This window comes from Rhododendron vialii, chromosome 10a (assembly GCF_030253575.1).
Source record: "Rhododendron vialii isolate Sample 1 chromosome 10a, ASM3025357v1".
NCBI lineage: Eukaryota > Viridiplantae > Streptophyta > Magnoliopsida > Ericales > Ericaceae > Rhododendron > Rhododendron vialii.
The window spans coordinates 8,720,412-8,773,818 of NC_080566.1; the positions used below are offsets into that span (position 1 = coordinate 8,720,412).

The window sequence follows — 53,407 nt, forward strand, 5'->3', positions numbered from 1 at the left end:
ACTTCACCTTGATACCTTCTTTCGAAACCCATACTCGTACCGGTAAGGGAGCTGTTACTCGCAGTTATGTATATTATTGTCATCTTGTGGGACAGGGGATGAGCGGCATTTCCGCAAAGCGATGCCAAGAGGCTGATTGGGTCGTTCATTTGGGCACAGATGGTTCAAATTGAATCTGAGCGTATACAAATTTAAGCCGTCGATTGTTTGACAAAGAGCCGAGCTGTTGATTGTCGAGATGAACAGCCAGATCGGCCGCTTTGCACCCGCTTTACAGGGGGTGCTTGGCAGTACAAAACTCTCAATCGCATAGTGACCGTGAATTCCACACAGGAGTATATATATGTAATAATAAGATAGGAATGTTGTGGTTAATTATGCGGTATGTTAGTTATGCATTGATAGAATGAAAAATTCTACTAACACAATAATATGTGCAACAATTTACACAATATGCTAATGTAACATTGCATGATTAGCAATTGGATCAATAAGGACAATTTTGCAATCACTGATCATGTAGTGTCACATTCACATGTTGTATAAATTGTTGGACACATTGTTGTGTTTGTAAACTTGATCCTCCCATTTGTCATGTAATGAAGCATATACATGTTATTCTCTATGTAATGATTCAGTAAAGCATCTATATGTTATTCTAGTAGACATACTACCACTATGTTGTTGACCACGTCATATGGTATCCGAAATGTGATCACCAGAGTATTGTTGATGTAGCTAAGAGAAAAGAGGTCAAGAGTTCAACTCTTCTTTCAAGTTGTTAATCTAATTATTGTAATAAAATTGCCTTGTTTTACCCAAAAAAAAGTAAGATTGACTTTTGCCAGTAAAAAAAAGTATTGTTAATTTGGCTGATAAAGAAAAGGTATTGTTGATGTAAGATTCACAAAATCCGTGAACGGAAGATTATGTGCTTGTATGTACAAATATGAGCGTAACCTTTTCAATAATTGGAGAATGATCAGAGGTGTGGCAAAGCGAAATTGATCGGTGATGGTTGATCGAAGTTCTAAGAGCATCTCTAGTGGTGTGTGTTAAAATGTTTGCTATAAAACAAAAAGTGTACAAAAGTGTGGGAATTGTGTGTTGCCATAGTTCCCAAACCAGGTAGGATATGCTTGGAATTTTTAAAGAAGAGATTTGATGAAATATCAAAAATACACACTTTCGGGATAAGTTTAGAATTCTTCGAAAGATTTGATGGAAACCATTCCTACGGAGATCAAATTAATCACACATAGAAAAACACAAGATAGGAACGCATATGGCCCAAAAGAAAAGCCCTTTGATATTTTATTCAGTTATTCTCATCCATCATCTAAATCAAAAGTCATATTGGGTGGGTTTGGCCTAACTTTAATATGGTATTTTTTAAAATAATTTTTTCTTAAACTAATTTTTGATAAATTTGCATCAAATTTATTTAGCTCATTTGTTCACTTCGATTTTTGTCAAATTTGCATCAAATTTTTGTAAGTGAATGATGTTTATAGTAAAAAAAATAAAATGATGTTTCATCATTCGATACAAATAACAAAAATGGGCCTTCTACTAGGCGTTGGAGAGCATGTGATCATATTCATTTATCAAGTAATTTTCATCTTTTAGTTTTTTCGTGAGATCAAGAATGTTTGGGTCAATTTATGCAAACTTAACCATATCTCATTTTTCAGTCCGATCAAATGCATGTTATTCACGCACGGATTAAGAATTTTATTGTGTGGCTTTACAAGTCATTGCTATTGTCGGCATCCTATATTCCTACGTCTTCCCCGCATGCCGCTGTCACTGCTTCGGATACCAAACGTGTCACCCTCTTTCCTGAACTGAGGCCCCAGGCGCCCCGTTCCGCAACGCAACACTAAATAAAAACTTATTTTTTAAAAAAGCAATTTCAAACTCAAAAATGATAAGTTTATTAAAATCTAAAAATATACTCCGTACAATATAGATCTTGTTTGAAAGATCTTAGTAAGATCTTTAATACGGTGCCAAAAAAATTAAAAAATTATTTTTCATTTGCATTATTTTTTAATTTGAAAATATAAAATAAGTACTTATTTTTTAAGAAGGTGTTCTGGAATGGAGTCTACACGAGATATTTCTAAGTGCAGGGAGGGTATTACGTGACTGTGTCGTTGCCAAGCAGCACATTCGGGCTGTTCAAAATTGTTTTGGCCGGTTTAAATTGAAACACTCTCTCTTCACCCGATCACTTTTTTTCACTCTCCTACTTCTCTCTCCAAATCCAAACTGTTAAAATCGAAATTGGCGGCTGGAATGCACTGCTAGAACCGTGCCGTGCCCGTTCTCTCTCTCTCTCTCTCCCCCCGCATCTTCCCAATTTTAGTTCTTACGCGAACAAGGAGGAGATTGGGTTTAGGGTTATCGTCAATTTCCCAGTGCCGACCCGAGTAAGTGTTAGTATTTCTTTCCGTCTCCAATGCAATCCATGCTGGCTTTTCTTGGTTTAAGAATTTTCACACCAACTCAGGTGTATGGGTAGGGGCTTTGTTTAGCCGTGACAAAAACTAATCAAGCTCTGCATAAAATAAACCAACTTTTTTTAAGGGTGGGGACGACTGACGTAGCAACTCCTCTTGGGCATGACCATAGGGGCTCTTTACTTGCCAGTGGAATGTCCGGTTTGAGCCATAGCTATTGTGCGGGACAGATCGTCACCACGACACCACCTAGGTACAAGATAGCTTAGACTCCACCCCTCATCGGTGAGACTCGCCAAGTCTCCGCTAGCGGATGTGGTGAGCTGAGCCATCCAGGCTACCACCTTCGGTGGTAATATAGACAAACTTATTTTGGTTGAAAATTTATTGGGCCTAGATTATTTTGTTTTGTGGAGCTATATTATCTACTTATTCACCAATTTATGTGAATTTTTATTTACTTTGGCTACCTATTAATAATTTAGTGCCGACAATATTAATGAAATATAAATTTGTATGTGGAAAAATACAAAATTTGAATGCATTTTTTAAGGCCTGGGGTTTGCTTGAACCCTCTTAATATACAGTGTAGCCGCTCATGTCTCTGGGTTAGCTTACAAACACCTCGACTAATCCTAAGGTACCAATTCCACAGTCCATTAGCGGGGCTCAATTAAAGACGGAATAAAGCCCTTATGTGCGTCCCCAAAGGAGTTGATAGCCCTTATATATCCTGTAGCACAAGCCAATTCTTGTGTCTGTTTTTGGGTTGTTGAATTAGGAAAATATTTGGAAAAAGATAATTTATCATATGAACGTTGTTTTTTTTTTCATATGAACGTTGTAAAATATTATAGTAATAGAATTATAAAAGCTTTATCAGTTTTCATACTTGTTACGTATCTATTTTGAAGGAAGTTTTTGGCCAACATAATTAGGAACTTATGATATTTACAGTTTTCTTGAAATAAAAAGTTCACCTATATTTTTTTTAAACAGTAAACAAGGTTCTTAATATTGTACCGGCTAAAGCACCGGTTTTCCTATGGTACGGTACATACGGGTACCGGTGAGATACCTGGTACTGTTTCAGATTTATTGCTATTAGTGTTATTTTCCCACATCAAAGAAGTTAGTACAACATATACATTAATTACAATGAAAAATAAATATAAAAATAGTTCGGTACTAATAAACAAACAAATTGGGATGGAGGGAGTCTGCATTTGCAGAAGAGTGATGGAGTTTGGTTCGCAAGGCATTTGATGTTAGTCTAAACTGTATTGTTGTCACACTGTGGAAAACTTTGTAGGCATTGTTCACATGATAAGTTATCTTTTTCCATTAAACTTTGATGGCTTTTGGTAGTTAGAACTTGGAAAAATGTATCTCATTAGACGAAATCAATATAAATGGTGTGCAGTTCTCGGGATTTTCTTGTGTGCAGTTTTTAGGCTCTTCAATGTTAGTAAACACTGATTTTTTATAGATTTTAAGACAGACACAGGGAACTTGCTGGTTGTTGCGTTATATTTAGCACACATGAGGAAATATGCCCTTCCTGCGTGGCTTATACTTCAATGGACTTTTCAGATGGAAAATAAGAGAAGTGCTCAACAAACATTAGAATAAGTACAGGTTGTGGTGTATTTTTGTATGGCTTAAGTTGTAGACTGTATTGGGTGAGAATAGCTTCTTTTTTTTTGGGGGGGGGGGGCTTTCTTATTCGACCGGGTGGCAGTGATGGTTGTGGGTAGATTCCAACATTTATCGTGGGCTGATGCTTTGATCTGTACAACTCAAAAGAGGCAGAGGATTTCTAAATCCTGCTTTAAGTGAAGCAGAGTTGAATTCAAGTCCGACAGTTCTGACTTCTGGCTTGTGTAGTAGTTGTTGTCACTTGTCACACTTGATTCCATTTTATACTCAAAAACTCCCTTCTACGATGGAACAAAACACCAAACCTGTTTTCCTTTGATACCTTGACCCCCATCAGAGACTCCATAGCCCAAACCTCTTGCCACAGTGAATTCCTTACCAAGTGTTCTCACCCACTTTGGCATAACTAAGAATTCTTCATTTCTTTACCCTTAAAAAAGAATGAAGATGCCAACCCAACCAAAGCCAGCCACCAAGGCATGAATCCACATCATTACCAGCTAGCACTCCAGGTGCTCAACCAGTTGCAAAAGGAAGGTCTTATTGAGCCTACTACTTCTTAGTGGGCTTGTGAAGCATTTTATGTTAACAAGTGAGCAGAGCAGGTTCGAGGCAAATTACGATTGGTCATCAATTACCAGTCTCTCAATCATTTCCTTATGGACCGTCTTCCGGGAGCTGCTAGGGCCAGAATGACACGAGCGACCACTTTTACATTTATATTTTCATCTAGAAAATCTTCAAGCTGGCTGGCAATATGCAGCTGGAGCTGGTATTCTCCTTTTGCTGTGTGCATTCCGAGGAAATATCTCTCTGGTTCTCCAATTCTTATTTTCTTTTCTGAGAGCATAATTCCATGTTCTTGCACCAGAGAGCAATCCAGTCCTTTTAGTTGTCACTTCTCACCCTTGATTCCATTTTATGCTCAATCCAGTCTTTTTCCCCTCCCAACAGTAGAGAACATTGATCCTCTTCTTGTTTCTAGCATACATGTTTAATCGCCCTCTATTTACTCATGAAACACTTTCTGTATTCAAATAATCTTTCATGTTTTATGATTGATCCATCCCTTTGTTTATGTGATGTTTTTTTCCTGATAAGTAATTAATTTATTGAAAAGCATCAAGGGGATGCCATACATGTATGGAAAAAAAATGAAGAACCAAAAGGCCAAAAAGCCGGCACCACCAAAGGGGCCCCAAAAAAACCTATACATCGTTCTAAATGCCCAAAATATCTAACATGTCATGCAATTGATCAAGGGTTGGTTTGCGCTCCCTCAAGTCCCAACTAAACAAACGAGAAAGAAAAAGACTCTTAATATGTAGCAACATCTTCTATTCCCATTCGAATATCTACGATTCCTCTCTTTCCAAATGAGCCACATCAAGCACAGCGGAATCAACCTCCAAAGCTTTCATCTTCTTCTATTCACTGTAGTTCCATTCCATTGTTGAATAAGCTCCACCACCATCGCCGGGAAAATTCATGATATACCCCACCACACAAGAATAGCAACCCAAAGAGCCTAGGTGATCAAACAAAGTATAAATAAATGTGCCCAAAGAGCCTTGGCGATCGGACAACGAATAAATAAATGTGCCACTATTTTGCCATCTTTCAAGCACATGCAACACCTGATTCAATATTACCTAATTACCATCCTATGCCGTATAAGATTATCTACCGTGAGAATCTTATCTTTAGCCACACACCAGATGAAGAAAGACACCTTTGTTGGAGCACAAGTGCCCCGAATAGCTCCCCAGGTGAAGGAAGTATTTGGTTGTCCAACCATAATTTGGTAAAAAAATATCTCTCGAAAATATCTCTTTGTTTATGTTATGTTGACTCAGCTCTTTTGCTACAATAGTGGAATATCTTTTTACATGATTCTATAAATAAAACTTGCTACTTACTAGTATTGTTTTTCCTAGAGGAAACCAATGGGAAGGTTTTATTTTGTCCTTACCGTGCAAAACATTTAATATAAAACTTGCTACTTACTAGTATTGTTTTTCCTAGAGGAAACCAAATGGGAAGGTTTTATTTTGTCCTTACCATGCAAAACATTTAATAATATACTCGTTTTGAGATGTGAAAAAGGTTTGGCAGATGTGCGTCATTTTTTTGTGAATTGCATGTGCTAGGCACAGATTTGCATTCTTATTAGTTTCCCTCTGTGTGCTTGAATGGTGTATATTGGACATTTGAATGTAATAGTCCCGCTGAACCTTGAAGAGGTTAGACCAATTATACGATCATCCGATTTTATAATAGCAATGATTGCATTTGACATGCAACTTTCGTGAATAGTGTTTTCTTTTCCTTATGACGATTCTTTTCATTTTGTTGGTTCCCTGACCACATATTTGTTTGACCTATCAGCTATCTAGGAAGAATCAAACTAGAGGTTTGATATGTCTGCACTCTGTGGTCTTTGTGCAAAGTATTCAAACATCTAGTCTCGATTGATAGAATTCAAGAACATAGAGAGCGTGTTTTCTGGCTGTGTTTTATTCTTATTAGGATACTGTACTGCAGAAGACATTCGTGGTTGTCCTGGTTGAACTACACATTTTCAAGAATCTGAAATGATGGTCTCTAGAATGTTAATGTCTTTATTGTTGTTTAAGTTGTTATGAGGGTTCACTTTCCTTTCTTCTTCTTGTTCTTAATCTATACAGAGAGCCTGAGAAAGTAAGCATCAATTACCAAAAGCCCTTGAGCTTAATGGGATCGATATGTGTGTTTTCTTCCATTCTTTTTTTCATCTCTGTTGTTCTGTGTGGTGGATATGTTTAATATTGATTGCGTAAACAGCTGATTGCATCTGACTTGTATTATGCTTCCTTATTTACTGACGGTCAGTTAAGAATGCACTGAAGATTGGATGCCACTTTTCTTAATGCTCAAAAATAAATCGAGACTATGGACAAATAGTCAGTTTTTTCAAAAAGGTAAAGTATCATCTTGATGTCCCTCAGAAATCCCATCATACACTGGGACAGTGTGAACGTATGACAGAAGGATATCTGACGTAATTCATTTGTAGAGGGCCCCATGTTCAGGGCATGTATAGCTGGTTTGCAATTGTGAGACTTTGGTCTGTTAGTTATGTAGTTGCATGTAAAACTCTAGTAGTTTCAATTCATGTTGTTTCTACTTCTTTTAATTTCAATTCTATGGTTTCTATACTTCATTTGCTACTCCTTGTTTGCATCACCTGTTCATTAAGTTTCACTTAGTCAACCAGACACCAATTTTTCTTTTCGTTGTTCTACAAGTAAACGTATAAAATGGTATTTGTCGCTTGGTGATGATCTTCTTAAATCCAAGCCTGCTGACTACTCTTTTTTCTTTCTTTCTTCATGTGTATGTCTTTGCGGTTTTTATTTTTTTTTTGGGTGGGTTGGGGGGGGGGGGGGGGGGGGGGGGGGGGGGCGGGGGGTGTTGGGGGGGGGGGTTTGTGGATGGGTGTGGTGATTTAGCCAAGTTGAAGTATGGGGATATCTATTATTAAGGTATGTTGGTACTGGAATACTGATGACTACTCCCCCTTTCCCATGATGTTTTTTTTTTCCTGCTTTCAATGTGGGGTATATTTGAAGGAAAATCTAAAACTTTACATCCCTTTTACTGATGCTATTAATCATTAAGATGGGGGAATAAAGGGTCATATTTGGAAACCAGTGTCTTTAGATTCGCATTTGAATGAATCGATTACATGTTGTCTTACAAAGTTGCGATTTCCAAGAATGGATGGAGAGAGTAACAAGTTGAAGGTGCCAAAAGAATTCATGCTCTTGTTGGTTTCACAATTTGCCTTTTGATATCGCTCTAATGCTTGTCGTGGTTTCCTAATTATCTACTTCCGACAGGAAAAGATGATGGAACTTGGGTCACATACTGTAAGGTCTCATGGAGTCACAGTGGCTTGGACACACATGTATGACTGGCTTATACTGATGCTCCTTGTGGCAATATATGTCATTCTGAATCGTATTGATCCATTTCATCGCTTTGTTGGGAAAGATATGATGGATGATCTCAAGTATCCCTTAAAAGATAACACTGTTCCTTCATGGAGTATTCCTGTGAGAAATTTATCCACCATTGATTTGTAAATAACATTGTAATGTATAGAGCATTGACTTGTTTTCTTTTTCTTGTTTGGCTAGATTTATGCAATTCTGTTGCCTATAGTAATCTTTCTCTTCTTTTATTTTCGGAGGAGGGATGTTTATGATCTTCATCATGCAATACTAGGTGACAAAATTTTCATTTCCATCAATCTTCTTCTTTTTCGCTCTAGAAAACTTCGGTAAGTACACTGTAATAAAAAACCGTCTTTTCATTTTGCCAGGCCTTCTATACTCTGTTTTCATAACAGCGGTAATCACCAGTGCCGTGAAGGATGCAGTGGGTCGGCCTAGACCACACTTTTTTTGGGGTTGTTTTCCTGATGGAAAGGAAGTATGCTCCTTTGGATCTCTACTTCTTTTACGTTTTGTACTATATGTCTCTATTGTCCGTTTCTTATACCTTTTTCCCATCTGACCCTATGGACATGGTACATCACACTTGATTTTCTTTTAGGTTTATGATCAATGGGGAGATGTCATATGTCATGGAGAGAAAAATGTCATAAAGGAAGGATATAAAAGTTTCCCAAGCGGGCACACTTCAGGTAAGAAGCTTCTAATACTATCTTCATATATCTAGTGCTATCACTGGTAGAGAGCAAAGAACAGAAACATGGGAAAATTTGAAATACTTTTTCCCTTGTATCATTAGTGTAATTTGGAATGAGGGAGGGATGGGGTTGAGGGGTAGGATCGTAGGAATGGGGTAGGGGGTTGTATGAACATATAGAGATATACTTCTCTCTATAGCTAGGTACTTTTACAATATCATACCCAGCCCTCTGAGTCAAATTTCTAGTGTGATGAAAGTTCATCCATTAAGTCTTAGAACCTATATAAATATGGACATGTTTGTATATCTGTAACATCCCATCCCACGTCAGAAGTCTACATGGATAATCTTGGGTATATAACAAACCGTGTGGGCTACTACTAGTACCTTAGGCTTAAGCATATTGGGCCATGTGGTGTGGCTTGTGGATCAAAATCAAAGAACTGGGCTAGTGGTCTGCGTGGGGCATTACAGGTGGTATCTGAGCACATCCCTGGTCTACATGGCGGGGGCCACCTTTAGGATTTGGTACGAGCCTGATGATGCGTTGTGCAAAGCTAAGTGCCACACCATCGCCACCAGGGGAAGGTTGCTGGGCCGATGCAATGAGGAGGTTGCATCATAGGGTGGGGAGATTATGAAGTCCCACATCCCACATCGGGAAAATTTGAAAGGATTAAATGGTATATAAGGATTCGCGAGCAGCTACTGGATAACCTGAGGTTAACCTTTTGAGCTTTTGAGCCACGTGTTAGGCTGAGGGTTAGCACGTCAGCTGGCGCTGGTCGTTATAGGTGGTATCAGAGCAATCAGCGTAAACGACCATGTGGGCCCTGGACTTTGGACTTGGCTTGGTTGGGTTTGGTTTGGTGATTTTAGTGCGCGAGGCTTTAAAGGTGGGAGATTATAACACCGCATCCCATATCTGAAGTCTGCATGGATACTTTTGTGGTTGCTGATATGTCTGATAGACAATTTCATCTCACTTCGCCACAACAAGGTTCATGCACACAATTTTCATCTTTTGAGGATTCATTATCTGTTCGGTCATGGCTAATGCAAGTGAAGATGCTAGTGAGGTGGGTGTTGGGTGGGCGTAGAGGGTAGTGAGAAAGTCATTGAAGTTGTTGAGGAAGAAGAGTCGAACCCATTTGAAAAGAAGGCAAGAAAGCGCACATCAACAGTTTGGAAGGATTTTGAAGATGTAACTCTTACAAATGGTTGCAAGAAGTCTCAATGTAAATTCTGCAAACAAAAATTTGTCATTTAAGCATTTGGGTCGACTACTTAGCTTCTTAGAAATATAGACAAGTGTGTCCAACGTCAACTTAAATTTGGAGTAGAAGAGAAAAGTCAAAAGACTCTTATCATTTGAGGCAGGTGGATCGGAGAGTGGGAACCTTATGACCTTTACGTATGACCATGCAAAAGTAAGAAAAGCTGCAAATGATACTTTACCATGAGTATCTGTTTATGCATATGGAACATGTTTTGTTTAACAAGTTCATGAAGACGGCCACTTGTCATTGCAAAAATAAGTCGTGCCAATGCAAAAAAATGACTGTATGTTGACTTACCAAGCATAAAAGAAAAAGTTGAAGACATCGTTGAAGCATGTTGGTAGACTTAGCATCACCACAAACTTGTGGAAGCCACCCAGGCAAAGGGTCCAATATATGGTCGTGAATTGTCAGTCACTATGTTGATGAAGCTTGGAAGTTACGAAAGCATGTCCCCAGTTTTTGCAATGTGCCCCCTCCACATACCAGGGTATTTATTTCTGATGCTCTTCATAAGTGTTTAGTTGGCTACTATCACGGTGGATAATGCTATATATATAATGATGTTGCTTTGAGAAACTTTAAATCGACCTTTAAGTTGTTAAAGAAGAAGTTATCTTTTGATGGTAAACTTTTTCATGTGCGGTGTGTGCACACATACTTAATCTGATGGTGCAAGATGGGCTTGGTGAAATTAAAGAGATCACTGATTGTATTGGGGATGATGTGAGCTGTGAAGTATTTAGTAAATTCTAAAGCACGCCTAATTCAATTTAGTGATATTGCTAAGTTGAAATTGCTTTCGGAAAATATTTTGAAGTACAAAAAAAAAAATGAAATTGCCTTCAGAAAAATTAATCTTGGATAGTCCTACACGATGGAATTCAACTTATTTGATGTTGTTTGTGTGCCTAGCTCTGAATAGTGGGAGTGGGAGAAAGCTGATAAAGTTTGTCAATTTTTGGCAATTTTCAATGATGTGACAAATATTTACGAGCCAAGTCGGGGTGTACGCATCATTACAATAACTATTTGTGAAAAATTTTTAAATTCAAAATCGATTTGCATTGAATTGGTTAATGAAAGACGTGCGTGGGCACAAATCTCATTTTTTATACCGACAGTGGTTTACTAACTTCAACAGCATTGGGATCCTCAATTCAAATCAAATAAGCCTCGAATGGATGTCCACCGCCGCTGAGGAGATTGTACAGAACCTCTTGGAAATGAACAAGGGCATTCCCTATATCGCTTGAACAACTCTTCAACACTAAGTATCCTAGCAGTTTCCATATTCCTCAAGTATTGAAGGCGGCTGAGGAGAAACTCAACTCTGCTGGCATCGAGTCGTCCGTCTAGACAGAGCGCTGAGGCAAAAGCTAGTTTCGTACGCAAATGGTCTATCACCCGCATGTAGTAACCTCGGTCCCTGTCTGCTTGCTGGCGCTCGCTAGTCAGGAGAGACTCCATGTGATGAATTTGCGACTCATAAGCTTCTCTAGCGCCCCTTAGAGTCTCATCCTTGCTCCATAAAACACCCTGCTCTTGTATAGCCCCATGGAGTTGGCACACCATTAATCTCGAAGCCACTCTCAAAGTTACCAGGTCTTCATGGAAATGGATCAGTTCCTGTGTTAGAACATCTCGCTCAGAGGTAATTTGAGATGAGGAATCCTCCAAATTGGCCACGGTGGAAGAAGAGCTTGCCGAATTCCTCACTTTATTCAAAGCAGCCCGAAGTGAGTCAATTCTTTCCTCATAATTCAGAATCCTGCCCTCATACTCAGCAAATTGGCGCTCCGCATCCTCCAAGTTAACGCTGGCCATATCTCGCTCAAGTTTCATGGTAGCAAGAGCTTGTTGAGCCTCATCCCGTGCCTGAACGGCGTCATTCCTCTCTTGGTTTAGTCGTGAGTTGACAGCTTTGACACTCCAAAGACAAATGTCTGTAGGTAGATGCTAGAGATTCAACATGGTGGGCATACTCGTCTACGTTCATCGGACCAACCCATCATGGTGGGCATACTCGTCTACGTTCATCGGACCAACCCATCGAGTACGGGGAATCTCAATTTTCCCCTCTGCTGCAATTGTCTCCTTAGTCCACGATAGGTAACGCGAAGTCAAGCATGGTTCACTACGCATGCGGTCCAGACGGAAGTGATACATGTTATACCAATGTGTGAGGGCCTCACCCACTTCAGATGGAATATAGTTAGATGAGAATTCAAAACGATATTTTTCACTATCCTTGCGGGACTGGATAAGCATGATGTCTTGATCAACGGCCGGCAAAGTAAGGCACGATATATAAAAGCCCGATTAGTGTAAGGGAAGATAAGTCTTCACCTCGTAAGGACACTGGGAACTCAGCTGCTGAAAAGGCTCCAAACACCTAAATCACGGTGTCCGGAGTTACATTTGCCAGTTTCTCCATCTAGCACTTCTCACCATGAGGAAGCGAATCCACTTGCCAATGGCTTTAAAGTAGTTGGTTGAGGCGATGATCTCGAAACCAATTGAGGTGGGCCGAGCGACTGCGAAAAACAAGGGCCACCAGCCAAGCAAAAAGGAGTTCACCCCTGCTAAGAACATTGTGGCATCATCTACATCGCAGAGCCGTTATACTGCGGTACGTCTCGGCCAGGATTGCTGGAATAATGGTATGATGTCTCCGTACGACCTCTACATAGAAAGCAACTCACATGTCCAACAAACCATTGTACCGTGGGAAGAATAAACTCGCAATCAACACAAAAGCAAAGGCTTTGATGCGCCATCGGGATACCATTTTATCGTCCGCGTAACATGTTTATTGGGAGGTGTATAGGATTGTATAATCTGCGAGACCCAAATAAGCTCAAGAGAAAGTCCACTTGAACAAAGTAACCCACAGAAGGAATGAAAATGCGGCATGAATATGGATAGCCTAGCTATTTTGCGTGTCACATTTTCACGAATAGTTATCGTAGTTCCCATTCGAGGCTTATTTACATTGAATTGAGGATATCCCGATGCTGTTGACGTTAGTAAACCGAGGTCGGTATAAAAAATGAGATTTGTGCCAACGCACGTATTTCATTAACCAATTCAATGCAAATCGGTTTTGAATTTCAATCTTTTCACAAATAGTTATCGTAATGATATTTACACCTTGACTCGGCTTGTATATATTTGTCACATCATTGAAAAATGCCAAAAATTGACAAACATTATCAGCCTTCTCCCATTCTTTAGAGCTAGGCACATATACAAAACCCACATCCCTTTTCAATGTACCTAGGGAAAACATCTTTGAACTCCAAGGTCGCAGACAACATCATATAAGTTGAATTCCATCTTGTAGAACAATCTAAGATTAATTTTTTCTAAGGCAATTTCAACTGCTTAGCAATGTCACTAAACTGAATTAGGCGTGCTTCAGAATTTACTAAATACTTCACACCAACCTGAACACAATCAATGATCTCTTTAATTTCACCAAGCCTATCTTGCACCATCGGATTAAGTATGTGTGCACGACACCACACATGAAAAAGTTTACAATCAAAAGGTAACTTCTTCTTTAACAACTTAAAGGTCGATTTCAAGATTCTCAAAGCAACATCATTATATATAGCATTATCCCCCGTGATAGTAGCCAGCTAAACACTTATGAAGAGCATCAGAATAAATACCCCGGTATGTGGAGGTGGCACATTGCAAAAGTTGAGCACACGCTTTTGTAACTTCCAAGCTTCATCAACATAGTGACTGATCAGTCACGACCATATATTGGACCCTTTGCCTTGGCGTCTTCCACAAGTCTGATGTCACGATCATATATTGGACCCTTTGCCTTGGCGTCTTCCACAAGTCTGATGTGATGCTAAGTCTGCCAACATGCTTCAACGATGTCTTCAACTTTTTCTTTTGTGCTTGGTAAGTCATCATACAGTCATTTTTTATGGTGACACGACTTATCTTTTGCCAATGACGAGTTGTTGTCTTCATGAACTTGTTAAACAAAATATGCTCCATATGAATAAACAAATATTCATTGTAAAGTATCATTTGTGAAGCAGCTTTTCTTACTTTTGCATGGTCATACGTGAAGGTCATAAGGTTCCCACTCTCCAATCCACCGGCCTCAAATGATAGAGTCTTTTGCCTTTTCTTTTCTACTCCAAGCTTAAGTCGACGTTGCACACATTTGTCTATATGTCTAAGAAGCTGAGTAGTCGACTCTTCTTCCTCGACAACTTCAATGACTTTCTCACTGCACTCTATGCCCACCCCAACACCCACCCTTACTAGCATATTCATTTGCATTTGCCATGATGGGACTAGTTGATGAATCCTCATCCTAAAATGATGAAAATTGTGTGCATGAATCTTGTAGTGGTGAAGTGAGATGAAATTGTCTATCAAACATATCTACAACCGCAAAAGTATCCAAGAATTAATCGACTATATGCAATTAACAACTCTAAAGCAACATAGTTGAACTCTAAAAAAAAAGTTGTACGGGAGGAGTAGAGGAAATAACTAACCACACCAAAGTGGATTGAAGAGAGAAAATGATCTCCCAATCCCAATCCTCACCAAAACAGACCTGAGGTTAAACCATAAATTTAAGATCACGATAGAAAAGGTCGTCGTTCCTATTACAAGTCAGAGAGCAAACACTAAAGAACCGACAAGAAAAGTCCAGAAAAACCAACAATTAGGTTTGGATTACATATTGGAGACCATGCGTGTGGTCTCGATTTGGTGATAATCTATTTTGTACGCATTGATGTTATGTGTTGATTGTTTTATCAGAAATTGAACTGTCAGAATTCTGACCATCCAAACATTTCAGATCCTGTGAAATTATCGGCTTAAATCATAATTAAAACGAGAAACAAGATGGGATCACACCTGCTTGAACTGCACCGTGCACTCCAAACCATTGGGATGGCATGGATAATGTATTTATTCTCCTTGCTCAGTGAAAATGATTTTTGATCATCAGTGAAAATGACTAGATCGCCTCATATGGCTACTTGTAGGCTCTTTCAGACTCACACACACACACACACACACTGTACTGAGAAGAAAATAGGAAGGTGATTGGGTGTGTTCAAGAGAGGGTCAGAGGGGTAGATAGAGAAAGAGTGAGATATGTTACCAAAAGAAGAGGAAGATTAGATATTGAAGGAAGCCTGAGAGTGAGATCGGAGCCCGACAAGACAAATGACGAACGAGCCTGAGAGTGAGAGTGACGAACCATGTCGGAAGTGTATGAACGACGATAGGAGGTGGCCGGAGAGTGAGACCGGAGCTGGCTGCTTGGGGGTAGGTGACGACTTGAGAGTGAGGCGACGGCTTTGGGGTAGACTCGCCTCCCTATGTCTCTCTCTAGTTTATGACGGTGAAAACTGGAAACAAAACAACACATGTAACAGAATAGGGGAAACCCTAAAATATACTTTTACATACTTCGGCTTGCGAGCCAAGCCTTTGAGAGCTCGAGCTCGGCTCGTTTGTCAAAACATGCTCGAGCTCATTCATGAACACCTCGAGGCTCGGTTTGCTTACAGCCCTAGCAGCAATATGATTTTGTCTTGTCCTCCTTTTGATTTAGCTTTACGGCTGCATGCTCTTACCACCTAGACATATATTCTCCATGAGACATATTATCGGATTTAGTTGGGGGAAATGCAGAATATAGTTAAAAGTTTAAATCCTGATATGAAGCAAGTATAGCTCTCCCTCACCCTCCTCTATTTTCCTCTTTCTCCTGCTATTGTTGTTATGATTAGCCACTGTGGGTACATGGCAAGCACTATCAAAACACATGATGGAAATATCTAGTTTCTCTAGTTTAGGTGCTGGTTCCATGTGGGTGGTTTTGAAATTCCAGACTACATTCCTTCTCTTCTAGCGGTTGGGGCATAAGGGAACTCTTAACTTCCGCAGATCACCATTTTGATTTGCAGGGTCCTTTGCTGGTCTGGGATTTCTATCACTGTATATGTCTGGAAAGATAAAACCATTCGACCGGAGAGGCCATGTTGCTAAGCTGTGCGTTGTTTTTCTTCCTCTACTTATTGCATCTTTGGTTGGCATTTCTCGAGTTGATGATTACTGGCACCACTGGGAGGATGTGTTTGCTGGAGGTCTCTTAGGTTTGTTCCATCATTTATCTTTTATTTCTATTTCTATTCCCCATTGATATTTATGCATCCAGATGAAGCGTCGGAGCTCTAAACAATTGATTTCTGCAGGTCTCACTGTGGCCACTTTTTGTTATTTGCAATTTTTCCCACCTCCGTATCACGCTGAAGGTATACTGCTATTCTGCTTCATGTCCCATTTTTTCCTGTTCCCTTTTTTGAAGACGTAAATTCCACATATTCCTTTGGTGTTGTGAAAAGTAGATATTAGGGTGGTGTTCCCGGTACGTCATGTCGATGTGATTCTACGGTTAGAACGATCAAGTGGCCTTTTTATTTAACTTTCACTTCAGCTGATGGGAGGACACAAAATTAATCGATATAACCTTGTTTGATATAAGACTCTTATAGTGCAAATAAGCATTTTGAGAGAGGACTTTATGTGAAGGGCATCCTGAAAATGGCTCAAACACAGCCAATATTTTGCAATTTAAGGAGAAATCAATACTAGGCCTGTGGTTCTGGTATAAAATCAAGCATGCTTAATGACACTTCACCTTAGAAACTGGATTTGTTTACCCTAGTCAATATAGGGTGCTATATGTAGCATATTTGCCTCCAAAATAATTGTTGAGCTTCATTTTTCAAATACGCAATTCTTAATAGAGACTATTTGATGTGAATACATATTCAGTGTGGACTTGTGATTTCTGTTTCATGGACTACTTCCTCAAAAGTAGATTTCTGTTTTTGATTTTCCACGTGCATGTGGATTGTGTACATGTTAGCCACGATCCTTCTGAATGTCTGATAATTTATGTTTGTCCATCACCAATCGAACGGCTCATATTGCTTATTTTTCTTCCTTCTGTAGACTGGATTGTCAATGTAGTGGCTTTGGGGTTAGTTCTTTATGAGATTATCTCTAACTGTTTCTTATGTAACTGCCATGCGAAGTTCGCGTAACAAAAAGGAATCTCTATATTCTGGTTTGGACATGAGCTTACGTGCCCAACAATAAACTACTTCTTTTCAGGTGCTGTTTTGTAGTTTGAAAAATAGACCATGTCAGGCCCATGGCAGTTATCTGATGTGTAGGAACTCCACTTCCTCCTTGGTTTGATTTTAGCCAGCTAGTGGGGAGGCATTTTCGCAAACAATGGTTGGGATCCCTGGACTTTGAAATTCATTTACTGAAAGTTTTAAAACCAGCAAAATTGTGGACTTGAAACCAGATTTCATTCTTCCCAAATAGGCTCTAAATTATCTACGTGGATTCTGGACACATTCTGAACTATTTTTCTCAACTCAATGCCGGTTGTTTCAGCCAACCAATAATCTAGCATTCTTCCTTTGGTCATCGCAACCCAATGGCATTATATCTTTTAGTTTTTGGTTGAAATTGTCAATCACCTGGGTTTCTTCCCATGTTTTCCCAATAGGTTGGGGGCCTTATGCTTATTTTCGGGTGGTGGAGGAGTTACACGCATCTACACAAGCGGCCAATAATGTGAATACTCAGAATGGGCAGCCCAGAGAAGCTCATTTGGAAAGTCAACACCATGAAAGAAGCAGCAATGCATTCATTGGTATATCCATAGCTGGTGATACCAGTTCCACACTGGAAGATTTGGAATCTGGAAGGAGGTACATTTGACAATTCGATCTAGTTTTTTTATTTTAACCTTTATCGTTTTACTTCAGCTATGAATATATAAAGGTTAATATGTGCTTGTGTAAATTTAGGGGTAACGTGATAGGAGAGAAAACCCCGTTAGGGTTAATTTTCATTCAACGTAAAATATATATACAAGCTTTACAAAAATTGCACTATGGTCCTAGACACCAAACTAATTACATGATAAGACAAATAACTATACTAATTACAAATAAACCCATCATCTAACACTCTCCCTCAAGTTGGTGTGACCAACTTGAACACAATGGGATGAAAACTCTCGCTACCTAGCCCTTTTGTAAATATGTCAGCTAACTGATCTTCAGATCTCACAAACGGCATACATATCAAACCCTCATTCAACTTTTCCTTGATGAAGTGTCGGTCAATCTCTATATGCTTCGTTCTGTCATGTTGAACGAGATTATGAGCAATGTTAATGACAGCTTTATTATCGCAGTAGAGTTTCATAGGAACACTGTCAGCAAATCCCAAATCACGTAACATAGTTTGGAGCCACAAAAGCTCGCAAACACCATGAGCCATAGCTCTATATTCAGCTTCTGCGTTAGACCTGGCGACCACTGATTGCTTCTTACTTTGCCAGGTAATCAAATTTCCCCCAAGGGAAGTGCAATAGACAGAAGTAGAGCGTCTATCATCCACAGAACCAGCCCAATCAGCATCAGTGAATGCCTCCGATCACAAATGACCATGATTAGATAGCAGAATTCTTTTCCATAGAGCTGATTTCAGATACCTCGGAATAAGATAAACTGCATCTAGATGTGAAGTATGAGGATCATGCATAAACTGACTAACAACACCCACTGCATAAGTAGCATCTGGTTGAGTGTGGGCTAAGTAGATTAGTCAACCCACAAGTCGCTGATACCTCTCCTTATCAGTACGCTCCCCCACATCTCCACTAAGGTGATGATTCGTCTCAATAGGAGAATCTGCAGGTCTATAGCCCAATATACCTATTTCTTCCAAAAGATCAAGTATATACTTTCGTTTGGAAATAAAGATACCTCTATCAGACCTCGCTACTTCCATTCCAATGAAATATCTCAATGATCCCAAGTCTTTAATCTCAAACTCTTGAGCTAGACGAGACTTAAGGTTATGAATCTCACTCACATCATTGCCTGTCATTGTTATATCATCAACATAAACAATAAGGACAACAATCTTAACTTCTTTTGATGAACATCGTATGATCTGCATGGCTTTGCTTATAACCAAAACTCAACATAGCCTTGGAAAATATGTCAAATCAAGCTCTAGGTGACTGCTTCAGCCCATGAAGTGCCTTCTTCAATCTACACACCTTTCCCTCACTCGCAGGAGAAGAAAAACCTGGTGGTATATCCATATACACCTCCTCCTCTAAATCACCATGGAGGAATGCATTTTTCACATCAAACTGTTGAAAAGGCCAATTCAAGCTGGTAGCACATGAGAGGAGAGCTCGCACAGAGTTCATCTTCGCTACTGGAGCAAATGTCAATACCATAAGTTTGAGTAAAACCTCTGGCAACAAGTCTCGCCTTGTATCTCTCAACTGTACCGTCAACATTTTGTTTAATAGTGAACACCCACTTGCAGCCCATTGGCTTCTTCCCTCCTGGAAGTGATATTAGATCTCAGGTGCCATTCTTTTTCAAAGTTGTCATCTCTTCTACCATAACTCTTTTCCACTTAGTTATCGTGAATGCATCATGTGGAATAGATATAGAAGAAAGAGAAGAGACAAAGGCATGGTACGAAGGAGACAGACGGTCATAAGAAACAAACTGTGAGATGGGATGTTAAGTACAAGATCTAACATCTTTTCGAAGAGCAATAGGAAGATTGTCAGAATCAATAGGAGGAGGTTCAATAAGAGAAGAATCATTACCAGAAGAGTCAACTGAGGAGTCTGGAGCTGGAGTAGGTGATTGTGATTGCCAAGGTGGTAACGCACAGCAAGACTTTCCATTTTTCCGTCTAGCATACCTCTGTAAGTCAGCTCCCTGCAGTCGTGCAGGTAGTTGTTCCTCAATGTCACCACCAATATCATGTGTTTCCCTTTCGATAGATACTGGTTCCTCTCTAGTTTTTTCCTTCTCCCCCTCATTATGATCATAGAACAATTTCTCCCCCTCTCCATGATTATAAAAAGTAGACATCTATTCCTCTTGCTGATGCTTCCCCTGAAGAGATGGTTTGGAGGGAGAATAAAAAGCCTCTGTTTTCCAAAAAGTAACATCTATAGAGACAAATATCTTCCTAGATTAAGAATCATAACACTTATATCCTTTCTGGGTAGGAGAGTACCCAACGAAAACACACTTATGGGCTTTATGTCTCAGCTTGCCCCCAGAAGGTTTAGGGGCATGAACAAAACACATACTACCAAAAACCCAAGGTGGAAGAGTCGTAACTCGACAACTGCTCGGCAAGCACTTAATGGGTGTTTTTAAATTTGAGGACACTAGATGGCATACAGTTGATAAGATAAGTATTAGTTAAAATAGCTTCTCCCCATAAGTACTTGGGAATATTCATAGTGAACAAAAAGGGGTCGAGCTACTCAACAAAATGACGATTTTTGCGTTTAGCGACTCCATTTTGTTGTGGAGTGTTAACGCAAGTTGTCTGAAAAATAATATCATTGTCATCCAGATATGTTTGAAAAATCTTATCAATATACTCGGTCCCATTATCACTCCGAAGAATTTTAATATGTGTATCAAACTGAGTGCACAACATCTTATGAAAAGATTTGAAACAGGAAAATACTTCATTTTTTGACTTGTGTAAGTACACCCATGTGACACGAGAATAACAATCAATAAAAGTAACAAACCATCGATAACCCTTTAAAGAAGTAACAGGGGAAGGACTCCAAACATCAGAATGGATAACGATAAAAGGAGAATCACTTCGTTTATTAATAGGTGCATAAAAAGAGCGTTTATGTTTTCCAAACTCACAGACTTCACCAAAAAACTGATCCCTAGAACAATATTTAACTAAAGTAGAAAATAGTTTCTCTAATGTCCCAAAAGAGGGATGACCCAATCTACGGTGCTATCGATGTAACAAATAAAAAGTGGAACTCATATCTGCCTGTAGGGCTTGTCCACATGACAAAGATGGCTGAGATGGATGAGGTGTGAACTCCAGTTAATAGATACCACCATGAGCTTTACCATTGCCAATCACCTTCCCTGTTTTCAGTTCCTGAAAGACACAATGAGTAGGAAAAAATGTCACAGAACAGTTTGCAGAACGGGTAAAACTACTAACTGAAAGAAGGTTAGTGGCAAAGTTTGGAATATGGAGAACTGAAGAAAGAGAGAGAGGGGAAGAATAGCGAACAGAACCTTTCCCTGAAATAGCAAAAAAACCTATCTGCAATTCGAACCTTATCCTTGCCGGAACAAGTTGAGTAAGAATCAAATATAGAGGAACAACTTGTCATACGATCTGAAGTACCAGAATCGATAATCCAAGGAATATCAGAGGAGGCAGTAAACGCATTAGCTAGAATACCTGAATGAGCAAAATAGGATGCAGTAGGAGTTGCTGTGGAAGTAGGAGCTATAGTAGATGAAGATTCAGCCCGAGCTATAAGACGTCTAAGAGCTTGCATTTTCCCCTGAGAGAAACCCCCAACAGGATCAGAAGGTGACTAAACTCCTGTACAAAGCCCAGAATCAGATAAAGTGGTAAACTCTAAAACATGTGCCTAGGCCTGAGAACGCCCGGGACCACGACCTCAACCTCCACGTCCACTGCCTCACCCACGAGGACGACCATGTAACTTCCAACAGAAATTCTTGGTATGTCCGGTGTTGTTACAATAATCACATCGGAGTGACATATGGTCAATAGTCCCACTGCTAGTACCAGACTGTGACTTTCCACTGCCAGAACCAAACTGTCTCTGCGGAATAGCAACCAAGGCAGAACGATCAGAAGTAGGAGTATGCAACATAGCACCCCTCCTGCTGATCAATTGCAAAGGCTTCTCCCAAAGACGGAAACGGAACACGACCCAACACCTGCACCCTAATTAGGTCATATTCCACATCAAGACCAGCAAGAAAGTCATACACACGCTCTTTCTCTATTCTTTTTAACCAAGCAGTAGCATCAACTGAGCAGACTGCCTGAAACCCCCTGATAATAATCAAATTCCTGCCATGCCCCACTTAGGTAAGCAAAGTAAACATCAACAAACCGATTGTGTTGATTCAAAGTACGAAGTCTTTTCCTCAACTCAAAACACTGGGCACCATTACCCTGCTGAGTATAATTCTGTTTGACAATAGTCCAAATCTGATATGGAGTGTCAAGAAGCAAGAGAGGACGACGAATATTAGCCTTCATAGAATTAAACAACTAGGTTATGGCTAAAGATCGCTGAGACTTAAACTTCTTGAGTTCAGTAGCAATAGTAGGCTCAGTTCAGTAACAGGACCTTCAATGAACTCAGACATCCCTTTAGCTTCAATAGCTAAAGTAAAAGTACGAGACCAAAGTAAATAATTTGTGCCATCCAGTTTGATGGGACAAATATCCAGAGGACAGTTATCTAGAATTCCTACATGACTCAACTCATCCTTTGTACTAGCGGAAACCTTGTTTTTATCCTCTGACATCTTAACAGCAGAACAAAAACTCCAAATACACAATAATTGCAGCAAACAAGTGTAACCCCATTGAAACTAAACCTAAACCACAGATATGAGTGCCAAAGAACAAATTGGAGACTCTCACCACTGTGTTGACTGCCGAAATAGTGAGGAACAAGAAAGCCAAGCTCTGGACCAGGCTGAAATAAGAGAAACAAGCACTTGCGAGTGCTGAAATGGCTGAAACAAGCCCTAAAAAAGTATCGAAATGCCTGGAACAAGTTCAAATCTATGGGAGAGACAAGATCGTCTCTCTAAAGTCAAGAGAACTGTCGATTCGAGCTTGATCAGAGAAGGCCCAGTTGATTTCAAGTTCGAACAGAGGTCGCCGATGGCTGGTAACTGCAGGAAGGGTTCGCCGGAAGACTGGCGATCGGACCCAGTCAGTGGCGAGACCTGTCGGTGTTTCCGGTGACCAGAAAAAAAACCACAGCAGCAAAAGATGTGAAACCAGTAACTCCCGTCAGTGTTTAATCGATGTCTGAGCATAACGCTTTGATACCATGTTAAAGCATCCAACTCCAAACTAATTGGCAAAGAGTGGAGTGGCTGCCCAGGGTCATATACTAGTTTTGGAGGAGATAATTAACCGATGTGGGACAATTCCCAACACTCCCCCGCACGTGCCACCCCCGACTCGCACGTGGAGAGGTCAACAAAGGATTTGGAACATACGGATCACAACGAAACAAAGTGCAATTGTGGCACAAACAAAGCGGAAAAGCCTCCAAAAATCTAACTCTAATACCATGTAAATTTAGGGGTAATGTGATAGGAGAGAAAACCCTGTTAGGGTTAATTTTCATTCAATGTAAAATATATATACAAGTTTTACAACAATTGCACTACGGTCCTAGACACCAAACTAATTACATGATAAGACAAATAATTATTCTAATTACAAATAAACTCATCATCTAACAGCTTGGCTTATTCTACTGCCAAATTTTTCTCATTCTCACATAGCAGTTGTGTAGAGGATCGTGTCATCCATTTATGAGTAAATACATACCTGGGGAGTGGGGATGCATTTTTCCGTGGCGGTTTGCCATGCTTCTAAATTTTACTTGTTGAGGAAAGATAGGAATTGAACAGAAACATAATGGTGCACCTGTTTCTGACTTTTTTCTATATTGGTCATTGTTTCTTATTTAACCATTTTCCTAGTTCATTTTCTGGGAATGGCTTGAAATAAAAGCTGTATTATTCTCATATTAGGGCTTATTCTCCATTTAAGGTTTTAGAGAATCTAGCCCTGTGTTTGTTTAGTCATGAAGGGAAAGTAAACAGACTGTAATACTCGTCTCTGCAGTTTTCCAGAAACCTTGCCGCCACGTATGTACTTTAATTGTGTGATTCACCTACTTCTCTTACCCAAGGACATCAGGAGGGTTGATGATGTATTTCTCAGATATTTTTGTTTACCTTCATGTAGCATAAAAGGGTGTTTACAACTAGAATGAAACTATTAATGCATCAAATGGGAGGAGTGTTGGTGTATAAAATGGGTGTCAACTGTCGAGCATGAGACAGGCATTTCATAAACTTTGAAGAGTCCATGTAACATTGGCTGGGCCGCTGGGGTTGCAAAGTTACGTGTAGTTGCAAATGTAGATATTATCGGCATCACTATAAGCTACAAGGAGATAAATTAGGTGATTCCATTGTTTAATCATTTCTTCCAAATCGTAGTTGGAGAATAACTTACAAGCTACGACAATTTCCTCCAAATGCAACTTCACTCAGGAGATTTCCTGTCCAATTTATCTGATCTATTTTATCCTCTCTCTTGGAAGCATGCCTCCACTTTATGAGGGAGGGGTAATATTGGATATCTATTTGAATGGATATTCTCAGCACTCAGCTATTGTTTTCTTGTATTTTTCAGTCCAAAAGTTATTAAGAGGATGACAGAAGAAACATACTTGGATTAGCTTTGAGTTGCATTTTCATAAATGTTGTAAATAAGCGGATTTCTTGTATACGTGCTACTCCATGCATTTAGGGAAAGTTCTGTGATGGATAAAGCCTCTGGTTTATCATGTAATATTGGAAGTTATGACTTGTTAAGGCTGGAGATGATGATTTTCTTTCACCATCTTATCATGGCAGCACAAATAGAATTTCAGACCCAGCCCACACTGCTGGAGGCGTTTAGCTTGATACTTCCGAAGCGTCAAGTTTCACTTTCTCATTAGAATCCAATGATGCTCAATTCAGGTGTGAAGGCCGGAAGTGAAAATTAGAGGTATATATTCCTTTTCAAGATTAAATTGTGAAACTGGCTGGTTATTTTATCTGTAAAAATGACGAAGGGGGAAATTATGTCCAAGTAGATAGACAGATACCTACGTCTTTCGGTTTTCTCCCTTTTTGTGTCACATTTGATTGGGGGCATTGGAGTGTCTTCCTATCTCATGAATGGGTCACAATCTTCAGGTCAATGAGCTCATCACCATATCCTTTCTTTTGGTTGTAAATTACATCACTTTTGAAATTGTCAAGCCACTTTTTGACATGTTCTTTTGGTCTGTGGTGTAGAAGTAGGATTTCATGTGTTGGGAACAAAACTACTCCCAACATTTTTCCAACGTTGCAGACTTCTTGTGTATATCTTTCAAGGATTGGATTATCCATTGACGACTTAAATGGCTGTCATCTGTTAATAGTGGTGGTTGATTGTTGCTGTTATGACTTGGTTGCTTGTGAAATGCATTTATGATCATTTGTTTTTTTGCTTGTAATTCTCTCTTGAAAGCTGGAGGATCTTAGGTTAATTTTACATGTTTTTTCGTCCTTTTTTTGGAGGTCTGTTTTTTACAGGTCTGTTTTTTATGAGTTAAGGTTCATAGATTTTTTTTTGGAGATTTTTGGAGAAGTCGTGATGAGGGTTTTGTTTTTTGTCAAAAATGTAGTCTGCTATCTTTTTCGTATTTGGGTATCTAAATTGTGTTATCTACAAGATTTTTCAAATATCAAATCACCTTTTGTAGTAGGATTTGGTATTTGAGGGATGCTACTAGTGTCAAACAAGAGAGAAAAAGGCATTTGAGGGGTGAATTAGTTTTTGGAGCACTAAAAACATTGCAAAAGGTTAAGATAAATTAGGTATTGATTCGAATTTTTCTCCCATTTGTCATAGGCTTTGGTGTTATGTTTGAGGGATTTGCGCGAGATGAGTTGCTTTTATCACTGTGTGTTGTGCTTGAGAAAATGAGAAGAGTTTTTCGTTTGGATCATTTATGTGAGACCTCGAGACAGGTCCTCCACACAATCTGTATAGTCTCTCTCATGGACTATGAGTGCCATGTGCCACCTTCCCCGTAGTATGTGCCATTCACACTTGAAGCTCGCGTTTAGTATAGGTTGTCGTGGACCTTATCAATCTTTTGTTTACTCGTTCCGTTCACTCGTTTAGCATATAGGCGGTTGTGGTTCTTACCAATCTTTCCATACAAAGATTTATTTATTTTTTTCATCTTTCAAAGTTATTTTTCCGTTAAATTTACACTCAGAATTAGAAGAAACTTCGGAAGTGTGTTTAAATTCTTGCTTTTATCATTCATTAGAATGTATAATCCAAAATGCATTTCGGAGACATACGAATACATAATCCAAAAAGTATCCATGGCAAACACGCTCTTAAGAATGGGATCTCTGCAAATGGAAATTCATGAACCAGATAATAAGAAAACCAAATCCGAACATTTTATCAGTCGGGGAAACCTAAATCGGAATTAAAACCCTCTTATTCGAATCCGATTTCTCACCTAAATCGGAATTAAAACCCTCTTATTCGAATCCGATTTCTCTTCTGACAAATACGATTGCAACGAATCCATAGAAAACCCTACCCCTATCCCCTGCCCAAACCCTATCCCCAGCCCAACGCCACAACCCATCCCAATCCCAAAGGCCATTCTGAGATGGCTCCACGGCCCGCCGCCGTAACCCGCTCCTCCTACCAAGCCGAACCCGATCCCGACGCCGCACCCGGAGAATCTATTATTTGTATTGATTCAAATTTTTCTCTCATTTATGTCATAGACTTTGGTGCTATGTTTGAGGGATTTGCTGGAGACGAGTTGCTTTTATCACCGTGTGTGGTGCTTGAGAAAATGAGAAGAATTTTTCGTTTGGATCATTTATGTGAGATCTCGAGACAGGTCATCCACACAATCTGTATCGTCTCTCTCATGTACTGTGGGTGTCGTGTGCCACCTTTCCCGTAGTATGTGCTACTCGAACTTGAAGCTTGCATTTAGTATAAGTCGTCGTGGTCCTTATCAATCTTTCGTTTACTCGTTCCGTTCACTCATTTAGTATGTAGGTGGTTGTGTTCCGTTCACTCGTTTAGTATATAGGTGGTTGTGGTTCTTACCAATCTTTCCATATAAAGATTTACCCTTCTTTTTCATCTTTCAAAATGTTTTTTTCCGTTCAATTTACACTCAGAATTAGAAGAAACTTCGGAAGTGTGTTTAAATTCTTGCTTTCATTATTCATTAGAATGTATAATCCAAAATGCATTTCGGAGACATACGAATAGATAATCCAAAAAACACATCCATGGCTAACACGCTCTTAAGAATGGGATCTCTGCAAATGGAAATTCATGGACCAGATAATAAGAAAACCAAATCCGAACATTTTATCGGTCGGGGAAACCTAAATCGGAATTAAAACCCTCTTATTCGAATCCGATTTCTCTTCCGACAAATACGATTGCAACGAATCCATAGAAAACCCTACCCCTATCCCCTGCCCAAACCCTATCCCCAACCCAACGCCACACCCCATCCCAATCCCAAAGGCCATTCTGAGATGGCTCCACGGCCCGACGCCGTAACCCGCTCCTCCTACCAGACCGAACCCGATCCCGACGCCGCACCCGATCCCCGCTCCGCCGCCGGGACCGAGCGCCGCGGCTTCTATTTTCTTGCTGCTTTCTTGGAGGAATTTGGTGACTGAATTCTGCCTGCTTCTCTTCTTCTTGGCGGTGTTAATTCCTTTCCACCTCCAGAAGGAATTGGGGTCGGCCTTGTGGGATCCATTGATGAAGCTGGGGTTCATTGAACTGTGAGAGTGTGAGTGGTGGGAATGGATAAAGGGGGGAAAATTAAAGGAGGATATCATTGGGTTTGTTGGAACATGGTGGATGGTTCTGGTACCCTTATCAGATACCATGCCAGGTCATTTCTCACTCTAACTCCTACTATATTCTCTTTCGTTACTGATGCACCCACTGCACCCCCATCCACCACACGCATGTGAGGCCTACTTCGGGTCCTGCACGGATGATTTGAACCGTTTAATAATTTTTTAAAAAAAAATGAGTGGCCCCTATGCGGAAATCGTCTCAATCTGATATGTGTAGATGCTCGATCCAAATTTTCAAAAATTAGATGATCCGAGCCGTTCAAGAATGAAAGATTGAAACGAACACCTACACATATCGGATTAAGACGATTTCCGCCAAGGCCCACTCGGTTTTTAAAAAAAAAAATTATTGAGTGGCTCAAATTATCCGTGCGGTGGACGTGCGGTGGGTGGGGTGTATCATCTCTCATTTTCTTATTCAAGATTTTATTTTGAGCAATGTTTACGGCGATCACGTTCGACAACTGGATATCATGTTAGTTTTTTTTTTTTTTTGAATAACAGACAATTTCATTGCTCATGAAAGAACATAAAAATTGCCTGCGTGAGGCTACAGACTCCCAAGCACCAGAGCCCGTCGTTGGGTACGCAAACCTCAACGACCGGGTTATCCAAGGACGAATCCCCAAGGCGAGGGAAAGACACTCACAAATGCACGTGAAAAAAAGCTCCACACAGGGATAATACGCTAAAGGTAACGAGGACGGCAGCGGTAATTTGACCAGCCTCACCATCCTCCCCGTCGCGCAACTCATTGAGGGAACAAAAACACCCACAGAGGGTGGAGAAGGTTCCACGCAGGGAACAGACCGCTCCGAAACCGGAGGGAAACCGAAAACAACGGAAAATAAAAACTCCGGTCACCCACACTATCACCGAAAGCGCCGCCACGGGTCCGGCAACTTATTCGCCGGAGGAGCCAAGCCACCACAGCAACTTCACAACACCCCAACCAACCCAGCCCTAACTCGCAGCAGAGGAGAAAGAAGGGCAGAGAGGGGGCTTGAGAGGGGGAGACGGAAATGGATCTGAGAGGAGCGGCGGAAGAGGGTGGCGAAGGAGCTGCGGAAGGGGGCGGCGGAGGAGGAGCGACAGAGGGTTTAGAGCCGGGGGGGTAGAAGATCTGTGGTGGAGGTGGAAAGAGGGGCAAAGGGAAGGGATAGAGAAGGCGGCATGGAGTAGGAGAGTGGCCGGCTGGAGGAGAGAGGGGGAGGTGGAGGTGGGCGGTGGCAGCCCCACCCCCCAGCAGAAACCCTTGGAAGATAAAAGATAGAGAGAGAAAGTAGAGAGAAGGCAGAGCAAAAGGGGTTGTTTCGCCCCTTCACTCTTTGAAATTACAAAACAAAAAAAAAAATTGAAATTACAAAAAAAAAAATGATATCATGTTAGTTGTTATTCCTACAATAGTAAAAAACGCGACAAGTGTGAGTGTGTTTCATTAATTAAAAAATAAGTACTTATTTTTTGAATTAAATTTAATGTATTGTGAAAGAATGTCCTATCTCGTAAAACGAAAAATATGTACTTAAAAAATAAAAACTTTGACGTAGCGGGGCCTCACATGACATTCAAAACATGGACATCAAATGTGGTAGCGGCAGTATTATTTATAGTATTATTGTTTGGAAAATTCTAAAATCAGCCCAGTGGGCTGACAATAATGAGTGTGTGAATGTATATTAAATGGTATAAAAAGTACACAGAAATACGTGTTTTCCTTATCTTCTAGTATGCTTATCGTCAGCCCAGTGGGCTGACAATAGCAAGACCGTTATTGTTTTATGTCAATTTATACTTTCTTTTTATGCACACTCTTTTCATTTATATATTTTTTGGTTATCGAATTGTGTTAGTTATCTTTTATGTGTAGGAAAAATGTATCAAGAATAATTTTCTAATTTCGCATAAAAAAAAAGGGTAAAAAAGAGAATGAAATTGGATTTTTTGAGAATGCCTTTAGTAAAAAGAGAGTGCTAATTTTGATTTTTTGAGATATTCAATTATAGATAAATTGTCGAGCCAGTATTTGGTTAATGGTGGGCTGTGTGTTGTTTATTGGGAAAATGACAATCAATGACGTGTTTTGATAATTAATACCCGTCAAGGATATTTTCAGTATTAACAAATGTTCTCAGCATGTCCTTGATGGATATTAATTATCAAAACACGTTCTGAGCCGTCATTTTCTCATGTTTATTCCTACATCAACCTTACCTTCAAGTATGTTAATCTGAGGGACCAGCCACAATTTCTAAATTGTGGGCTAGTGGAGTTGGTGTTGTGCAATGAGATGCACAGTACTGTGCTGCGCACCTCCGAGCCGTCGGATCGTACATCTGACGGCTCGGATCTCATCTCGGCAATCAACGATCGAGAGCCATTCATTACTAAGATGAGATCCGAGGCGTCGAATACACGATCCAACAACTCAGAGGTGCACAACACGATGTTGCGCACACTACTGCACAGCACCATCCCCTATTCGTAGAATCCCTTGTCTCCCTGCCATTACTCTATCCCTCTTGTCTGTGGCTTCAATATAGTTACCAATATTAATTAGTATCCTTTACCCGTCCTTGTATATCTCCTCGTCAATCCTTCTCTATTACTAGTATTCACCAAATGGCATCAATCGTGTGGTAAATAGAGTGGTTCATTAAAACAGAGGAATCGCGTGGTCTCATATTCGAAATTCTTTAGGTGCTATCAACTCCTTTGAATCAATTCGACACTTTAATTAGAAATCTCGCAAATGGGTTGCAAGATTTGGTTCCTAAAATTAATAGAGATACTTGAATACTGGTCTAAACATCTGAGTTAACAGAAAGGAAAAAAAAAAAAAACAGAGGAACATACAGGGAGCCCAGAGAGTTGGTTCGGCCCGTGACGGTTAACTATTTATACGGCGGTGCGAAAGTCATGAATGAAAGCTGATCAAATAAAGGAATTGTAGTAGTGGTTGGCTGGTCTACCAGTACTAGAAAAGGTCCTAAAGTCATGCACTGTGTGTTGAAACTAAATACTCCTACTAGAAAAATTATAACATGGCGGCAGCTAGTTGGTAGTTGTACCACTGAAATTAATTTCTTCCCCTTTTCTTCTCTTTCACGTACGGTTTGGGTGGCAAAATTAATTAAATCATAGCGGCGCTACTAATGCTAAGTTTCGCTAAGATTTTTGGGTTTTTTCTTATTTTGTTCGTGTTTGTTACGCTTGCGTCCAGCTTTTACGGATTATTGATTTGTCTCGTCAAGACGAATCGGAAAAGTAATAAATTATGACTTTTATCCAAATATTTTTGAAAATATCCGAGATAAAGCCCCAAAAGTAAGTCTCTCGTCATTAATTTGCAAAAGTTAAACGCAAGACTAACATACGCGAAAGAAATTTGAATGAGGACAAAACAAGAAAAAAGCCCAAAAATCTTAAAAAAAACCCTTAGTGGAACTTAGCTTAGGACAAGAAATCAAGCTTATGTACTCCTGTTTTTACGCTAGTAATTACCTTTTGCAGAATAGTTTTTTTGTTCAAATTTGTTCAATTTTTTTTGGCATTTGTTAGTTTTACACCAAATTTTTATGTGATATGAATGAGTACGGATGAGAGGAATCGAAAAAATAAAAAATTATGACTTTTATACAAGTATTTTGGAAAATATCCGAAGAAAAGCTTAAAAAGTCAATTTTTGGACTCTTTCTTGGATATTTTCCAAAATATTTGTTTAAAAGTCATAATTTTTTACTTTTTCGATTCCTTTCGACATTACTCACCCCTATTTCCTAAAAAAATTTGGCATAAAACTAACAAACACAATTTTTTTTAAATAAGAACAAAATCAAAAAACTGTGTTGCATAAATTAATCTCTAGCGTCAACATTAGCAGGTTATATGGTAATAATGCCAAATTGTACCAGTTATGCAACCCCATTCTATTTAAACGTGCTACAACTAGATAGTACAACCCATTACCCACATCTCTTTTCACCTGTATAATAACTCAAACCTCCCTGTTTGGTCACCTCTCTCTCTCTCTCTCTCTCTCTCTCTCTCTCTCTACATTTTGATTAATAAGCCATGGAGGAGGGTCTTCCAAACCCATTCAATGCCACCCTAAAGAAACACTGGAGGAGGAGAAAATACCGGCGACTACTCGACGCCACAATCCCAAAGAGGAAGAAACTAAAGATAATTAGGCTCGGGGGCAGCACGCGGCCGCTCTGGAGAATCAAAGCCGTTCCCAAGTTCCATCTAAACGTCGTCCCGCGGTTGAACGTCTGGAAAAAGCTCAAGGACGCTTACATCAACATGATGCTTAAATTCGCGGGCAATTTCAGCTCATTGGGCAATACCGAGGACGCCTTTCGCGGGATGCGAATCGCGAATTCTCCCCCAGTTCCGGCGGTTTGTGGCCGTTCTAAAGAGGAGCACGAGAGCAAGATGGTTTTTGAAATATTCAAGTCTTTAGTGGCTTACCATCATCAGATAGAGGCAGCTGCTTAGGAGTATACAGATATAGATATACGGAGTCATTTTCAAATGAGGAGGTCCTTATTTTAATCCCTATTTCTCTCATTTTCCGATCGAATATTGATGATCCGAGCCGCTTAATGTGTACAGAACGTGATTTTAAGGAAAAATCTGAGAGAAATCGGCAAAAAAAATGACCGGGAAGGACTTCATCCAAGCAGTTTTTGTTTGGACCGTTCGACAAAAAATAAACAAAAACCGCTCGGATAAAGCCTTTTCTGGTTATTTTTGTTGCTGATTTCTAACAAGCTATCTTAAAATCACGTTCTGAACACAGTGAGCGGCTCGGATCATCGAAATTCAATCGGGAAAGGAAGATCCGTATTTTATTAACTTAAGATGGTTCTTACGGAAAGTAGACCGTTGATATACGTACTTTATGATTACGTTGTTACTTTGCTTCTGTCGTGTAATACAACCAAACAGAAAGTGTCAAAGAACTTTAATCTTGATAATCATCATCGTCTCTCGGCATTGATCGATCTATCATCCGAAAGGTTCGGGTCCGGGAAATTGCCGTTGATAAATTTTATCGACTGCCCTACAACTACACAGTTACACAAACATTTTTCACACACCCGCATCCGTGTGGGTCCCCTACATGATCGTGAGTGTGCGTGCGAAAGTCTGTGTAAATAGGTGTGGTTCTAGTTTTTTTGGAAATTTTACTTCAGTTACTTCTTTTTTTATCAGCAATTTTTATTTTTTTTTATAAATCTTTGAAAAGGATTATAAAGATTTAACGGATCAATGGCACACCGGCAAAACGTTGCCCGAGAACCAAATCCAAGGGAAGGCAATGAGCCAATCAAACACCACAAAAAAAAAAAAAAAAATCCTAAACAGCTGCTGAAAAAACGAGTAGTGCTATTGGTACCGACGGTACCATAGGGAAAATGTACCGACGGCCACCGGACGGCCGTCTCCGGCCACCGGACGGCCGATCCGAGCCGTCCAAAAATTTTAAAAAATAAAACCGAGTGGGCCTACGCGGGAATCAATGGCATCCGAGGTGTGTAGAGTACTTGATCCGAGCACCCCTTTTTCGTGTATATACACGTATATACAAATATACACGAAAAATGGGTGCTCGGATCAAGTACCCTACACACCTCGGATGCCATTGATTCTCGCGTGGGCCCACTCGATTTTATTTTTTAAAATTTTTGGACGGCTCGGATCGGCCGTCCGGTGGCCGGAGACGGCCGTCCGGCGGCCGTCGGTACATTTTCCCTATGGTACCCGTCGGTACCAATAGGATTTCTGTGAAAAAACCCAAACAGCCAGAACACCTGAGGCCGAAAGAAAAAATCTGAAACTCGAAGGAGCAAACCGAAACAAAGACTACAACCCAAAACCGCCAAAGCTAGATATTAAAAAACCATAGAAAGAGAGGCACCATCCTTGAAACCAACTTCTTCCTCCGAAACAAATTCTTCCTCCAAGTCATCTAGAGCATGTATCATTTCCTTAAATTCTCTCTCTTGCATTTCGGAAAATTTGTTTCAAATATAATTTCTCCATCCTTTAACTTCAATACCCAATGTGTGACCAAAATTCAACATGTTGCAAGCTTCCTTAAAAAGAATGGAGCTTCTATTCCGGATGTCATCGGAAGATAAGGAAGAAGTTGGGACCTTCCTATTTTTATTGAGACCTATCTTCATAGTATTCACTTGGAAATGGGCCCAGTCCATGAAATTGGCCCGTCTCTCATTTAACATACTTTATGGGCCTTTCAACCCAGCCTGCTATTATGGCAAAGCTCAACCAGAACCAAAAAGTCAAAAACTATTGAACATTGCCCAGATGGCTTTATTACAGAATCCATCGACCCAGCCCATGGATTATAAGCAACAATTCTGTAAAACCGTACTCCTATATTTATGTTGCCACAAAATTTGACATATAAGGCATCGAAACCCGAAATGATATTTCGTTGGACGCGCCTTACTATACATACTCAACGCGTATAAAAGCTTTGGTTCGAAGTCGTCTTGGGTTGTTGAGTCTTGTTATTCGTGTTTTTGTAATTTGGGTAAATTTGTTATTCGTGTTTATGTTCTTGTTATGCATGTTTTGCCATTGTGCACTCTTTTCCATTTGTACTGTTATTGCACCCTTTAGTTCAATTTGTAACTCAAGATTAGCTATTTGCGGATTCGAAAGTAGTCACCCCCCATAAGAGGAAAAAAAAGAACTGATTTTAGTACTTCTCTTTTATCCAATTCGACTCTACACATTTTTATTCTTATTCATGCGAAATTACAATCTATCTTTTGTACACTCTTTTTTCCATTCATGAAAAGAATAATCCTGTAATTTCATATGAATAAAAATAAAAAAGGAATGCATTTGGATATATTAAAAAAAAAAGTGTTACAAGGAATATAGGGAGTGATTTTGCCACTCCTCTTTTCTCTAACGCCACTCCCATTTGTGTTTATAGGTAATTTATTTTGTGAATGGGGAGTAGTGCCGTTAGAGAAAAAAATGGTGTGACAAAATCAATTCCCAAAATATATTCAACTTTAGTAGGACATAATGGGTAATATTGTAAAATACTAAAAGCTAGAGGACGAGTCTGCAAAAATCCCGGATCTTGAGTTCTTGACTCTTCTTCTCGGTTGGTGGGATTGTTGACTGTTTGTTTTTATATATACTTTTTAAAAATAAGGCCCACTTGCTTGTTCAAAGAATCTGATTATAGCTGTCTTTGCTTAAGGAAGAAGAGAAGAATTAAGCAGGAGAGAGAGAGAGAGAGAGAGAGAGAGAGAGAGCAGGGAGTGGGAGAATTAGAGCTTCTGGGAGTTGTGGGAATGGGCTGCGTGGGATGAAAAAACAACAATCAAAAGATCGGAGGGGTTGATCGACAATAGAGTAATATTATTGGGTTGATTGTAAAATTAATTAATTTCTTCCCAAGACCGCCCATTCCGATGATTCCCAGTTGCTCCTCCCTCTCCCTTGCTGTCTCAATCCATTTTATGCACACTGATGATCACAATCCAGCCGATAGAGGTACGTATAATTCAAGTGCTTTTTGGTCTTCACTAAACTATATATAATTTTTTTTTAAATTTTGTTTTTGGGTTTTATTTCAATGTAATTTGTTGATCATGTGGTATGAGTTTTGGGGCTTTCTTTTTTTAAAGTTGGAGAGATGATTTGATAACGCCCAAGTTTCGGATCGGGGGTGCTGTAGTGTACCCCGACACTACATAGTATACGTGGTGCGGTCAACTGCCTATTTCGACAATGGATGGCTCGGATTTTAAATCGAACAACGGACGATTCAGATTTGTAAGAGCTCGAATTAAATTAGTCGTTTCTACTGAGATGAACGGCGGAACACAGTGCAGTGGTGCACTACAAAACTCTTGATTCCCCAAGTTTCAGATCTAGTGGCGATTGGCTGTTAGTTGTAGTTCCAAGTCTCCAAAATGTCTAATGAACTAAAAATGGGCTAAAATCCATATTTTTGATGATTTTTAAATAGGTAATTCTCTTCATATATTCAGTAAGCTTCTAATAAGCTTCTAATAAGGGCGCTCTTACCGTATTACGGTAAGGGCTTTCCATTTTTTTTTTTTCGATCAAATTTTGATGATCCGAGCCGCTCAATATGTTCAGAACGTAATTTTAAGCGTACTTGCGAGAAATCAAAAAAAAAAAGACCGGAAAGGGCTTGATTTGAGCAGTTTTTATTTAAACCGTTCGATAAAATACAAACAAAAATTGTTCGGATCAAGCCCTTTTCAGTCTTGTTTTTTGCTAATTTTTCGCAAAAACCCTGAAAATCACGTTTTGAACACATTGAGCGGCTCGGATCATCGCAAATTGGTCGGGAAAGGGACGTCCTTACCGTAATACGGTAAGGGCGCCCTTATTAGAAGTTTCGTGTGTGCGCGCGTGTGTATATATATATATATATATATATATATATATATATATATCAAATAAAATAATACTCCCTCTGTCCCAAAAAGAATAACAAATTTTGAAATTCGTGTCATTTTTTATCTCTTATATCTTTCGATCTATAATGTTTTTCACGAGTTTAAAAACTTTGTATAATAGAATTAATTAAGAACTATCAAACAAGATCCATATTTCATTTTTTTTAAGATCCATATTGAAAGATATAAGGAATTGAAATTGATACGGATATCAAAAATTGACATCCAATTCGGGACGGAGGGAGTACCATTTTGCAGAAACAATTTTAATTATTGTCATCAGTCTTTTTTTGTTTTTTTGAAAATATTGTCATTAGTCTATATGCTATGTTTTCACATATTTTTACACAAGTTATTCTCCTAATATATATTAACTAAAATATAATTCAATAAAAATAACTTAACTTTTGCCACAAGCCTTAAAGCTCATTTAGTTTAGCGGAAACGGACATTCAATTTGTTCATTTATGCATATTTACGTGTCCTTGTACTCTAATGCTATGATACCATCAACTCAGAATGTGCACATCTGTATGATTTGGAAAACTTTAGAACCTATGGGCATTTTAGGCCCAGTTTATAAGTCAATGGTCATTGCTTCAGATTCCAAGCGATCTTTTCATCACCTCTTTGAAAAGAAAAAAATGATTGCTTACACTATTGTTAGTGGAAGGCCCCAATTTGGAAGCTTCAAGGGATAGATGATATCGATTAGAGGTGGGAAATAGATGAGTCTGGGCGGATTTGGACGGATTAAAACAGATTGTGGGTTAAATATGAGCAGTCAAATATATTTAAATAATAAACGGGTTATAATGAATCGGATTAAATATGAATCAAAACAAATCTAAACCCGCCAAACTCAACCCGATTTCCCTCTTTCCCCAACGCCCCCCCTCCCCGTCCTTTTTCTATCAATCATTCAGAAAGAAAAGATAATGCGCTTTCTTTTTCGATCCCCTCAATCTGTTCAAATAATAATGCTTTCAAATTCTAATTTTCACGTATATCTGCCACCTGTCCCGGCAATCCAACCAGTCCTAGTTTTTTTTTTTTTTTTTTCATTTTCTTTTCTCCTAGTTTTTTTTTTCTTTATTCAATGTTTTGGCATTTAAGTATTTGTTTTCCGTCAAGCTTTTGTGACGTATTGATTCATCTTAACGAGAGAAATCGAAAAAAAAATTAAAATTGAAAAAATAAAAAAATACGAAACATAGTCCCATAATTTTTTGAATAAAACAAAAGAAGCTGAAAAGATTTGACTTATTTTTGCCGTTATTTAAAATAATTCTGAATTTTGATCATAACTTTTTATTTTTGGATTCCTCTTAACGAGACAAATCAAAAAATCACAAAAATTTGACGCAAAATTAACAAATGCACAATTTTTTTGGGAATGCAAAGAGAATAACTGAATAAGTGTGTGCCTGTGTGATTTGTAAAAGTTTTGCTGGTTTCATTTCGTTTGACCCAGAAAAAAAAAGTTTGGCCAGTAAAAATGTGACCTCATTTTCTAAAAAAGTTTGAAAATTCCTTTCCTGGGGAGTAAAAGAACGAGAGAGAGAGAAAAGTGGGCCGTACGCTCTCCGGTCCAAAGCTATGGGAATTTAGATTCTCTTTGGGTCTTTAGCTTCAAACCATATTGAATCAATTTTTAATCCATCTAAACCCATGTGAATATGAGTTGTTATGGGTTCAATCCATATTAACTTCATTATATAATATGGACGGATTGAGTTGGGTTATAAGTGGGCAAATTGAGCGGGTTAAAAAAATATGAATTGGGGTTGTCTCTAATTGTAACGATCCGGATTTTTGACACAATTTTTTTTCCTAAATATAATTATATTAGAATTATTTTTCTTAACGCAATTCTTTTTTTAAAAATACAATTATGCATGCAATATATACATGCATATATTCTTTTTAAATTTTTCCTACACACACATGCGTGCATGCATACTCCTTCTCCTCCCACACCTCAAACTCCTTCCGTCTCTCTGTCTCCTACTCAGTCTCTACTTCCTTCCTGACCCTAAAACCAAGCCCAATTCATCCATTCCAAATCTCATGAACCCAACCCCATTAAATTCACTCTTATCTTCTTCCACCAAAATTCTTCTATAAATACCCCACCCCATTGACCCACGAAAATACCACAATATTTTTCACGCCCCACCAGTCCAGAAGAGAGAGAAAAGTCAGAGAAAACGGAGCTCCATTCCATGGAGTTTTAGAGAGAGAGAGAGAGAGAGAGAGAGAGAGAAAAGTAGATTTTGTACCAAGACCTGACCGAAATCCAATTCGATCGTTCCAATCTCTTCCCACAACTCCTAGCATCACCAAGCATCGTCCAATTTGGTCCTAAAGTCTCCCGATCAAAGAACCCGAAGTCTCCTTCCCCAAAATTCAAGTTTCGTTTTTAATTTAATTCAACCCAATCAAGGTATTATAATCCATTCCAATCCCTTCTTCAAGTATATTAGGTGTTTATATGCTTAACCCTTTGTCCCGGACGGAAAAAAATATAGTTTACTGCGCGTTTTCTGGCGTATTCATTAATTTGATATTATTTTTGAGCTCGACATTTTATTTGTAATTATTTATGAAGAAGATGACCCTTATGATATTTCTTTTACAATCCTTTTGATATTAATATTATAAAAAACTACTAATATGATATTATTTTATTACAGTGTAATATCATATTAGTATAAAATATATTAGTTATATCAATTTAATTTATCTGGTAGATTGAGTTGATTTCAAATGTTTCGAAACAACTTTGCGACCTTCCGAACATCGTTTTTTACACCCGAACTATTTTTTCTAGATTTTTCACACCTTAAAGATCATAACTTGCATCTTAAGACCATATTTTTTTTATTTAATTACCTATTTATTAAATTAGTTATTAGTTATCTTTCAAAGTTTACAAACGAAAAATCTTTGTGACCTTCCGAACAATGTTTTAACACCCAAATCATTTTTTTTCTAGACTCCTTGTATCTCAAAGATGATATTTTGTTAATTTAATATTTTTATTATTTAATTTACTATTTATTGTTATTTTTATAGTGTTTCCAATCAAAATTGCCTTACGACTTTATAAACCTTATTAATAATGCCCGAATAATTTTATTTAGACTCCTTACATTCTGAAGATGAAAATTTGTTAATCTCAACATATTTTATTTATTAGATTATTTACTATCTATTTATTCGACTTTCGGCAACTTTCGTTAATATCTTTATTTAAAATAATCCCGCGACCCTCCGAACCCAACTTTTGATACTCAACCGGTTGCATAGGACCTTTAGGACTCTTATTAAGGTCATGTTAATTATTCTAATATTTTTTTCCTAATTAATGTATTTAATTAGTTTTTAATCAATATAATTACTTGGAAATAATTAATGAGAGCCTAGAAAAATATTTTTTTTAAAATTCTTTTAAAAAATTTCTTACTTATTATCATCTTGGCCATACGAAATTAAGGGCAACGACCCATTCATAAAAAGTTGCGTGATTGCATTGCTTACTAATTGTTTTAATTATTATTCGTTTTAATTGTATATTGCACCGATACTTGATTTGAATGCTAGATTGGACCCTAGAGACATGGGGTGGTATGCGAATAGAATTCACCTAGTCGATGCTAGGTAATTGATGAATTGGAAAGTTTTATTTTTTTTTAGATTGCATGCAGGCGTGATTTTGAGATGTGATGAGATTTGTGATGAGATTGAAACTGGCAGTAGTCCAGTGATGAATTGATAGACTGACGGGAGTTCAGTGATGATTGTGAAGTGATTTGTAAAGTGGTGTATAAGATAGGCAAACCCTAGTTTTGATTCAGGCATGATAAATTTTTTTCTTGTTGTAGTTATTGGGGTGCATACTCGGTATATAACTTAGATATATCTGCGACAGCAAAGGAAAGTGACCTCATGAGACCGAGTATGGCTAGCGGTTGGGTGAGGAAAGATCTCGCGGAGAGATCTTAGATTTCACATTAAAATAATGAATAGTAATAAATTGGTGTTTATAAATCCTTATTCTGCGTTTCACATTATTATTATCATGTTGCTTGCTAGCTGTAAAGTAAGAGGGGTGGTTAGTTTGGATTATTTTACTGGGTGATTTATCACTCACGGATACGTCTGTATCCTGACAAATCGTTTGCTTCGGCGATCAATTTGCCAGTGGGCGCAGGATTCAATGGAGAGAATTTAAAGATGTTGCAGTTCAACACGGAAAGAATATCAGGACCGAAGATTGAGTGTGCTTCGGATTTGTATCAAGCCTAGAGTCAGCTCTGAAGTTAATGTATTTTAAATCAGTAAATTTATCTTGTGACTGTAATAGCTAAACTTTATTTTGGAAAATTATATTTATTTAGCAAATTTTCTTAAAATTTTATTTTATATTGTTTCCGGAAAATCGGGACGTTACACTAATATCGACAAGTAGGAGCACTAAGGTGGCGTTCCAGTTTTCCCCCTTAAAAAATAAGTACTTATTTACAATTTTTAGGCTTAAAAATAATACGCTTACTGAAATAAAAAAAATAATACTCAATATAGATCTTAATTGATAGATTTCGATGAGATTTATCGAACCTTGCAAAAAAAAAAAATTGAAAAATTATTTTCGTGAATCCATTATTTTTAAACTTGAAAATAAACCGTTATTTTTTAAGTACTTATTTGAAAAAGTAGAACGGGGCCAAATTGAGCTAAGCAAGCTGAATACACTATTGCTCACCTTGGATCCAACTTGTTTTTTACAACCGGTTAGCCGGTTAGGCCTGGCTTGAGCTTTACAGTTTCTGCAGACGTATTCGCATTTGTACTTTTGTGATCATGATAAACTTGGGTTGACTCGTGAATAAGGCTATAAACGAATCGAGCAGCTCGCGAGTTTGGCTCGGCTCAACTCGGCTCATTTAGTAAATGAGTTGAGTTCGAGCTCAAGGTTTTGGCTTGTTTACTAATTGACAAAAAGCTCAGTTCGGCTCGATTAAAGAGACTTGTTTAGTAAATAACTCCGCTCAGCTCGATAAGGGCTCGGCTCGTTATGGCTCAAGCTGAGCTCAAGTTCGAGTTTTTGGATCGTTTGGTAACGAGCCGAACTTGAGTTCGACAAGGCTCGGCTCGATTCGTTTACTGCGCTAATCGTGAAATGTACGAATTAATCTTGAGTTTTTAAGCATAAGTGAATTCTCATGAAGTTTGAAATGACAAAAGCTGAAGCAAAAAAGTTGTCCACTAGTATTGTGCTTGCACTGTTGCACAAAATTGAATGTCAAGAACCCGAGTCCTGCTATCGGTACAGATTTTTGTGCACAGATTGTGCACAGATTTCATTGTGGGGCTCACCACGGGTCCCACACAAATCATCCGAGCCGTTCATTAAATGTAAAATATTTTTTCAAGGGTCCCCGTAAAAAATAAGCTCAATCCAATACCTATAGGTGCTTCATCCAACCATCTAACTTTTCATTCAGATTTTCGGATAATGAAAAGTTATACGATTGGATCGAGCATCTATAGGTATCGGATTGAGATTATTTTTTACGGGGACCCTTGAAAAAATATTTTACATTTAATAAACGGCTCGGATGATTTGTGTGGGACCCGTGGTGGGCCCCACAACAAAATCTGTGCACAATCTGTGCACGGATTGTATGTGTGTGTAGCATTTCTGTTTACTCATGAGACAAGTTCGTTCCCTTGCCAACATCTCACAGTCTACAACTGTAAGCCCAAACCCGGCATGAGTTCGTCCTGTCTTAATCCCCGAGGGTGGCATTGGACCCAATCTATTCACGAGCCCATAGTTCGTGTTTTACCATATCTTCCCCTGTCGTAAATTGGGCTTCCTGCTGTTTCTAATTCTGAACCCGATCCGAACCGCAATTTCATTTATGTTACATTTCATTGATATTTTACGTAGAAAATACGGAATAAATAACTCAGTTTTTGTGAGACTTTTTTTGGATTCAAAACTATTTCAGTGACCTTTGGTGACTATATCGAAAGTGGATTCGGACAAAGTTTTATTTTTAATTGTTGCATGCAAATCTTTGTTGCTTCAAATGCTTTGTAACAAAATTATCTCAACTTAAAGTAAACCATTGGTAGAATTCGAAACCGAACCATAATCTAATGATTTTGATTCGTTAGGTTTTATTCATTTCGCGGATTGGTTTGGTTCTCAAAACCTTCAACCAGTAAAAGATAGTTTGGTTTTCAGTTTACTATAAAACCGAACCAACCCAGTTCGTTCTCACCCTTGGGAAATAGAGCCCCCCCAAATTCAAAATTTGGTCATATAATATTTTAGAGCATTGCTTCTGGACTCCAATTGTTTTGCAATCTACACTCCCTTTTTTATTATTCTGTATGCAATTTCACATCATCACGCTATCATGAATGAAAAACTAAACAATGTCGTATATTCGCCTGTATGTAATTTAAAAAAAAGAGAGAAGAAGATCGCGGGTATAAACACACAAGTGCGAAAATCATTGTCCATATTTAATCTCCAACATAAAAAGTTCTACCATATCTCCAAAGAATTTAGCAGAAGAGTAAGGGGTCCCAAAAGGGACTGCTAGTGAATGTTGTGGAGAAGTCTAATTAAAAAGAAGTCAAAAAGAGCTGCAATCAGATCAATCTTACTTTTTCTTGATGGAGTATATGCCAAAAAGTTGTCACAGCCAACCAACTGAACAGCAGATGCAATCACAATAAAGAAGAACAGATGGAATAAAGATTAGCTAGCCCCAATCCAAATGCAAAAGTTGATGCTATGCATCCATACCATTCTTAGAAAAAAGTCGCATGCATGCACCAATAATCCAGCGTCCAATTCCCCCAACCAATCAGCTAGCATCTCACTTAGATACCATATCTAATCCTGGATCCGGTCGGGCACCCTGTAGTGCCCCGTAGTGTACTCCTGCACTACGGGGCTGTAGTGCGTGATGTGTGTCGTCCAATATCTCTACCATCAATGGTTCAGATTTTAAAAAGTATCCTACATATAAGATTAATATCTTACCTGTAGAATACTTTTAACAAATTTGTAGTGTGGCGTTGCATTGCAGGGCCTCCGAGTCCAACAGAACCTAATTGATCTGTTTTGGTAGAAATGAGTAGAGGCTAAAAGTGACTGAGCAAAGTATAATGGGATAAGTGGCAGGGAGGATGGATTGGAGCCATGCATGTGGTGGTAACAAGTGGGATCATTGTGGGTGCATAGATTGATGTGACATGATTATGGCTTGACGGACGGAGGAGTAATTATTCAATACTTTCGGAATATATGAACAGTATACTTTCGGAGTATATAAACAATATACTCTCTCCTCTAACATAATATTCGCGATGGTTGAGTTTTACTCTCTAGCATTTTATACGCGTCTCGATAAACCATAAATGATTCTAAAGCGCAATGACTATAGCATTTTATACGTGTCTCGATAAATCACAAATGATTCTAAAGCTAAATCACAAATGATTATAAAGCCAGAGAATGGACAAACATTCAGCGGTCCAAATACTTTTTTGAGCATGTATATTGTTCCACAATCTGCAAGTGTGGGTGATAACTAAATTCCTTGCTTACTACTATGCTCCCATTTGATCCCCATGAGTTCCATTGTCAAGCACAGCATGGTATTCTACATCAGCTAATCATATCTAAATGGGAGACTTAGCTAAAAAATCCTCATATTTACATTTTTTGAGCTCAAGGACAAACACATTTCGCAATCAAACATAAGGACAAATGTGCTTATGAAAGTGTCTAAAACCCTATATTACCCTATGAAAGTGCCTAAAATTCTAGCTAGGGTACCCTACATATGAAAGTGCCTAAAAATCTATGGTATCTTATGAAAGTGTCTAAACCATTAAAATCCTATAATAGGAAAGTATATCCTAAAATCTTATAAACGTGCCCAAACATGTTTTGGCCTTGTGACTAAAAAACTCAAAAAGTTGAGGACCTTTACTAAAAACTATTTTGCTGGCGTTCTTCCCCTAAGTGAAAACTATTTTACCGTTCTTATGGCTAATTTTCCCTATCTAAATTTGATGCTATATTGGAGTACTAAGGATTTAGATATACCAAAAATGGAAAATGAAAAAGGAATAGAAGAAAGGTGAAGATTTTTTTATCAAATTTTGCTAAGTTCCAATTCTAGAAAGTTGAGGGTTTCTAAAGAAGTTGTTGGAAGATAAGGTAAACAGGACAAAAGGAGAATAAAGTTGAAGCTATGGGGTGACGCCAGTTGGAAAGGAGGAGTGTCCTCCCCACCCCCTTCTGTTTTGGAACTCCATGACTTCATGATAGGAGAGAGAGAGAGAGAGAGAGAGAGAGAGAGAGAGAGAGAGAGAGATTTTATAGGGATAAGACATTTGTGAAGGGGGATTCTCCTCCACTCTCTTGTCAGTGCTTCAAGCTAGATAGTTGGCATATATGCAAGTTGCAGATATGCCTGCCTAGTCGCTTACGCCACCACTCCCTCTAACAAGAAGAGATATGGTGCCCCATAACCACTTCAATCAATCTGTTATTATTGAAGATATCATTACAGTGATATTCAAATAAACTAAAGCAGTAATGTTGTGCAATGAATGGTCCTTGTTGCTTGGTTCACATATTGCCTTCGTGAATTTTTTTTTTCCGGGTCTCGGGTGGCGTTTGTTGTTGTACTGTTGGTCCATTTAATGTTTGTGTATCTTCTGCAAAGATTGATTGAGAATTTGCGGAGCAAAAAAGTTTATTGTAAAAAGAATGGTTCGGTTCGGTCTAATTAAAGTCACAAAATGCGTCGAGCACGTTTAAAACATACACTTAGCAACTAAAATTTACAAGAGGGAGAGGATTGAGATTGTGGCAAGAGTAGTGCGATAATTGAAAATGAAAGCGCAAGATATTTTAAAGAATTATGTGACTTAGAGCAACGAGATAGATTCTATCTCGTAAGGGATTGAGTTGGAATTCTGGTATTAGGGTGCCACAATTCGATAAATATAATTACCTAGCTAGAAATACAAGTACCACATTTTAAACTTTCATGTTCTTTTTTTGAAGTTTAATCGTGAGACAAAAATATATCAGAAACGCAAACTTAATTTTGTACATAAAATAGAACCAAATTCATTGAGTCCCAAAAATAATTGAAAAAAACAGATGAATGGTATTATTACATTTCAATTTAACATATCCATATTGGTCTCTAAATAATTTTTAGGCTTTATTTTTTGAAACGGAAAAATATTATGACCTATGGTGATTTGTTACATATCAGTAAAATCTTAACTAGCTAAGCCGTTATCTATTTATATCATATGTATTTTTGCCGATCAAAAAACTAGCTAAGCTCTTCATTAATTCTCTTATGTTGGACTATTAGGTAAAAGAAATATATGACCTATGAACCACTATAAAAACTAAATAATTTTTTTGCATTATTAAGACTTTAAAGATAAGTTCTCTAAATTATGGGGGTGCCAACTGCCAAGTTCATAGTTTCCTGTAATTTTGGGATACATATTTGTGTGCACGTGATATCTTGTAGAACAATAGGTCGCGGGCCCACAAATTCTAAGTCCCGGCTCTAGCCCCGGTCTCATCTAAGTGTTCGGTGACTGCAAACGCGCACACGCCCCTTGGCTTTTTCAATTCCCATAATAAGACAATTCTCATTCATATTTAAAATGAATTTTTGTTCATGAAATATTCGTACAAATCTTCCATTTTTCCAACAAGCCAAACATGCATCCACTTGATTCCACCAGACTAAAACTGCATGTGGCCTTGCCTGCAACACGTAGCGCAATCGTGCATTATTCTCCTACGTCCCATATTCTTGGTCTGTCCTTACTTTAAGAGTTCAAATTAAACCATTCTTGATGGAGACTATATTTTTTTTTTTAAAAACCCATCCTTTACATTCAATTTAGAATGCAATCAAAATTGCAAATATAAGGCGTTACAAAGTTTAAGTTGAATTTAAATGTAATTATTAGTTGTTTTGTTAAATTGTTAGAATTTTCAAAAGGTATGATGAAGATGAGAAGCATGGAGTATATTAGTTTCTTGATGCTTAATGCGTATAACGAAATGATTCCCCCTGCACTCAATCATTTCGCAGCTAGGTTCTTATTCTCAGTTGAAATACTACTAGAATGCTGTTGAACTTTTACTTTGTATATGGTCGGGTAAAACCTAATTAGTCATCTAATTCGCGTTCGAGTGCGTGAGTGGGAGCGCGGAAAGCCTCTTTAAATCACATATCAATATACTAAAACCCGCAACAACAAAGATTGATAACGTAATTAGCACAATGCGAGAATTGAGAGCGGAAGTAGCTAGCGGGCATTTTAGAGGATTATGCAGCTGTTGCTGCCCCATAAGAGCAAGTGCACCAATAAATAGGTAAATTGGCTATTCATAACATAGTTTTTGTACTTTACCTATTTACTTTTTGTATTGCCTCTACAGCAATACTCTGTACTTGCTCTCTATTTTATTATAATAGTATTTCCTCATCTTAAATGAGGAGAGAGAGAGAGATGAGCATGGAGTAACTTTTGAGAGAGAGAGAGCGGACAAACGATAAATAGGTGTTGACATTAAAATATTAGTAGTTTATGCTTTTGCTATGCTACAGTTGATAGCTATTAGTACTGAGCTTTTTCAATGCATGTATAATACCTAAGCAAATAGCTAGACTGGTGTCGTAAACTTTTCATAGTTTTGCTCTTTATTTTAGCTTAAAGAACCCAAGTACAGAGTTCTGGTGTACTTGCTCTAAAGGAAATGGTGTAGGACATGTAAATGGGAGATGGGGTCTGCATGCATGCTATGCTTTGGGGGTCTTGTTGTGACTTCTAAACGGATTTTTAATTTCGTCCACAAGTTTCACATTGTAGAGCTGGACGGATAGACATTTGTTCCAAAAATTGTGTTTACTGGGCTAGCTCAATGACCGAATAAACGTTAAATATGATTTTGGGATTGTTCTTCAAAATATATTCCATTCGGTTATGTGGTTACTGATGTCTAATTGACTTAATTCATCTTTTTGAATTTTTTTTATTGGCAAACTTTGCAGAATGAACCGTTTAGATAAACTTGTTTTGGTGGCACATCAGATTAAAACCCAAGTCTATGTAGATCTAGGTAAGTTTGAATGTCATGTCACGGTGGTGGTTTTATCTATGGAAAAGATAAGAGTTACATGTGGAATATAAAGGCAAACAGGCACTGTTTTGACCTATAAATAGAGGTGTTGGGGCAAGTCTTTAAGTCATCCAAAATTAGTTCACTACTCTCAGAGTAGCTCTCTCTCTCTCTCTCTCTCTCTCTCTCTCTCTCTCTCTCTCTCAGTAGATCCTTTGAGAGGGAGAGAGAAGGAGGAGGCAATGGTGATGTTGCTGACAGAAGATAGAGAGCACAGATGATGTCTGGGTGCATAAGATGAATGCATCTCACTCTTTGTGCTCTCTACTCTTCTGTCACCACCTTAATTAAGCCCCTCCTGAATTTCCTCTATTTTGGATCTACTAAACTCTTTCTCATGACAGAGATTGCACTACAAACTAGCTTACTCGCATCACATGGATTACTCTATTTACATATCGTGTGTTAATCCTATTAAAAAATCTCTCTTAATTTCTCTCTTAGTTCTTTGTTTTAAGGATACTTTTATGCGTGAATTAAGTACTCGTTTGTTCTCTCTATTCTTCGTGGAATTATTCAATAGTCTAGGAGTACCGTCATAGACTAACGAATTGATTCATATCACCTCAATTCAGCTCCTCTTTCCACATCACATGAATTGATGAACATGATCACCGACTACTAATCGCGATCTTAAAATTATACTACTAATCTCCACATCACATTTCCACTTCAAATTTTTTTGTGATTTGCAAAATTTTAAACATCATATGTTATGGTTGAATTTCTTTGCAACTTTTTTGTTTGATCCTCTATTTCTTTACAACTGTTATGCATGAAGTATTGTACATATATTCCGACTTTCTATATATATACAAGTGGTAAGATTTTAGGCTATTCGAGGAGGTGCACATACCGCGCACATCTAAATGTAGTAAGAGTATGTATCGCAACACACTTCTCGGTCATTTGCTTTGTTTTCCTGTTCTCTCTGCCGTTTCGCCCCCGCGTTAATATGGGAATTAAGACCGAAGGATAGTCACCAACATGCTGCTAACCTCAACATATTGCTTTAATTAATCATCTGATCAATCAGACAGAAGTTGATCAGTCGACGTGCTAGCTAGCTTCTAAGTTCTATGGGTACTGCTTTTCGTTCATTGAAATATTGTCGAGATCGAGCAGATCATGTTGCATGGTTGAACTTGTAGATTTATAACACTCCTACATATATAGCATTTCTACATAAATTCATTTTGTTAAATTGTTTGATGTTTTCTTCTTCTGTTATTGATTTCCCCATTTTAATTCTTTAATTGACCTTACAGCTCTTTAGCAGGGATGAACGAGTGATTGTTCAGTGCTCCTCGGGCACCACCGCACTGGTGTAGGGGCCCGCATACTTGGTTGTGGAGAAAGCTTCTGAAGTATCATGTGGCGGTGCTTCAGGAGCGCAATTAGTAATTTTCCATTACGTTGTTGGGAAACCGAGACATTTCATTTCTTTGCTGAGCATCCAGCCGGCAATCTTGGTGGACGGAGCAATATAGGCCAGAACCAAGTAGGAGGGTGCTACCCGGTTGGACCAAGAACCGATGGGCGGTTGTGATCGAGAGCCCAGCCCGTGGAGTTGCGGACATGCGGCTCTTGGGCCGTACACGGCTGGATGAAGCTGGACCCGACATGTGGATGGCCGGCCGGGTGCCACCGCTCATGGCGGATGCCGATGAGTGAATTCGGCTAAGGTCATGCATGACCTCTTTTGGAAAAAAAACTGTTACGAATGATGTCATGGAGCAAAGCCAATTAGCTGTTTAAGCACGGGCTGCTTATGGGTCATGTACTCTATTTCTATTTAGTACTCTTGGAAAACCCTAGTTGTTGGAAAACTGATTTGAGAAGGAAGATTGCTTTTGTTGATCATATGTATCATTGATGATTAAGAAACCTAATTAAACTACTTAGCAAAATATGCTTTATACATAACGAGGAAACATGAATAATAGTCTAATCTAAACATGAAACACAATAATAAAATCTAGAAAATATGGTAATATAATATTTTCGAATATTATTCTAACATTCTCCTAAAATTCAAGTAGGTTTACCAACTTGAGTTTCTTTAGGAAAATGTTAGAATAATACTCGCTCTACCAATTTGAGTGTGAAGAAGCCAAGAGAAACCACAAGCAGCCAGGAGCCGGGAGCAAAGTAAAAAAAAAAACAGGAGAAACTATATAGAAAATAAAAGTGCCTGGGTGGCGTTGAGTTTTGGAGGCGAAATCTCAATGCGAGAGCAAGAGGTTGAGAATTTTTTGGAAGGCTTTGGGGTGATGTGATTAAGCTTGATGAGTTATTGGAGAAATCCATTGCTTTCGATAAAGGGCACATGTTTATCATAACGGATTATCTTGATTGTATTAATAAGGTTGTGCATATTAAGATCAATGGTGTGATCTTTTCGGCCAAAGTAAATTGAAGATTCTATGGCAGAAACTTCTTGGGAAAAGCGTGTGTTTTCTTTGATTAAGATCAAGAAAGGGAATGATAAAGAGGTGAAAGAGACCGTAGTTGAGACAAATCCTGGGAATGATGAATCGCTCGACTTCGATGTTCACGACGCTCATGAGGAAGGCTTTGGTGTGGGTGCTCTGCAAATGGAGGCTGATGGAGCTCTTGTGTAAAATCCTGACTTTTAAAATTCTAGTCGCGTGACTCGAATAAGAACTCGACACTCCAATGTAATTCTAATAGTAAGTTAGGTTACGCAAAGTGTATCGTGATCCGAATGAATGTGGGAATTCTGATTTAATTTTGTAAATACTAAGGGACAATTAAGTTACATCTGATACACGGTACGAGTTATTCTATGTTAGGATTTTTTCTTGAAAATCGAACAACGCTAAGATGATCCTCATATTTTTATTTGTCTATGTTGAAATTATGAGAATTTTTTGAGACCGGAATTTGTACGCGAATAGACCAAAATAGCGATGATCGGGCGCGAAGTGCCACAGGGTGCTTTGTGGTGACATGTGGCATGCATGGGTGAAATGGGTGTTGATATTATATTAGTTAATTACTCTTAGTAATTAGGATATCAACCCCACCCCTATTTTCTTCCACCGTTCACACACACCTAGAGAGAGAGAGAGAGAGAGAGAGAGAGAGAAAAGGAGGCGGCCATTTTTTCTCCTTTAAGGTTTGGTCCAGCCATGGCCATCATCGTCGTTCAACATCAATTTCTTTTCGGAAGTCAAGGAAACTTAACCGGTAAATTTAAATTCTCCTATCCTTCATTGTTCTTGATCCCTACTCCTAATCTTTGAGCCCTACACCATAAAACCCATTTTATAATCTTAGAGGATACTTATTTTTGACAAAAGATCAGATTGCTTGTTGAGTTCTAGGTCCCATTCCCTCAATTTATCCATACATTTTCCAGAATTTTCGAACAAACTCACAGGAGTTACTATATAGTATATTTTTGATGTTTTCTTCATAGTTAGAGTATTAAATGGATAAATATTTCATGTCATTTAAACTACATTTCATTATGGTCCTTTTGGAATTTCAATCGGTAAAAAAGGTTGAGAATTGGATTTTTGTCGGAGATTTGGGAACTAAATGTTGTTGGTCCTACAGGGGTGTCCTAATTTAGACTAATTACTTAGCCATATTTTCGGGTTAGTGATAATTAGTGCGCTTCTACTTAGGTATCAATTCAATGGAGTAGTTCACATGCATGATGAGCTAGACGCTACCTTTTGGTGAGTTGCGGCTACATTGGTTACATGTATTTTTCTGAATTTTTGGAAAGAAATGCCATTGCTTGTTTTTGCTGGAAAATATGGAAATTGAGCTACTTGGTTTATTTGATGTTAATGCATGCAATGGTTGGTTTACAAATCTTTTGTGTTACAGTTAATCTAGACCATGGCAATATGTTTTGGAAACTTGAATTTTACTGGTTGCTAATACATGCTCGTAATAATATGATTCGTTCGTACAGTGTCCCGAGCGCCAGGGGACGGATAAAGATACTAGTGGTGTGAAGTAATAAGGTAGGAGATGCAACTAGGCATCACCGGGTAATGATATCTTATCACTCTTCAATAGGGTCGCTCCCCAATCGACTGACAAAAATACCGTTGAATGATATTATCGCTCAAAAGTGTAAAAGTTGAAAGAGAAATGAAATGAAAAAGGTCCATCTCTTGGACCGAAGAAATGAACTTTCAGACAAAAATGCATGTACTGGATGTTCAATGAAATATTTGAATTGTTGCTTTGAACTGTTTTACAATGTGGGATATTTCTATGGTCAAACTTGTAACTTTGGTATACATTTCTCATCCGAGCTTCTGCTTATGAAAATCTTTTCCAATTTTTCAGGTTATGGTAGATAGCAAGTTGTGGACTGAATGAGGTGCTAGAATAACCGTGGAGAATCATGTGTAGTCTACTGGTTTATAATTATTACACTTGTACACCTAGACGATTTGGGATTATGTTATTTATTCTACGCTTCCGCATACTTTGCTTATACGGTTTAAAATGACAATGATGTGAGAAATCCTTAAACTAAAATATGAGCAGGCTTTCGGCGGCTCAACACCTGTTTGGCCGGTCACGACTTCCAAGGTCGGTTTTGGGTCGTGACATCTTGATATGGGGCTTGCTCTTGGCTCAGATCCTAAGGACTCCTTGGGACATGATGGTACTCTTGAATCTTTTGTCGGGGAATCTTGTCCGCTATTCGAGGGCAATGATAAGACTAATTTATGTTCAAAGAATTCTAAGGCGGAAGGTCATGAGGAGCATGCTCAACCGACTCCCGTTGTGGAGAAGTCAAGTCTAGATGCGAGCTTCACCACCCCTTGCTCTCAGGTGCAGAATGTGAATCTTAATGTTAAGAGAAGGGGCAATGGGTCTTGCACGGAAGGTGAGAAATTGCTCCAAGGAGCTATCCAAAAGTTAGAAAGGAGGTTGCAGAGATTAGAAAGGAAGATTAGGAAGAATAAAAAGTTGTCGGAGTTTGGAATAAAGGCAGTCAAGTTTAAAAAGAAAGACAAGGAGGTACCTTATTCTTCTTCTTTGTCTTCCTTTGACATTAACAATAGGAACTCTATCTTACTTAAGAGAGCCCATAAGATGATGGACACCGGCACTTTGCTGTGAGTAAAACATCATGGAGGGCCGGAGTTGAATTTGAAGAAGTATGTTGAAATCCAACTTGAGAATTTTGCTGAAAAGGAGAATGGTGATTTGGATGTTTTGGAGGATGGAGAAAATGCAGATTTGGATGAGGGTGCATCCTTCTCTCTAGAGTTTTAATCCTTATGCTTCCGTTTGGTGATGGTGTTTTGGTTTTTGTTTTGGTTCATGTTCGTTTTGGGTGTTTGCTTTTGAGGTTCCTAGTAGCATTCATGTTCATTTTATCTTGTTGGAGGTTTCCGTGTTGGAGGTTGCGCTTGTTTCAACTTAGTTTCTTTGGTTGCGAGGTGGTTGTCTTAGGAGGTTCAGCTTGGGTGGTCTTTGTAGGGTCTTTGGTTTTGGTTGGCATCTTGCCTTCCTGATTTTTTGGATCTCAGGTGGCGCTAGTCATTGTGCCTTGGTCCGTTTAATCTTTGTATCTCTCTTTTTCAAAGATTAATAAATTTCTTTTGCCGAGAAAAAAAAAAGAGGTTGAGAATTTTGAGATCTCAATCAATGTGGAAGAAGCTAGGATGGAAGAGCCCACAAACGACGGTGGTGAAGAGGCACGGTGGGCGAAGACAACCAAAAATTGAGTGGCGAGTAGGAGATTGACAAAGTAAACTATGAGCGCCTGGCAGACGGCGATGAAGCAGAAACCACCCGTTGGAGAGCGAGTATCCCACATGACCTATATCGATTTTATGGGTATGATATGTTGGAAAACTGAATTGAGAAGGAACATTCTTCTCAA

The 53,407-nt window shown here is 38.6% G+C and overlaps 2 protein-coding genes across 10 annotated transcripts; both read left to right on the plus strand.

The window, feature by feature from the left end:
* The first annotated feature begins 2,237 nt into the window (after positions 1-2,237).
* LOC131302577 (lipid phosphate phosphatase 2-like) lies at positions 2,238-25,257 on the plus strand. Of its 9 annotated transcripts, XM_058329286.1 has the most exons (10): positions 2,338-2,441; positions 2,638-2,817; positions 8,006-8,221; positions 8,306-8,393; positions 8,491-8,600; positions 8,724-8,814; positions 16,066-16,254; positions 16,354-16,413; positions 17,685-17,889; positions 23,921-24,270. In XM_058329286.1, the coding sequence occupies exons 3-10, from the start codon at positions 8,012-8,014 to the stop codon at positions 24,069-24,071; spliced, it is 1,104 nt and encodes a 367-aa protein (XP_058185269.1). In that variant the 5' UTR covers positions 2,338-2,441; positions 2,638-2,817; positions 8,006-8,011; the 3' UTR covers positions 24,072-24,270. The 9 variants fall into 9 exon arrangements, with proteins under 9 accessions (XP_058185273.1, XP_058185268.1, XP_058185272.1 ...); XM_058329290.1 differs by lacking the exons at positions 2,638-2,817; positions 23,921-24,270 and adding an exon at positions 24,721-25,257 and having other exon boundaries at positions 2,238-2,435; XM_058329285.1 differs by lacking the exon at positions 2,638-2,817 and having other exon boundaries at positions 2,247-2,435; positions 23,921-24,389.
* A 6,585-nt stretch (positions 25,258-31,842) lies between these two features.
* Positions 31,843-32,268, plus strand: LOC131302846 (uncharacterized). Its single transcript, XM_058329638.1, has one exon. It carries the CDS (start codon positions 31,843-31,845, stop codon positions 32,266-32,268), a length of 426 nt encoding a protein of 141 aa, XP_058185621.1.
* Positions 32,269-53,407: the final 21,139 nt, after the last annotated feature.

Excerpts from the sequence above, each read along its gene's own strand:
- LOC131302577 (XM_058329281.1), top strand. The coding sequence starts at position 5,722 with ATGTGCCACTATTTTGCCATCTTTCAAGCACATGCAACACCTGATTCA. Across the intron at positions 8,601-8,723 it reads GTTTTCCTGATGGAAAGGAA|GTTTATGATCAATGGGGAGA; the intron begins GTATGCTCCTTT and ends ATTTTCTTTTAG. Across the intron at positions 16,255-16,353 it reads GTTTGCTGGAGGTCTCTTAG|GTCTCACTGTGGCCACTTTT; the intron begins GTTTGTTCCATC and ends TGATTTCTGCAG.
- LOC131302846 (XM_058329638.1), top strand. The coding sequence starts at position 31,843 with ATGGAGGAGGGTCTTCCAAACCCATTCAATGCCACCCTAAAGAAACAC.